Source organism: Prionailurus viverrinus, chromosome C1, assembly GCF_022837055.1.
Source record: "Prionailurus viverrinus isolate Anna chromosome C1, UM_Priviv_1.0, whole genome shotgun sequence".
Taxonomy (NCBI): Eukaryota; Metazoa; Chordata; class Mammalia; order Carnivora; family Felidae; genus Prionailurus; species Prionailurus viverrinus.
Window position 1 is genome coordinate 114,292,683 of NC_062568.1, and position 71,049 is coordinate 114,363,731.

A 71,049-nucleotide genomic window follows, 5' to 3' on the forward strand; every position below is an offset into this window, starting at 1 on the left:
GCATAAAATGCAGGGCAGCTGTCTAGAAATCCCGGGCAGCATAATCCGGTGCCCTCTATTTACCAACGGGGAGAGGGGAAAGTGCTGTATAACTGTAAATCCAACAGGCTCTCAAGAGATTTGAATTGACCCTCAGTCCTGGTGTCTGGAAATCCATCATTCTACATAGACACAGGGACTTGAGCTGAATGGATAATTAGTATGGTGTAGAGAATTCAATTCAACCAGTATTTATTGAGCGCACTGTGAACACACAGTGTTCGGGGCCAGGTGCTGGAAAAGGCAGGAAACAGGGATGGGAGAAAAATATGCCACAATATATTAAATGGCTCCAATCCTCAGGAGTTTCCAGTATTGACAGAGAGGCCATACACACTTTGGAAATAATGCGAAAATTCTAGAGATGGTGTCTGACAGTTAAAACCATATTCTGAGTAGTGATGAGTGTCCAGAGTGACCTGTGGTCTCTGCTTGGGTCATGGGTTGGATGGGGATGGGGGAGGAAGGAGACCATCGCAGGCAATTGACTGGTGTAGGGAGAGATGATGAGGCCACATTAGGATAAGGCAGGGGAGAAGGACACCATGGTGATAGTGACAGAAATGCCACAGGAGGTATTGACTGACATTGACATCAAACTCTTCTTTTGACAATGTAGATTTCTGCCAATCCTCTTTTTTTTTTAATTTTTTTAATAACATTTATTTATTTTTGAGAGACAGAGAGAGACAGAGCATGAGCGGGGGAGGGGCAGAGAGAGAGGAAGATACAGAGTCCGAAGCAGGCTCCAGGCCCCGAGCCGTCAGCACAGAGCCCGACACGGGGCTCGAACTCACAAACCGTGAGACCATGACCGAAGCCAAAGTCGGACGCTTAACTGACTGAGCCACCCAGGCACCCTGGTTTCTGCCAATCCTCTTAAAAAATATATTTTAATATATTTACATGTTAAAAATGTATAATATTTTATAATATTTTTAAAAATTATAATATTTTAATATTATATACTAAAAATTTATACTTTATTTTCTAAAGTCCTTTTCAGCTCAAACACAATCTATTTTTCCTAAGCCTGTTCCAAGTCTACTGACAATTAGAACTTTATGAAACATCAAGTATAGGACTCCCCATTAGGATAGTCCTAGAAATGATGGAAGTATAAAAAAAATGAATTTAAAATGTACACTTAAGCTGAATACAGTTAGATATACAGAACAGGGATATGAGGAAGAATAAGAAGAATGAGGGAGATATTTTAGCGATGAAAGGGGTTGCCGTAGAAATCCTATTTTGAAAGAACGTCTGCGGTAGACATGACTCGTGTACTCCTCCCCTTTCAGACATGTGGAAAATTACAGTCTTCCAATCCTTTGAAGTTAGCCAGGGCCCTATGGCTAACTTGGAACAATGTTGTCAGCCACTGTCCTATGTATCACTTCCGGAGGAAGCTTTTCAGTGCTGTGGGCTCGGTTCTCCCTGCTTTTCTCCTGCCACACTCACGAAGGAGTCACAAACTAAGGTAAAGCAGCAAAGTGTGGAAGGGCTTCCGTTAGCCTGGATCCCTGAGGCATCTCATGGAGAACCTGAAGAGTCACCCGGGACCTCGGTGGCTGCTGCACGAACGTCATGGAGAACCTGAAGCATAACCCGGGACCTTGGTGGATGTTACCCGAATGAGAAATGAAACTTTGCTGTTATACCAGGAAACTTGGGGGTGTTCGTTATCACAGCGTCGCCTATCCTATCCTGGTGGGTACAGTGTTTGGTTTTCCCTTTAATTTTCACTGAAAAAAACTGAATCTGCCTTAGTTAGCTCATTGGTCCGAGGATGGTTCTAACAAGGCCATGGACACAGATTTAATCTCCACGCAGGTCAATTAAATTCATGGAGAGAAAAATTATTTGAGAGGCGCCTGGGTGGCTTAGTCAGTTGGGCGTCCACCTTCGGCTCAGTTCATGATCTCGCGGTTCCTGGGTTCAAGCCTCACGTCAGGCTCTCTGCTGTCAGCGCAGACCCCACTTGAGGTCCTCTGTCCCCCTCTCTTTCTGCCCCTTCCCCACTTGTTCTCTCTCTCTCTCCCTCTCTCTCAAAATAAAGAAATAAACTTAAAAAAATTATTTGAGAAGTCTATGGGACTCCAACTTTGTGTGTCTTCTCTGATTCCCTTGATCGCCTCTTTATTTCCCAAAGTACTGGTTGCCTCCCTAGCTGTACCATTACCATCACCAATCTGCTGGCACCCTGCCAAGATTTCTGAGCCATCTGGGGATGAGTTGTTAGTGCCAGCATGGTTTTATATCTCACATCAAGCCTTGTTTGCTCCAAATCACGTTTCCACTTCTGGAACTTGACTGAAGTGACACGCCATGGAAGCATAGGATCTGGCTCTCTGAGCGACTGAGGGCCATCACCCAAAAGTGCGGGGGAGCGGATTCTTCCTGGGATAAGACTTGACCAGTAGGAAGTAGGAGATGGAGAGAGCCAAGCAGATAAAACATTCTCTTCCCTTCTTCCTTCCCTACAATACACAGAGGCATGGATTTTTCTCTCCATATTTCCAGAGGAAATTCCACCAATGCAACCTTTTCTCTTCATGGCTCCTTGTGAAGATCTGGCCACCCTGGGAATGCAGTGTATCACGCGACTTTACTTTTTTCCTCCCTTCCTTTCCCTTTTCCTCATCCCTAAAACCATGGGCTTCCATCATCTTGAAAAGGAGACAGCAATCTTTCCTTGGGATCTAATGATGAGTCACAGCCTTCACTCCAAAGTCCAGACAACAAATTCACAAAACAAAGCCACGAACCTTCACAAGGGGTCTAAACTAGAAAAGGTAAAAGGGGAAAGAGGCTCCATATATCGTCCATCTTTGACTTCCCATCCAGCCGATTTCTTACTTCTTCCTGACATGAACATATCTGGGAAGTTTCTTTGGGAAGGAGCTCTCCAGGTTGCCTGGTTTGCCTGAAAATATCTTCATGTTAGCCTTCTCCTAGATAAGTAATTTTGCTGGGAACATTTCTAATTTAACAGGTTGTTTTGTTTTTTTTTTTAGCAATGTGAAGATCTTGTTTCGCCGTTTTCTTGTTTACGTCTTGCTGTTGGCGAGTCTTCAGACAGTCCTTAGTAGGTAATCTGTCTTTATCTTCTAATCGCTTTTAAGTCCCCTTTGTCTTTGGTGTTCTGCAGTTTAACTACAGCATGTCTAAGGGTAGATTAGTTTTTACTTATCCTGTTCAGCATTTATTATGCTTCACTGATCTAAGGACTAAAGTAGTCATCAATTCTGAAAAATAGGTAGTGTCTCTTCAAATAATAGGAGGAGAGTCTTTGAAAGTAACACTCCTGTCCGCTCATCCTCTCCTCCCCTGGGTGGGAAGATGAGAGTCTTTGAAAGTAACACTCCTGTCCGCTCATCCTCTCCTCCCCTGGGTGGGAAGATGACTTATCCAAGGTGAGGTTGGGCTAATGTCTGAGTGTTCTCAGCTCCACCTAGAGTGCTCTTTCTCTTTGGGAGCTGACTGCAGGGAGTACGTGTTCCTTTCTGTTCCTCTGTGCTAAAAATTTTTCAGGGCAGATATTGTCAAGTACTGGGGAGAGGGGACAGGGCTTCGATTGTCCAACACCACCTATGATGGAGTGGGTAAGTTTGCTTAATTCTGAGATACAGTATTAGGAAGGCTACTCATGCATATTTATTCAACAGTTCCATCAATAATAAATCTGGCATTTTATCTCCACCTGCCTGAATCCAATGTACTTTTTTCAGTTGGTTCCAAGACAGTAGAGAATGGAGTGGTACTTATTGGCCTTCCCCTTAGACTCCAATATCCCTGAGTCCTACTCTCTTATTCTGGAATCATTTTTTTAAGATTTTAGTTTATTTTATTATGTTTATTTTAGTTAGTTTTGAGAGAGTGAGAGCGTGAGCAGGGGAGGAGGCAGAGAAAGAGAGTGACACAGAGAATCCAAAGCAGGCTCCAGGATCCGAGCGGTCAGCACGGCGCCTGACTTGGAGCTTGAACTCACGAAATGTGAGATCGTGATCTGAACCGAAGTCAGACGCTTAACCGACTGAGCCACCCAGGCGCCCCTAAAGCTTTGATTGTTCAGTAACCTCGACACCCAACATGGGGTTGAGCTCACAGGCCTGAGATTGAAAATCGCATACTCTACTGACTGAGCCAGCCAGGCGCCCCTGGAATTCTTGTTAATCTCATGTTAGACCCATTCTATTTCCCATGCCCCTTAACTCTCTTTTTATATTTCCCATCTTTCTGTCTTACTCTTTGCATCCTGGGTAATTTCTTTCAACTCACTAATTCTGTCTTCTCCTGTCTATACTCTCTTGCATGACTCATCCTTTTTTGATGATACCTTTTTCCCGGCTCAATTCCAATTCCTTTTAGCGTTTTGAACTGTACTGTAATTCTAGTATGTGAAGTCCTAGATGATCTAACTCGACTGTTCGTTATTTTCACTGACTCTTGCTCGTGGTGGCATGTTTCCTTATGTCTTTTATAATTTCATGATATGATCTTGTGTTTGGCTGAGTTGTGTTTCTCGGGATCCTGAGACACCTGGGCTGAGGCTATGCCTTCTAGAGGCAATTAGTGTTCGCTTCTACCTGTCGCCATGCACACTGCAAACCTAGAGGCACGTCACTAAATTTCTCAGCTTGTGACTTCTTGGCCAACACAGGTAGTGCATGATCAAAAGCCAAACTTGAAGTTTTAGGAGAGACTTTTTTTCCCCCTAGTCAGCTTCAGCCCAGGCTGAAAAAAACCCTGAATGACTCACTTTTGAGCAGCTTTTCCGTAGACACCTTTCACTGAGACTGTTTGACATTACATGGGGGTCTTTGCTCAACTCTCGCCTGCAGATGGACCCAAAACTTTCACCTCAGCCCTTGTGCAACCACTAAACCCGTAACTCTGGGTTACAGAAATCAGCAAATCTCCAAAGGGCACCTACAACCTCAAAGTCAGTTCATTCCCATGTTTCCAGCTTCAGTTTCATTCTGTAGATATTTCACTATCTTGTCAAGATCAGTGATGCCTTTCAGAGGAGAGTTGATCTATTTTTTCCAGAATCTCTAGATGTCTTATAGTGGGGTATTTTCTCAGGCTGTTTCATTTACAATAATGCCAGAAACAGAAATCTCCAGAATGCTAAACAAATGAAACACAGAGAATTTTCTGTCAATAAAATTGATTAAAATAGCACCATGACACGTGGCATCGTATCCACGTGTCGTGGACTTCTGCCATACTTTGTGGCCACCTCACTTTTGTTTTTAAGTTTATTTTATTTTTGAGAGAGAGAGAGACAGAGCATGAGCGGGGGAGGAGCAGGGAGAGAGGGAGACACAGAACCCGAAGCACTCTCCAGGCTCCGAGCTGTCAGCACAGACATGGGGCTCCAACTCACTGAATGCGAGATCGTGACCTGAGCCGAAGTCGGTCACCTAACCAACTGAGCCACCCAGGCGCCCGACCCCACGTTATTTGAATAGCTTCCTGTGTTTGGGGAACTTCCCACATTGTGGACTTATCCTTCCCAAGGGGGAAACCGGAACTCATTTCCCCAGCTTCCTATGCAGGTGTGGGAGACAGACATGCTACCTAGACTGCTTATCGGATGCAAAGTACAAGACTCCAATTTGGCCAAGAAACAAAACAGATGAACATAGGGGAAGGGAAGCAAAAATAAGAAAAACAAACACAGAGGGAGATAAACCATAAGAGACTCTTAAGTACGGGGAATATAAGTGAGGGTTGCCGGCAGGGTGTTGGGTGGGGGGTGGGCTAAAGGAGGAATGGGCGTTCAGGAGGGCACGTGTTGGGATGAGCCACCGGGGGTGCCATGTAAGTCACGAATCACTGAATTCCATTCCTGAAATCATCACTGCACTCTATGTTAACTAATTTGGATTTAAATAATAAATGAAGTTGATAAAGCCAAAAAAAAAAAAAAAGACTTAAGTTTGGAAAAGAACAATGTGAAAAGCAGAACGCATGGGGGTGGGGAGCTTTTGGGCAGAAGAGCAGCAGAATGTTACTTTTCCAGAAAGCGATGTCAGAGCTTTTGATCACCAGTGCCCGGCGTCACCCGTGGGCACCGTACTGCTCCCTGTGTGGTCTTTGTCGGTACAGAGTCGTGATGGCACGCACTTGGCCGAGTAGCTCCCAAGCCTGACCCTCTGGCTTTCTCGGAGAGTCTGCGTGATACCTGATAGCCTGTAACAAATTCCCCTTCTGTTTACACCAGCTAAGTGGGTGATGGTGTTTTCAGTTAAGGCCCCGACCCACAGCCTGCGGATGGAGCCATGTACAGAGGTTAATGATGAAGACTAATTCTACAAGCGACACGCAGAAATCAATATTAGGTACAGTCCTGCCTCACTGAATTCTGTGTACTTGTAAAGGGAAGGCTTACAAACTCAAATCACCGGAATAAATTAGATACTATATTTAGAAGATAAAAACCGCTTCGAATCTAAAAATACACCTGTCTCATCAACAATTTGTGTTCAACGGCAGCTTAAAATATATAGAAGTCTAGTGTCTGGTTCAAACTTAAGGGTATATGCGATGCGTGTGTGTGTGCGCGCGCGTGTGTGTGTTTCAAGTTCGGCGTGATCTATGGTTTAGTTAAAAATAAGGAAGGAATATTTGGTTCCAGTTGGGATTTTATGTAAGTTCCTGCCAAGGTTATTATTACAAAGATGCAAAGAGGTCAGCACCATGGAGATAAATAATCACACTGATTTTCCACATGATGTCCCACGACACCCCTGATAAATAAAGACTGTGCATCTCATTTCCATTCACCTCTGCTCTCTTTGCCTGGATTTTCCTCCCCTCCTGTCTCCACAGACCTAGATTATAGATGTCCTTTAAGCCTCCTTTTTAATGCTGTTCCCTCTGCTGAATCTTCCCTCCGTCACAGCAGAAGGCATGAACACCTCCCTTCCCTGGACCCTCAAAGCACTCTGTGACCCGCGCTTGCTCTTTGTGTATATGTCTATTACCTGGGCACCGATCTCTTCTGGTGGAAGGCGATAGAGCTGGACCAGAATGGTCCTTGAGTTGCTGGCCAGCCGGCTCCAGGAAGGGGTCATCCTCAGCTCCCCATCTCTGGTCCCCGGGGAGTGTCCTGGCCAGGGAAGGCTGGGAGGTGGGGTGGAACGGAAAGGTGACTTATACAGGCCTCATCCGGTCACGCACACGAATAGGATCACACAGGATGTAAAACCAGCTCTTCCCTTCTGTCTCAAGCCTTAGGCTCCAAAGCATGCCTAGTTTACTTCATCTGTTTGTCCATATTTCCCTCCTATTCGCATAACTCGCACGACTCGTCCTACGAAAAGGCTCTCGGTTCTGAAGGCCTGGGTTTCCCAACAACAAAAACAGTCTCCTCTATTTGGTAGCCTTGGGGGCTTCAACCTCTGGGAAGGGAGGAGATGGTGAGGAATGGAAAAGCTCATCCTTCCATCTATCACCTCCCGGGGCTAGGAATTTACCATTTGTTGTGACTGAGCCATTTCGACAGGGTCCTCAATCCTTGTACGGAGTAGATCGACACATATTTGTTTAAGGGATGGGTGGACTATGGAGGCAATCTGGCAGAGAAAATTCCACGTCCTGATGTTTGATGATACGTGACTTATAACGTCAAGACCTTTATACTGTCCTCTTTTTCTTCATAAACTTTTTTTTTTTTTTTAAAGCGAGTGCAAGCAGGGGAGAGGGACTGAGAGAAAAAAAGAATCCAACGCAGTCTCCGTGCTCATTACAGAGCCCAACGCGGGGCTCAATCCCACAACCCTAGGATCGTGACCTGAACTGAAATCAAGAGTCAGATGCTCAGTCAACCCAGGTGCTCCCGTACCCTCCTCTAACAAGGCATGGAATGCACAGTCTTTATCTGTCTGTGCAGCCCAGAGTGGTTGGCCGCGGTCAAGGGCTGAAGTCAGGAAGTTTGCTCTCGGCCCCCCTGCCCTCCTTTTTGGTCCCCCAAACCCCAAGCATCTCTCCTCCCCTTCCACCCTAGTCAGAGCCTTCTCAAAAACAGGAAAGATCTGATACCACATGTATTTTGACTAAAACCGTTTCTGGTGAGATAAACTAGATAATTGTAAAAGGTGAAGACGCTGTCTTCACGATATCACAGAAGCGTGACGGCCCAGGTAAAAAGAGATGCCTGAGCAGCAGGGCTTTGTCTCAGAGCCTGGAACTCTCTCGATGGACACAGGGGGCTGGACAGGAACCACTGCCGTAAGAGCCCACCCCAGGCAGCCGCAGGAGCAGGGTGGCAGGGCTCTGTGTGGGACAGGAGGGAATGATGTGGGCACCTGCTATAGCTCCAAGGAGGGTTTGCTTCCGGGACTCAGAGTGGGGCTTGGAGTTGAACAATTGCTTGCAGCGCTCCTCTGACTCACATACCCTCGTACCTGTCACTTCCCCCCTGACCATCCCCCAGGCCGATGAGACCTGGCAATTAAATGTATGTACATCTCAGCAGGATGGTGAGTTTTCCAGGCCAACTGTAGTATTTTTCAACCTTCTAATCCTGTGCCTAATACAGTGCCTGGCACGATAGATGTCCGCTGTAAAAAATTACTGGAGGGACAGATGGACGAATGAACGGCCAAATGAATAGCAAGTCGACATTTTCTGGGTCCTCCGAACCAGACAGACAGGAGGGAGGCAGCTTCTGGAGGCAGCTGGGCAACGTCCTGAGCTTTCTGAGAGATTTTGTATGTTCACAAATACCAACAAAAATTCGGAGTTGCCTCCTGTGACCCTCCTTCCCCACACTTCAAGGTCTGGTCATATTCGTGTGGTCATAGAACTGTCTCTTCACCAGTTTTATGCGTCCATCAGGAGGCTGTATCCAATGGAAGGGGGGCTTGGAGCCAGTCCTAGGGAAAGATGGACACTTACTCTCTCTAACTCCCTTGCCTTCATCCATTGTACATTTACTGACCAAATTCTGTGGGCAGGAAGAAAGAAGTCACTCAAGGAGCCCATCGTCTGCCATATACACGTCTCTTATGTATATGGCAGGCCAAGGTCGTCTTCATGATTCGTCAAGATAAGTATGGTTCCTATAAGTATTTGTGAGGTGAGAAGGTGGGGGTGCATAACGAGTGAAAACACAAGGTACTCTCCTCTGTGAAGTATTTTATGATAATGTTGTACCTAAAGAATATACACACCCAGCGTAACAGTGAGTGTACTGCTTATTCTCCACCTGGCCTCGCATTCCATCTTTCTCCATCCGTGTATCAGGAAGTTGACCCCCATGGACTGTGTCACCTGGGCTCCATTACCTCTTGGCTGCTGGTGGGGTTGGCCAATGAGCAGCCATGAGAAGGGAGGAAACGTTGGGGTCCTTCCCTGCTTCAGTACTGTGTCCCTGGCTGTAGTTGTGTCCTTCCATGATGACGGCTCCCTCCTGGTGACCCCTTCCCCACAGCTCTGGCTTTCACCGGACCCCTTGTCCCTTCTAGTCTCAGGGGTAACAGCTTCATACAGTTCCTAGCCTCTGGGTACCTCCGCACCGCTACTGGCCCCCTTGACCTTGCCCACCCGTGGTAAGTGGTCCCTTCCTTGGAGTCTCTTCAGTTGAACCATCTGGATGGAATTCTACTTCTTGCCAGCGCCCTGACTGGTACGGAGAAGAGTGTGTAGGCAGCACATGAAGAGTAATTTTCCACTAAAAACAAGTTCTTACATTGTGCTTGTGTTTTTATTATTGAAAAGCGATTTCTGGCTTTTCAATACCTTCCTGCCCAACCTGTTTTCGTGAGCTCTTTTCACTGTAGCACGAGTACTGACGACAGCACTTCAAACACGTGGTTTATGGTGGATGTTCTGAGTGTTCCTGCCAGTTTGGGGGTTCGGGTTCCTGAAAGTTACAGTAATTCTACTGTGCAGGGGTCCAAGCCCCGGCAGTAGGAAGAAGAGAGGGTTCATTATCCAATGTCAGCCTCCAGGAATCCTAAACGGACGTTATAGCCAGGGCCAGACACAAGTATAGTATGGTTTGAAGAACAAGGAGAAGGGCTTGCGGGCAGTTCTTGCCATGCTCCTGACACACTGGCTGAAATTCCTAGGGGACACCAGGTTTCTCCATGAATTGCATGTGGCCTGGGGAGGGAAGGCATTGTTGTGAATGTGTGTAACTGCTTTTTAGTCAGGGTGTAAATGATAGTGTCTGATCCTGTCCTGTTAGGAAGCAGGAACAGATCTGGCTCTGAGAAAATGCCAGAACCCACATGGAGGGGAAAAGGTAGAAGGAAAAGAAAGCCCCACTGAGCAGAGTGTCCCCTGAGGACTTCCCCTAAGGGATGTCGTCCCCCTGAGAACCCTACCTGATAAATACTCCTCCTGAAATGCAGGCCCTCGGAGGAGATCTCCCTGTGGGATGCTTCCCCTGAGAAGTGTTCCCCCTGAGGACTCCCCCACCCTGCCCTGATGAGTGCTCCCCCTGAAATGCATGCCCACCAAGGAGATTCCCTCTGAGGGATGCTCCCCCTGAGAAGTATTCCCCCTGAGGAATCCCCCACCCAGGGTGCTCCCCCTGAAATGCATCCCACCGAGGTGATTCCCTCTGAGGGATGCTCCCCCTGAGAAGTATTCCCCCTGAGGGCTCTCCCTTGGGAGTGCTCCCTCTGAAACACATAATTCTGGAGGAGATCCCCCTGAGGGATGCTCCCCTGAGAAGTATTCCCCCTGAGGGCTCTCCCTTGGGAGTGCTCCCTCTGAAACACATAATTCTGGAGGAGATCCCCCTGAGGGATGCTCGCCTGAGAAGTATTCCCCCTGAGGGCTCTCCCTTGGGAGTGCTCCCTCTGAAACACATAATTCTGGAGGAGATCCCCCTGAGGGATGCTCCCCTGAGAAGTATTCCCCCTGAGGACTCCCACCCAGGGTGCTCCTCCTGAAATGCATCCCACCAAGGTGATTCCCTCTGAGGGATGCTCTCCCTACACTCAATCTTAGCCAAAGGCTGAGAAGCGATGTGAGGGATGCTCCCCCTGAGAAGTGTTCCCCCTGAGGACTCTCCCTTTGGAGTGCTCCCCTCAGCGCACACCCTGAGGTGATCCCCCTGAGGAGAATTTCCCTGAGGATGGCTCACACTGAGCAAGGCTTCTTTGGTCTCTTACAGATACTCCCCTGAGCTCTGGGTTGAGAAAAGACTCTCTCCCCTAGAACAGGGGACTTTCCAGCTTAGCAGAGAACAGACTTCTCTTTCGTCTTCCTAGCAGCTCTTGGAGGCTACCAGTGGAGGGCTCCATGGGCCTAGCAGCTGTTCTGGAGAACATTAGGCAAGCTGCCCTGCTCACACCGCCTCAGTCCCTCTGCTCTGGGCAGAGGCTAGCCTCAGGCAGAGTTCTCAGGGGGCAGGAAATTGCCCCAAACCCCTCCCACATTACTCTTCTCCCCCTAGACCCCTAATCGTATCCTACCATTTTTACCCCTTCAGTACTCAGCCTACGTGTTCTTCTTCCCACACGAAAAAGGCTGCTCTTTTCTGGGAGGACTTGTGTTATAACAGGGTTTGAACCCTTATGCCAGAGGTGAAATGAAAATGGAAAAATGAAAGGCCTAAGGCCCCAGTCCATTTGCTTCCCACTGAAATGAAACTATAAAAACAGATAACAACAACAACAAAAACAAAGAACAGTGCATGAACTCAAGACCTAGAATACCTACTTTACTGAATAAAAGATTGTCAGGGAGGAAACCAGTAGGGCTCTCTCTCCATTAAAGGATTAGTATCTGGACACTGATGCCAACATCACTGGCCGGTCTGACGGTTCTCACATGTAACTCTCAGTCCTGACACACAAAGCTCTACTAGTGAAATTTCAGTTATCAGCCAGTGTTATGGGAGCTATCTAGGGGGCCAGTGGGCCTTCCTGGCCCCTCGGACATCACACCAACAGGCTCTCCTTGTCCTGTCCCTGAGACACAGATCTCCCTGATGTATAAAGAAGGCCTGACTTTCCTCCACCTTCCTGAAGCTTCACAGAAGACCCCTGTCCCTAAGAGGTGAGTGGTAGGATTACCTGGGGCCTGTTCTCTGAGTAGCAGGAATTTCTACAGCTACTTGTCTCCACTCGCGTTCATAGGGAAACATGTCTCTAAGTATAACCAACAGTCACACTTGCTTGCCTTTGTCTGTCTGGGTCAAAGACATCTGCCTTGCCTCTCTTGATGAACATATAGCTCTAAGATCTATTCATTCAAACTTTGGTTACCTCGTGGTCTTGCTTAGGTAACTCTGGTGTCATTAGGCTGTCGCTAACGTTAGCAGTATAAGACCCATGTTGCCAGCTTTGCCCCAACAGCATCCTTTCATGTCAACTTTGAGGCAGGAGGGAAGCAAAGCAGCTAGAGTCTTTGCAGGCCACTCTCTGGCAGGAACCTTTCCTCTTGAGACTACCTGCCTTCTTCCAAAGCCTTCTGAAGGCTGATGTTCAGTTTGCTGACACTGAGGGTGGAAAAGGTAAAAATACTCATACTGAAGTCTTTGTTTTCTGGGAATCGCTTCCCTGTTTTCTCAAGTTCACTCCACGAGGGGACCATGCAGCGTGAATGGCGAACCTGCCACAGGTCCCCGGGCTCCTCCTTGCTTGCCACCTGGTCCCCGTCATCTCCTCGCCACTGACCCGGGAAGCACCTGTTACATGGGTTATGTGGTTCTTCACATCACGGTGCGGTTCCTGAGAGAGATCTCTGGCTCCTGAACCAGCCACACCCATACAAATGAATGTGTTTTAATGAATAAATGAACGAATTTGCTTAGAACTATTTAGGGAGCACCAGCTGTGTTTCAGACGCCGTGCTAAGTACTGGTGATTCCAAGACCAACCGGACGGACCCAGGGCACCATAGCCCAGTGTGAAGGCAGGCATTACAGCAATGGCCGCTCTCAAACATTAGGAAGGTGTAAGAGGGGAGAGTCAGGGCGCCATGAGGAATTCGGAAGGGGAGCCTAGTACTCCAAGGGTTCGGGAAGATGTTTGGGGTCTCAGGCAAGAAGGATGATGTATAATGTGGAACAAATAGAAGCTGGCCAAGTAAGATGGTAGGGCTGGCCTGTGCAAAGGCCTAGAAGTGAGAGAGTGTAAATATGTTTAAATAACTGAGTAACGCTGAATATGCCCAGAACTTAGTGATGGGGGTGAACATGGGAAGATGCTTGAGAAGTAGGCAGAAGTCAGGTGGAGAAGGGCTTCAAAAGGCTCCTGCCTGGGGCTGCGGTCTGCCTTGACATGTCGGCCTCTGCAGTCCCTGGCCACTGTCCCATCAGCTGTGGTGGAGAGCGGGAAGGGAGCTAATCTGAAGGCAATGCAAAAGGAAAAAAATAAACACTCGAAGAGTTAATTCTCATTATCCATGATAGTTAAGTTCTATAAAGTCACCATAAAAACTGAACTGGCAAATACCAAGCCATCGCTCCCAGGGGAGTGAAATATGGGGTTAGGTTCCCGTGAGCCTCTGGTCACATTTTCAACAACTGATCAATACATAACCTTGTTTTATGTGTGTTTCTGTTTGTTTGTTTTCTTTTTTTGCATGTTAGTGATGTTTTATTTGAACAACAGTGAGTGATTATGGAATCCAGCTCCTCAACTCTATTATATATTCAGATACACAAAAATCAATAGGGAACATATCGGTGATTTCTTGACTGGGACCCTACAAGTTCTTTTGCTTTTTAATATAATTTATTGTCAAGTTAGCTAACATACAGTGGATACAGTATGCTGTTGGCTTCGGGAGCAGATTTCGATGATTCATCACTTACATGCAACGCACAGTGCTCATCCCAACAAGTGCCCTCCTCCATGCCCATCACCCATTTTCCCCTCTCCCCAACCCCCCCATCAACCCTCAGTTTGTTCTCTGTATTTAAGAGTCTCTTATGGTTTGCCTTCCTCTCTGTTTGTAACTATTTTTTCCCCTTCCCTCCCCCCATGGTTTTCTGTTAAGTTTCTCAAATTCCACATATGAGTGAAAACATAAGATATCTGTCTTTCTCTGACTGACTTATTTCACTTAGCATAATACCCTCCAGTTCTGTCCGTGTTGTTGCAAATGGCAGGATTTCATCCTTTCTCATTGCCAAGTAGTATTCCATTGTATATATAAACCACACCTTCTTTATCCATTCATCAGTTGGTGGCCATTTGGGCTCTTTCCAGAATTTGGTTATTGTTGAAAGTGCTGCCATAAACATTGGGGTACATGTGCCCCTGTAAATCAGCACTCCTGTGTCATTTGGTTAAATTCCTAGTAGTGCTATTGCTGGGTCATAGTGTGGTAGGGTCCGCTCCCTAAGGAAAGAAAAAAAAACAAAAAAACCTCAAGGCAACCAGGTTATATGCGTAACTGACAACATCCCTCATGACCTTGTAGCATGAGACCACTTAAACAGACTACATGTTTGTATCTTACCATATATGGGAGACAAAGAAGTGGAATATAAATAGACAACTACACCACCACATGGCGTTTGGGGCTCAGTTCTTCGGGTACAAACCCAACTGAGTCGTGCCAGCAGGAATAAATTTGCTTTTTGGAAAGAAAGCCTCGGTGTCATGACTCTGTGCAAGAATCCTACTACAATAGGGTAGTTCTATTTTTAATTTTTTGAGAAACCTCCACCAGTTTTCATGCCCACCAGCAGTGCAAAAGGGTTCCCATTTCTCCACATCTTCGCCAGCATCTGTTGTTTCCTGATTTGTTAATTTTAGCCACTCTGGTGTGAGGTGGTATCTCAGTGTGGTTTTGATTTGTATTTCCCTGATGATGAGTGATGTTGAGCATCTTTTCATGTATCTGTTGGCCATCTGGATGACTTCTTTGGAAAAGTGTCTATTCATGTCTTCTGCCCATTTCTTCACTGGATTATTTGTATTTCGGGTGTTGAGTTTGGTAAGTTCTTTATGGATTTTGGATACTAACCCTTTATCCGATATGTCATTTGCAAATATCTTCTCCCATTCCATGGGTTTCCTTTTAGTTTAGTTGATTTTTTCCTTTGTAGTGCAGAAGCTTTTTATCTTGATGAGGTCCCAATAGCTCATTTTTGCTTTTATTTCCCTTGCCTTCAGAGACATGTCGAGTAAGAAGTTGCTGCGGCTGAGGTCAAAGAGGTTGTTGCCTGTTTTCTCCTTTAGGGTTTTGATGGTTTCCTGTCTCACATTCAGGTCTTTCATCCATTTTGAGTTTATTTTTGTGTATGGTGTAAGAAAGTGGTCTAGTTTCATTCTTCTGCATGTTGCTGCCCAGTTCTCCAAGCATCACTCGCTAAAGAGGCTGTCTTTTTTCCATTGGTTACTCTCTCCTGCCTTGTCAAAGATTAGTTGGCCATACATTTGTGGGTCCAGTTCTGGGTTCTCTATTCTGTTCCATTGGTCTATGTGTCTATTTTTGTGGCAATACCATACCATCTTGATGATTACATCTTTGTAGTGGAGGCTAAAGTCTGGAACTGTGATACCTCCTACATTATTTTTCTTCTTCAATATTACTTTGACCCTTTGGGGTCTTTTGTGGTTCCATATAAATTTTAGGATTGTTTGTTGTAGCTCTGAGAAGAATGCCAGTGCAATTTTGATTGGGATTGCATTGAATGTGTAGATTGCTTTGGGTAGTATTGACATTTTAACAATATTTGTTTTCTAATCCAAGAGCATGGGATGTTTTTCCATTTTTTTATGCCTCCTTCAATTTCTTTCATAAGTTTTCTATAGTTTTCAGCATACAGATCTTTTACCTCTTTGGTTAGGTTTATTCCCAGGTATTTTATGGTTCTTGGTGCAATTGTAAAGGAGACTGAATTCTTAATATCTCTCTCTGTTGCTTCACTATAGGTGTATAGAAATGTAACCAATTTCTGTACGTTGGTTTTGTATCCTGTGACTTTGCTGAATTCACGTATCAGTTCTAGCAGCTTTTTGGTGGAGTCTTTCGGATTTTCCATGTATTGTATCATGTCATCTGCAAAAAGTGAAAGTTTGACTCCTTCTTTGCCAATTTGGATGCCTATTTCATTTTGTTGTCTGATTGCTGAGGCTAGGACTATGAACACTATGTTAAACAACAGCGGTGAGAGTGGACATCCCTGTCGTGTTCCTGATCTCAGGGAGAAAGCTCTCAGTTTTTCCCCATGGAGGATGATATTAGCTGTGGGCTTTTCATATATGGCTTTTATGATGTTAAGGTAGTTTCCTTCTATCCTGATTTTCTTGAGGGTTTGTATTAAGAAAGGATGCTGTATTTTGTCAAATGCTTTTTCTGCATCTACTGACAGGATCATATGGTTCTTATCCTTTCTTCTATTCATGGGATATATCACATTGATTGATTTGCGAATATTGAACCAGCCCTGCATCCCAGGAATGAATTCCACTTGATCATGGTGAATATTTCTTTTCATATACTGTTGAATTCAATTTGCTAGTATCTTGTTGAGAATTTTTGCATCCATGTTCATCAGGGATATTGGCCTGTAATTCTCCTTTTTAGTGGGGTCTCTATCTGGTTTGGGAATCAAGGTAATGCTGGCTTCATAGAATGAGTCTGGAAGCTTTCTTCCTGGGAGTGTTTCTATTTAGAGACACCTTCTTTAAGGTATATTGTTGGGGCACCTGAGTGGCTCAGTCAGTTAAGCGTCGGACTTCGACTCAGGTCATGATCTCATGGTTTGTGGGTTCAAGCCCCATGTCAGGTTCTGTGCTCACAGCACAGAGCCTGGAGCCTGCTTCAGATTATGTGTCTCCCTCTCTCTTTGCCCCTTTTCCTTTCACTCTCTCTCTCTCTCTCTCAAAAATAATAAACATTAACAAATTTTTAAAAAAGATATATTGTCGATGCATTAACTAGAACTCATGGCCAACAGCACTATAACTCATGCCTTAATGAAGCTTATCTAACACTTATATTTTCTCCATAAGGCACATCAGAGCCTTCCTGCCCTTAGGAACATTAGACAGCACTTCGATAATTATGGACTGTTCTCTCCTCCAAAATTCATACATGAAAACCCTAATCTCCAATGTGACTGTATTTGGAAATAGCACTTTTAAGGAGAAAATTTAAGTTAAATGAGAGCAAAAGATTGCGGCCCTAATCCAACAAGACTAGCGTTCTTAAAGAAGAGGGGACCCCGGGAGTGTACCGGCCTAGAGAAAAGTGCACGTGATGACATCTGCAAGCCAGGAAGAGTGTTGTCATGAGAGATCAACCTTACTGGTGCCTTGGTCTTAGACTTCCAGCCTCCAGAACTGTGAAAAAATAAACTGTTTTTTTTTTAAGGCACCTGGTATTGTTATGACAGCCCAAGCTGACTTATATCAACAATGAATTGGGGGGACCATTTTTAAAAAAATGTTTATTTACTTATTTTGAGAGACAGAGAGAGTGAGGGAGAGACTCCCAAGCAGGCTCTGCACTGTCAGCATGGGACCCAACGTGGGACTCAATCTCACGAACTGTCAGATCATGACCTGAGCCGAAATCAAGAGTTGGACGCTTAACCGACGGAGCTACTCACGCGCCCCTGGGGGCCATTTTCAATTATGAAATCACCAACAAAGAAGCACAAAAGAAACGTCCAAGAGAGGAAGTGGAGACATGTTTCACCACCCTGATTTAGCTCATCTGGGAAACCATGCCCCTGTGCCAGCCACAGTTCTCTCACTTTTTATACTCCTGTAACGCCTTGCTTTCGCCACTATTCTGGTTCAGAACGTGGTATCCTGGGGTTGACTTCTGGAATCCTCTCCTGTTACTCAAGTTAAATCCCCACACATTTGTGTCTCTGTTCTGATATGGTCCAACTTCTCCAGCCCGAGGTCCTCTTAGGGTCCAGTTTATATATTCTGTCATCTTTCTATGCTCAAAAAAAAAATTGTCTTAACCCCCTTCTTCTCCCCCTCCACTTCCTCCTCCTCCTCCCCCTCCTTCTTCTTGACATAATTGTCAGATTTACCAAGATTTAACATGCATATAGTTTAGAGTCAAGCAGTCCCACAAAGCTTATTACCAAAAAGGATACTAACACTTGTAGTAGCCTCCTGATACCCCCTCCCCACATTTCCCACTCTCCAGGGAAAACCACCTTCACATAGTAAAACTGAGTCTTTGGGTATTTACACCCCTGTCTCTAAGGATGATTATATAGTTGCTTCTTGATTTTTTTCCATTTCAGGCATTATGTGTATAGACTCCCCACCCCTAATCCTACCAGTAAAGCAACCTTATAATTTTGGATACATCAACATTCAGTGTTTATATTATTAGTGGTCATGTAAGTGTTGTGCACTGCCAAGTGATATGGGCTGCAGTGATTTGCTTTTCTGTGCAAGTTATTATTTTTCCTATGGTTAATTATTGTCTTTTGTTCATTGAGTAATGTGCTCTGTACTTATCCCTAATTTATTCTCAAACTCTCCCTCAGAAATGTAAATCTTTTTTCAATATGCTTAAATACATCAGATGTTTTATTAATTTCATCTTCTTGAATAATTCTCCCTTGGTCCCTTTCTCTGCTCCAGTCAGTCTCTCTCTCTCTCTCTCTCTCTCTCTCTCTCTCTCTCCCTCTCCCTTTCTCTCTCTCTCTCTCTCCCTTTCTCCTTTCCTTCCTCTCTTCCCCACCTTCCTTTTTTGGGTCCCAGTGTTCCGGAGTTTTACAATGATACATCTTGTTGCGGATCATTTTCTTTCATGGTGCTAGGTCCTTTATGAGCTCTTTTCATGTGGAAATTTATGTCCCCGTCTCTTCTCGGCCTTTTGGCTAAGATCAAGTGTGGAAACTTACGTCCTTCCATTCTGGAATGTTCTGGAATTATTTCGTGGACAACAAACTCCCTCTGCGTCCACTGTTTTCTTTCCGGAATGCTCATTTCTTAGGTTTTGGATCTACCAGAACTGTTCTCCAATTTTAAGATCTTTTTATTACCATTGTTTCATTTTTGTCCTTTTGCTCTGTTGTCTGAGAAAATTTTTCAACGTATCTTCCAGCCTTTTGTTGAGTTTTTCCTTTCTGCTATTATATTTGTAATTTCCAAGAACACTCTTTGTTCTCTGAATTTTCTTTTTTCATAGCACTCTGTTCTTTTTTCAGGGATACAATATTTTCTCATCCCTTTGAGCTCAATAAGGGTAGCGTGCTGTTTAAGTTTCCCTCCCTCACCTCCAATGTTTATGTTTGGGGTTTTTTTTGAGTCCTCATGTTTCAGATTGGAAGCTTTCCTCCTCTCCATGGTATACACAACGATCTGCTCATATTTAAGAGAAGAACTGTAAAGATAACCTTGTGTGGGTAGGGGGGGTTAGTGACAGCAGACTTCACTCCAGGGTCATCTAGATGAGTGGTTTCATGGGGAAACCCTGGATGTTGGTGTCATGAGGTCTTTTTCAATAAGATTTTTTGTTAAGATCTGGTGGGTTTTTTTTGAGCTGATAAGTCTTTTCTAATATCCTGCCTGAAAAAATAACTACATAATCTGCCTAGTTTCTGCAAGCTGGTGGGGTAGGAGTTCAATCCCAACATTCAGTAGAAAACTTTTATATAATCCCCCTGTTTTTTAATATAGTCCCTTTTGGTGAACTGTGCCTGGCATCTTCTAATCTAGAAACTCTGTTTTTCCATCTCCAGGGAGCAAACCTCCAGATCTCTGCTAGAAGTAACTGATCTGCATGGTGTAGGAGACAGAATCTGGGATCTAACTGCTTCTCATGAACCAGCCTTTCTGTCTCAGCCTCACCATCATTCCTACTTCTGGAGATACCTCATGCCACCAACTCCTATGCCTTTTGAGTATTTAATGGCGTAAATCAGTTTGCACCATGGCTATCCCCATTACTGCCTTCAGATTGATGTCACTTTTGAAGTCTTCATAGTCAGCTACTGCCCTTCCCTCTGCCTTTTCCAACTCCCCAGAATACACTATTGGGGTTTTTTCCTCTGTTTTCTCTTTTTTTGTGTGTGGTTTATTTCTTTTTTTCCTAAAGTGAGGTCTGTGCCCAACATGGGGCTTGAACTCAAGACCCCGAGATCAAGAGTTGCACGCCTCCCTGACTGAGCCAGCCAGGTGCCCCTGTTTTGGTGATTTATATCTTTTATTTTTGTGAAGTGTAATGTCACTTTTGTTGGGTTTCACAAGGGAGTAAAGACTGATGCAGGAGTTAAGCTCTTACCTTAACTAGAGATTCCTCTTCTTTATTGTTACCTCTGCCCTGTCCCCTCCCCAGTCACAGCCCCCTGCAATCTAGGTATTGTCTCCCTTGTGCATGTGGCTGGGCTCTGCTACACCAATTCCTTTTGGACCTCCAGGACTGGTTGACTGCTTGAATCCATGAAAGTGGATTGCCCAGTGCAAACATTGGCAGGAAGTACCACCCCTGTGCCAGCCCTGGCCAGTGGGTAGATCTCATGTGGACAGGTAGGCTATCAGAAAGACCAGAATTTCTCTGGCCTCCCTCTCCTCTGCTTTGAGTTGCTGTTGAATAAACCACCAAGCCATCTTATGTCCAGATGTGCCATCGGGGTGGCCCTGTTCAAGGGGCCAAGGAGGTGACAGCCAGGACGGTGGCTCAGTCTAAGCTTTGTGGGGTGGTCTCCCAGATCTGTTCTTCAGCTTTTAACACATATGGTATAGAACTTCATCCATTTGCCCCGTGTGGCCCGGTGTTCAGAAACTAACACAGGTGAATCAAACTCACAGCACAATGAGTCACCGTATGGTGTGCCTATTGACTGATTTATAATCAACTTTGTCTTTTTCGAATAACCGGGTCATTTATACCTACTATCTGGGGTATTTCCGTTCCAGTATCAAGCCAGATAGAAAGCTCAGTTATCAGATGTCTTCTGTCCAACAAGACAGACCAGTTACATTTACATCTATTATTTACAGTTAATCCCCGCTCTGCCCCCATGAGCTGTTATCCCCATTGACAGATAAGGAAACCAATATTCAACGAAGCTGAGTAAACTACTCCAGCTCGGGAAAGGCCTCTCTAGTGACCTTTGGTCTGGGTCCTGAAAGAAGACTGTGGACAGGTGAGGAGCCAGGGGGGCAGGGCAGGCAGTGGCCCTGGAGTACAGAACCCATGTCCCAGCCTGAGGAGTCCTGTGGCTGCTGCCTGGTGAGCATGGGCGAGCCCTAAGGGGCCCATGTGAGAGACTGCAGGGAGGAGGGCCGAGTCCACGACCAGGGGCCCCTTGGAGCCAGGCTGGCCCAGGTGCTCGGATTAGACAGCTCTTCAGGAAGGGCAGGGGGTGGCTATCAAAAAGATCACACTTTTCTACGACACTCTTGTGTTGTTTCAGTCTCTCGCGTTACTGGATATTTTTTCCAACTTGGCCGACTTCCTTGTCTAGAAAGTTCCCTGCAGAGGATTATCTTTTTTTTTTTTTTAACTTCACTTATTGTGAGACAGAGAGAGAGAGAGAGAGCACAAGTGGAGGTGGGGCAGACAGGGAGAGAGAGAGAATCCCAAGCAGGCTCTGCACTGTCAGCGCAGAGCCTGACGCGGGACTGGGACCCACAAACCGTGAGACCATGACCTGAGCTGAAGTCAGACGCTTAACTGACTGAGCCACCCAGGATCCCCGTGGAGGATTATTTAACCAGGCTGTCACCGTCTTTCCTACAATGTTGTATTATCCATAAGTCCTCAAGTTTGGCTGCCCACTGATGAGGAATAATTTGAGGACCAAAAGACCTGTGTTTCCCCAACTTGAATGTCCATTGCAATCACCTAGAGAGGCTATTAAAAACACAGGGGCCCCAACCTACCCCACTGAATCACCGGGATTTCTTTTCTGTTTTTTTTTTAAGTTGGTTATTTATTTAGGTGGTCTCTACACCCAGTGTGGGGCTCCAACTCACGACCCTGAGATCAAGAGTCACACGCTCCTTTGAGTTAGGCAGGTGCCTCATTTTTTTTTAAGTTTTTTTTTATTTTTTAATTTTTTATCTACAGTCTATTCTCATGTAGCTGGCCTGACCATTTCTTAGAAACTCCATGCCCCAGGACAGGATCAGTGGCAGGTTACGCATCAACAGACATGTGAGTGACTGCAGCATAAATCTTGAGCAAAACCCGTGTCTTCTGCCTTACGGTGGAGACTCCAGGAGGTCAGGGGATGTGTCTTCTGTCTACAGATGCCATAGATACTCGCTGCCCTTCCTTTGACAGGACTGTCCTCACCCATCCAATCAATCGGCTAGTTATATTTTCCATGAAGTGCTAGACACAATACTGAGACATAGTCATTGTCCTCAGGAAGCTTCATTGATTTCATTTTTTATTAAAAAAATTTTTTTTTAATGTTTGTTTATTTTTGAGACAGAGAGAGACAGAGCATGAGCGGGGGAGGGTCAGAGAGAAAGAAGGAGACACAGAATCCGAAGCAGGCTCCAGGCTCTGAGCTGTCAGCACAAAGCCCGACGCAGGGCTCGAACCACAAGCTGTGAGATCATGACCTGAGCCGAAGCTGGACGCCCAACCGACTGAGCCACCCAGGCACCTCTTGCTTTCATTGATTTTAAAAAGCATTTTTTTTTTTTTTTTGCATTTTAATATCCCGGAAATGGAGTTGCGCCTAAAAGTTGATTGTATCTTAGCATTTGTTACGATGCAATAGAGAGTGTTTTTTCTTTCTTATGGTATATAAAATGATGAAGCCTCTTAGAATCCATGATATCTTCAAATTGATGAAACACAGTAGTTGAAAAGGGAATAATATACCTGTATAAACAGGTAACTGACATGAACCTTGCTCGTGCCGTTCCCCCTGCACAAGTAATTCTGCACATCTATTTCATCAGTGCTACTGATTTATTATGACTCAATTCAAATGCCACTTCCTCCAGGAAGCCTTCCATGTCACCTCAGTTCCTGCACTCAGTGTGGATGCAGAGTCCTTCCTCGGGGCTCTTATACTTGCCTCTGACCTCCACTTACCAAGCTGTGTTACATTCGTCCTCCCCTCTCTAGACTGTAAGCTGAGTCTAGGCAAAGATGCAGTCGTACCTCTCTGTGTTCCTACCACCCAGCACAGAGCCTGGTACGGAGACGTTCGGTCAATGTTTGTTGAATGTGTGAACGATGTACGTTCTTTACCACATGTAATGCCACCGGATTTCAGCAGCGAGGCGGGGCTGGAGGCTAGAAAGGCAAGGGAAGTCTTCATGAAGGGATTGGGAATGGGCCATGCTGGCAGGATGGCTGATGGAATCACTCAGGACTGCCGTGAGGGAGGAGAATGGGCCAGCGCTAAGACCTTCATTTCTCCCACCAGGTAGACCCCGCGAAAACCGTTACTTGGTTGGATTTCGTGTCTGAATTTCAGGAGGCTGCGGGGGTTCATCCATCATCATCCTTAGTAATCGACTCTGGGTGTTAACACACAGACACTGAGGTTCAGAGGCAAGAGCGGCTCCCCCCTCGGTGTGCTCTCACAGGAAGCCCTGAATATACATAGACTTTGTGGTTTAGACCTCAGAGCTTCCTGCCAGATCTTGACAAGGTTTAGCAAGTCGAAGAAGCCAGGAGAAGGGGGGCAGATGGGACCACAAAAATGGCACCAGCATTTCAAAGCAGGTGCCTTCTCACCGCCTATCATTGTAAACCTTAACTGAAAACTGTTTTGGTTTTCTTTTCCTCCCACTTCCCCCAGTGCAGTTAGCATGTGGCAGCTCGCTGGGGATGGGGTATGCTCTTTTCCTAATGGCCATTTAAGACCCTCGGGATTTGATTCCACCGACCTGGCTCTTGGCCTGCCTTTTGGCGGTGTTCGGTAGGCTCGTGTCACCGCCAGTATTCACGGATTCCTTTCTTTTCAGGGATGATTCTACAGATCCTTGTGCCCGTGTCTAAACAGTCAAGGAAGCGAGACCCAAACAAGTACGTTTGCCGGTGCCCCTCCTTACACTTTGCGCACAGAGGCTTCAGTCCATCAGACAAGTCTACAAATAGCCTATCGGGCCAGCTTTGCAGCTGAGACCTGGGGGAGCACGTTCTGGTTGTCCTCGGCGGGGGGATTAGGCGGTCCGGGTGAACTGGGGTGACCAAACTGGATCCTGCTGTCACACACACCCGGCCTCCTTCTTATCCAGCAGCTTGATGCTGGGCTTCTTTCTACAATGAGCAGACACCAAGGTCAAATGAAAGCTTTTATTTCCCTTCTAGGTCCAAGATGGTGGGCAAGCGTCCACCAGATACATAAGAAACCCAAGGGCGCCTGGGGCAGGCAGATGGCTTGCAGCGAGGTCCCGGTGCCGCAGGACGCCTCACGTCTGCACGGGATCTGAAGGGGAGGCGAGGACTTGGTGGTCGGTGGCCCATCCTCCTGATGGTGGCACTTGTATTGCCAGCCCTTCTGGGCGTGACAAGGAGCAGCGGCTCCAGGTGAGCTAGGAGATGCCGACACGGCATGGCCCGCGAGCCCAGGGGTGGTCATCCTACCGCAGAACACGCCTGATGGAAGTGTAGGTGCTCCCCCTCCCAGCGGAGAAATTCCACGGTGCCTTTATGGGAAAGGACGATTTCTATCGCTTTTAATTAGAGGAAGGGGACACCCAGGTCAGGAGACAGAGTTATGAGTTTCCTGTGGCCCCACGGGGAGCTTTGGGTTGAACTCGAGGTCTGGGGAGGGGAGGGCCTTTCTGCTGATAAACTTGTGTGGCTGGTGGAGGGGGGGCCTTCCTCTGCTGGTTGTGCTGGGCCCGGTGGCCAGGAGGCGGTGGCCGATGACCCGGGGCCTGGGGCCGATGACTGGGCGGTGGAGGAGCCTGGGACGCAGCGGGACTTTGAGGAGTCGAGCCTGGCACCTGGCAGGGCTTCGGGCCCCTTTTCTTGGTGGTTACTCTGCATGCTTTTATCTCCAGCTCTTCATCTGCAACAATAAAACCTCTGACAGGTCCCTCGGTAAGATAGGATTGGTGTAAATATTTACTGAGTGTACCACCTACGTGCAAAATGCCATGCTGTTTGGGGGGACGCGATGAGGCAGAAGCCCCCTCTGCGCTCTAAAACGTCCAGGTCCTGTAGGAGAGACAGAAACGCCCACCGGCAGGGTGGAGTGAGAGCCCAGGGCTTCCAGAACTCAGGGAGCCAGAGGCAAAGAGGCGGGGAGAGGAGACAGCTTTGTGTCTGGGTGTCCTGACGACATGGACCTCAGCGCCCTGCCTCTGGGTTATCCAAGAGACCATGCTCAGAGGGGACCCTGTGGTTAGAGCCCTCAGGGCAGGAGCTTAATAGTCAGAGGGGACATCAGCAACAGCCTGCCTTCAGGTGGGTTTCCCTGTTAGATCTGCCTTTCATGCAGGTGTGTTCCAAGGAACGTGAGCAAGAGGCTTTTGAGACCTTAGAAACTCCCTAGTGTCTATGCATTTCTCAGAAATTCACAAGCCAGCCCCATCCTCTTGGGGTTGGCAGGAAAAGAACTTCTCACCCCGTCTGGAATTTTCCATGATGTGTGACTGCCCTCCACGAAGGCAGGGCCACAACTCCCAGTAACGTGGTTGTTCCTTTGCTGTCTTAAAACCACACGGGCAATCTGTGAGGAGGCTTCCTACTTCTCTAGGCCTGGAGGGCCCCGCTGGCCCCTCGGGCCTCCCCGGGCTACGAGGGAGGCATTCTGGTCTCTGTGTCCAAAGCCATCCTTGGTTGGGGGGTGGGGGGCTCCCAAGGGAGCTGGGGGGGGGGCTCCCAAGGGAGTTAGGAAGAGGGTGTCCTCCTGGGGCCAAGGAATGGCCCTACATGTCAGTATGGAGCGGGTACAGCCCCGGGAATCACAGGCCCCCTCTGAACCACCCCCCCCCCCCCCGTAGCTTCAGGTGAGGCTGCCCATGGAAGAGCCGCCCCTCATGGCGGAAAATGCAGTCTCAGGTGGCTTTGAACGTGAAGACTCAGAGTCTAACAACGTGGTTGTGACACGTGAGGGGCCAGAGTGCTCTGTGCACCAAAGGTCAAGGGCACAGAAAGGGAAAAACGTGTCCTCTATGCCACCTTTGCTGGCCCGAGGTAGCGGTGGGTACGCCAGCACGCTGTGGGGAGGACCTTGACCCTGACCCCAATTCCCAGCAGTGGGGCTCTTACAGCCCTCGTCTAAGGCAAGCTTGGGCTGCCCATTTGTCCACCACCCACCGTCCCGTCCGTTTGTTCTTCAAACATCTATTCCCTGTCTTCTGGGTTCGGGTGCCATGACTAAAGTAGCAGCAACGGCTCGGCCGCAAACACTGCCCTCAGGAAGCCTGAAATCAAGTGACACAGAGCGGAACGCACACAATGCACACAATGTCCGTCTCCGGTGAGAGCCCCGAGGGGTGCAGGCAGAGCCCAGGGGCTCTGGGAGGAGGGGTGGGGTGTGGCCAAGTGGCTGAGACCCCAGGCCGGCTCGCACAGACGGGTGAGCTGTGGCTCGGAGCGGCCTGCCTGGCAGAGCAGGACTGTGGGGCCCGGTTTGCCCACGCCTGTCACTTCAGCCACTGCCCAAATGTCTGCTCCCAGGAATCACTCCACACTCAGTGTCCTTTCTCACTCATCTCGCCTCCTGGGTACGCACCCGGGGCCCAGACTAGGGTGACGCAAGCAAGACGCCCAGGGCATGGCCTTGAAAGAGCCCTCGCTCTCAGGGTTGGGCAAGGGCAGCGTGGGCCCTGAGGGCGATGGTCTCCTTCAATTTTGCTTCATTTGATGGGCTCCCGGCTTATATCGCCCTCGTCCTGACTCAGCCCGCGGGCCATAGGATTGGGAGGGAATCACTCACCCTCATTGAGCTTGAATTTCCTCACCTGTATGGATATTATCTATCTCACAGGATCACCGAGACAGTTGGATATGATAATGAACACGAAGCATTCTGTTACAGAGATAAGTGCCTGGCACAAGTGACCGCTTGGCAGCGTCGGCTAATGATCACGCTGGTCACTTTGGCCTGGCGAAAGCAGGGATCGCCTTGTCACGGGGTGCCACGCGAGGGCCACGTCGGAAGAATACGTGGTCTTTGACCATCAGGCAGTGGACAAATGCAGGGGGACTCGGGCAGAGAACCGCCTGAGCAGGGCACAGGGGTGACGGAGCTACGCGTGCCTGGGGGACTCGGCAAGCAATTCTGCTCCACGGGGGCAGAGAGAGCTGGAAAGATGGTGGTGGAAATATGGCGCCACACTGGGGGCAGTGGTGTGGCAGGACATGGGGCTGAGGGGCAGGGGCCCGAAGGAGACCCAAGGCGAGAAGTCTGAAGGAAGCAAGCTAAATCCAAAGGGGGTCCAAGGCCACCCCTGCTGGGGCAGGTTCTGCCCACATCCTTGTTTGCGTGGCGCTGCCGGTGGCCGGCATGGGCCTCCCGGGCCCGCTCTAGGGAGAGACCCAGAGTGAGGGGACCCAGCCCTACAGTGAATGGCAGATTGCCCAGGACCCGAGGGACCTTCCTGCCTGGCTGCACGTCTTGCTGTTGGCCGGACACAGCTTGCTGGACGCTCCTGGAGCATGGGGCCCCACCCCCACCCCAGAGCCTGCAGGGACACCTAAGGCACCGTCATGTGAACTCACTGCCTTGGGTGGCCTGTGCTGTATGCTCTTTGAGCCCAGCTCCCCACTTCTGAGCCTAACGTTCTCATTCTTGGTGGCTGCTGGAGAGGCCTGACTTGCGGACGCAACAGTCCCAGAACTAGCACGTTCCGTCTGAACAACAAATCGGAAAGGGGGGCATAAACCCCTGGTTTTAGACCATACGTGTCCTCGTAGGTCCCTGAAATTGTACCTGTGCTCCTAGGAGCCTGGTCCTGAACACATCTCGGGCCGCCCTCTCAAGAGAGGACGAGATGTTTGTTGATGGAAACCATGTTTTGACGCTAACCGCTCTACCCACGTAGAGACGTGTGGCTCATTCGAAATCGGTCCGCATAGGCCTTCACCGAGTCAGCCTCGGCGGGGGATTCCAGGAGGCCAACCAGGATTCGGCTTCTCACAGCTCTCCTATTGTCGCCACCGAGAATGTGTTTTTCAAAGATCAAGCTAACCACGAAATGGAACACACTGTAACCGCTGGTGGTAAGCCTGACATCCTCAAACTCCCCATCTCCATTATTTTCTTTCCAGACTCAGAGTGTCGTCCCCATGAGTTGTTTCCATGGGGATTTTGCCTGGGGCCTGCAGGGGGACAGAAATGGGGTGGCGGGGTGGGGGGACAGAAGTGGGGTGGCGGGGGGCGGGGGGGGGGACTTACCATTCCTCCTACTGTTCTGTTTTTTCCTCTTGTTGATGTAGAAAATGAGTAGCACCATGAAGATGACGAAGATGGTGCTTCCTCCACAAACACCAATAATGAAATACAGGTCCAGACCCTTCTCTGCAAGAGGAACAGGAGTGGATGGAGCGGGGGAGGGGTCCCGGGCAGAGCGGCCATCTTACTGCGCTGGCCAAGGACTCCTGCCTCCCACATGACGCAGATAAAAAGAGCCTGATGGGACTTTTCAACCTCAGAAAAGCCGAGCTCGTGGAGGCTCTCAATTGTGTCAGCCTCCCAAAGGGCAAGGTTCAGGATAAGCCCCCCCACCCCAGATGGCTCCTGGGTGTGGGAGGGCGGGCGGCTGGTCTGGACTGGAAATGCCAAATTCCTCGTGTGCTGGGACATTGTCCACTGCTCCTCATCAAGGTGCATGTCACAGAAGTTTAGCTCTGAGGAGGAGTTTAGAGACAATCTAGCGTCACCTTTGAGTTTCACAGACAGGCCCAGAGAGGGAGGATGAGTTGCCCGAGGCCACACAGCATCTGTTTCTGAGTGGTTCCTTTAAGCAGCCCCTCGTGTCCAGGTTTCTGCACTATTTACCCACCTTCATCTCTGGCTGCCCTCCTGCACCATTTTTTTCCCCCTCACCCTCTTGACCAGGCATTTTCCAGAGACTTGGGGTAAATCTTTCAGTTGTCCGGCCCACTGGCCAGCAACCCCTCCCGGATTTTCCCCGGCCCGTGGGAGAACCTCACACACACGGTGAGTTAGCAGCAGCCGTGGATTTGATCTTCAGCTCACAGACCGTCAGTGGCTGTAATGCAACGAGGCTGACAACAACTCTGTGTGCAGAGAAATGGGTTTGAATCCAGGCTCTTCTAGGCAAGAGCTGTGTGACCTTTGGTAAGTGACTCCACCTCTCTGAGCCTGTTCCATTCTTCATAAAAGGGAGATCATGAAACTTACATCACAGGGTGGCTGTTGGAGGTCAATCAGATAATGGATGTGAAAGTGCTTTGTAAACTGTAAAACAACACATAGGGGTGAGGTCTTGTTCTTAGTAGAGCCCTGTGCACTGGTGATTCTGGGAGCCATTTCCCGGGAGAGGTGCTGGGCCGGCTGCCCTTTGTGAGTCAACAGCAGTTAGAGAGGCAGCAGCTGGGGCCGTGTGGCGGGGGACTGGCGCATCTGGAGAACAAACTGGAGCTCAGCCAGTGTCACAAGGAAACCCTTTTCCAGCCCAACGTCCCCAGGAAGACCCTGTTACCCGGGAAGCCCCTGATGGGCCCTGGGAGCAGGCCAGAGGCCCGAGAAGCAAACTGAACAGATCTGACTGCGACGGTTTGTTCATTCTCTCTTTCCTCGGGTCTCTCTCTGCCCCATTCTTTGCCTGCCGGTTACACAACCTCTCCCTGGCATGTGGACGAAGGTGCCTCCATTCGAAAAGCAGGCAGGACACTAAGCTCCCGTTCCATGGGACCGAGAAAGCATTGGGTCCTTTAGGCTCCTCAGGCTGGAGCCGGGGGCTGCTGGAGTCTCTCTCGGGCTCAACTCCCCAGGATCTGAGACAGGTCAGGGAGTGCGGGCCGAGCCACGCAGCCATGGGGCGGCCACACCCCAGTGTGGGGGCACTGGGAGATACGCGGGCATGCCTCACACCGCCCGCTGGCAGGCCTGTCCGGCGTGGCCCTCCGAGGCACCTGGGGTGCTCTCCACAGGGAACCTTCCAGCTTGTCTCAGAGGCGGCCATGGCTCCATCATTTAAAACCACACCCTCTCCGTCTCTGAATCCAAGCGTTCGGCTTCCTGTGTGCCCTCCTGGAGATGATGTGCCCCTACGTTCCTGTGATGGGGTCCTTCTTCTGCCTCCAAACCTGCTCCTCCCTCAGGGTTTTGGTTTCGAGGACAGGCTCACCTCTGCTGAGCCAAATGGTTACTCTTGTCCTTGCCCCCCTCTGGCTTGGCCCTTGAAAGTGATCCCTTTGAGGGTACCTGCACCTCCCCCGGCCCTCCCAAGGTGTTCTGCCTGTCTCTTTCTCGGCCCTTCCTCGGACTGGCGTCTGCTCTGCACCACAGAGGAAGGGACACGAAGGTCCCACCTTTGAGCCTTGGCTTCTCCCGAGTCCCTTCCTGACTCCCTCCATCCCTGATGCACACACATGTCTATACTCGTGGGCTCTGGCTAAAATAAACATGAAGAGCAGGGTTGCCCGATAAAACACAGGACACCCAGGTTCATTTGAATTTTGGATAAACAATGGATAAGTTTTAGCATAAGTATGTCCCATGAAGCACTTAGAAGATACTTATACTGTCTTTTGTATTTGCTAAGTGGGTCAGCTCTGATCAGGGGCCTCCTGGAAGGGGGAAAAGAGGTTGTGAAGTCAAGAAGGGATGGATAGATTCACGCAGGGAGCCTCAGTGATCAGGGGGCAGGGGGGCGTGGAGCCATGGCTGGGGACCAACGTGAAGAGTGAAGTGATGCTGGTCTAAGCATGTGGTGGGCAGACTCTAAGCTGGCCCCCACAACCCCCCACCTCCGGGTATTCCCATCTCTGTGCAGTCCCCTCCTATGCATGTGGGCTGGGCTTACTGAGTTGCTTCTGAAGAACAAAACACAGCAGAAGTGATGGGATATGTCTCCTGAGGTGAAGTTACAAATAGACTGTGGCTTTGGTCCCGGGTACTTTCTCTCTTAGCCAGCAAGGAGGGAAGCTAGCAGCCATATTGTGAGGCGGCCCAACGGTCCACGTGAACGAGCCTGGACGTGGACCCTCCCCGCACCAAGCCTGGGCCTGACTGACATGACTGTGGTCCCTGCCGGTGTCTTGACTGCGGCCTCACAGAAGACTGAGCCAGAACCAGCCAGCAAAGTCATTCCCAGACTCATGACTCACAGACACTGGGAGACAGGAACTGTCATTGCAAGCCACTAACAAAAGTAATCTGTTATGCAGCAACAGATAACTAATTGAAAGTGTATATGAAAAAGCCTCACTTCTGACTTCATACCGGTTCGGGGCTGTTTCCAGAGGTAGCTAACCAGCCATAGTCCCTGTAGAAACTCAGGGCGTCTGGCCAATTAACTATTTTTGTGTGTGTTCAGTGTCGGAGGGGTTAACCAGACAGCACGGGAAAGGTACTCACAGGACACCAGAAGAAGAGACTTTCGGAGCTCATGGCGCTCATTCTCTTTGTGGACCAGGTGACAGAAGCCCAGAGATGGGGGTGGGGGTGGGGGAGCTCTGACGAGGTAATCTTGCTAAATTCGGACAGACCCATACTAGAAGTCCAGGCTCCTGGTCCCCAGAGCTCCCACTACCACAGGCTGCCTCTCAAGAATTACTTCCGGGGGTCATGTCAAGCTGGGGACCCTGGAGAAGAGTTTAAACTCTTAGAGTTTCAGGACTTCCTGGTGCTGACACCACACGGGGCTGTCAGCTCTGTGGTGGGAGGAGCTTCGCCTCACTGTGTCCGCCGTCCTCCCTGGCCGTGAGCGTGTCCTCTCCCCGTACCCCCCTAACTTCTGGGTTTCTACGGCTCTTCTACCTTTGCTCCTGGTAGGAAGTACTGCCCATCTCCCTTGTACAAAGTAATCTTTTTTTGCTCCCTTCTCCATCATTACCCTGGGAGTCACAATCCTGGTCACTGACTAGCTGAGGGACCTCGAGCAAGTCAGTTGACCTCTCTGGGAAATGGGGGTTTGCATGAGATAAACCTCGACAGTTCCTTCAGAGGATCTTTTCGATTGCCCGACGTTAAATTGTGCTCCATGGACGGATGCCCAAGAACACCACACCCCTCTCTCCTTCAAGGCTTCCCTTGAAGGTTTCCAGAAGGAAGAGGTGTGTTTTCAAAGGGCTGCCTCCCAGCCCAGTCCCCCGTGCCCCAGAGCGAGTCTCTGCCCCAGACCTGACAGGCTGTGTTTGCCAAATGAGCTTGGGATGTCTGACCAGTGCTTGCCACGCACCTGAACAAGTGATCATCTTCACGTCGCTTTCCTTGCTGACTTTGTTTTCTGCCGTGCAGTTGACTAATATCTTCTGCTTGTTTATAAACCTGTATGTGCTGAACTTCGAAGAAACGGGCTTGATACTGGTCCCATTTACGTACAGTTTTAATTCAGGGTCTGTTCCATTTGATATCTTACAGACCAGGGTTTTGTTGATACAATTCCAGTCGATGTTAGGCGTTGAGACCTTCTCTGGAAAAAAAAAAAAAAAAGATCCAATTCATAGTAGTCCATTTTCTGGTTTTAACTGACATACTTATTTATGGAGGGGGGAATGGAGTTAGTCTGGGACCAGGAGACGATTTCCGAGACCACTAGCTATTGTTGCAAATCATTTTTATTTAAAGAATTTTTTTTAATGTTTATTTTATTTTTGACAGAGAGAGACAGAGCATGAGTGGGGGAGGGGCAGAGCGAGAGGGAGACACAGAATCGGAGGCAGGCTCCAGGCTCTGAGCTGTCAGCACAGAGCCCGATGCGGGCTCAGACTCATGAACTGCGAGATCATGACCTGAGCCGAAGTCGGATGCTCAACTGACTGAGCCACCCAGGCGCCTCCATTTTTATTTTTTTTGTACAGCACACTCGGAACAATTTTTGTATGACGTTCATAGATACATCATATGAGCAGGAAAAAAAATGCATCCTGTCAAATGTTTATGTGCTATTTTATACCTCAAAATGTTTTCACATACATGATGTCACTTAATCCTAACAAAGAGAAGAGGCTGATTTTTCTTGCCATTGACAGTGGATATCCCCAAAGCCCTGAGAGGTTCAATGGTGATCTAAGGGCACCCACTAATAAATGGCAGATAACGGGAGGAGCTCACTCTTCTAAGCCCAAGTTCAGGAGCATGGATAAGACAGTTAGCATGTCTTGATCCCCAAAACTTGAGGGGGGCAATGCTTCCATGCAGCCAGGAACCCTACCCTGGAGGTGTCGTTACATGTGTGGTCTGGGACCTTGGTCACAAACAGACCCTACTCCCATCCATCCACCAGGTCCTGGGAGGAGAGGGCCGGGTGTGCAGCTCAAGTTCTGGGGTGAGTGGGCACCAGCCCCTCATAATCATCAACTCCTTGCCTCTCTTTTTCTGACACAACAATATTCCAAGGCTGTGTCATGAAAGAAAAAGCCCTTGGCTTCACACAGGGCTGGTCCAAATCCTAATGTCACCACTTCTTAGCTGTCTGACCTCCTCCTTCTTCTCGTCTGTTCTTGTTCTTACCCTTACTCTCTTTTCCCAGACTTAACCACCTTTCTCACTCAATTTCTCTCCATCCGTTATGCAGCCAGATGGCTGCTTTTTCAATGACCCCTCCCTCCCTGCCTCCCAGGCAACGTATCTTCTCTGTGCACGTTCCCATCAAATTTCATTTCTGCTCTAGTAGATAGGTATGCAGAAATGAACTTTTCTTCCCATCCCAAGATTCTTTGGGGTCCAGAATGAACAGGATGGAGGGCCTACAAGGCAGGGGCAGTGAAGAGTCTAGGGGTCAAGTCAAGGTGTCTATTTGCCTTTTCAAAATGGAAAGAATCTTCTTTCTATTAACAGTAACATCTAATCACTGTAAAACTTGATCAGCTACAGTAACATGTTTCAGGATTGAAAAATCGCGTGTAATTCTACTAGCCAGAGTCAATAGATGCTTTCGATACGTAACACACGTACACATAATGTTTTAAAAACTAAAACTGGATCGTATGATTTTGTAGTCTGCTTTTGGCCCTCCTTACTGATGATCGGTTATGAAATTCTTTCCTTTCTGAACATCAAGAAATATTCATCTCCCCATCTTTTTAAATGAGGTGTCTTAATTTAATGAAGAAGTTTGTAACTGCTGGGGACTTTGTGACCCTTTCCAGCTTTTCACTAACGTAAACCACACAGCGATGAGCAGGTTCTTGGAGCCACGTCTTTGTAAATGTCCTCTCTGTAAGTAGCTTCCCGGAAGAGGCATGGCTGGATCCAGTGGGGGCACATCACATAGATGAGAACTCCCTAGATCCAGGTTGCTAGGATTTATTAGTTCTCCCCTAAGCTCTCTTTTAAGAGAACTTCTGATGCCTCTTTAGCCAGAGGCAGCAGCCTCCTCAAGGAAACTGAAACTATAGATGCGTGAAGAAACAGGGTTGGGGTAGGGCATCAGCACTGAGCAAATGGGTATTGGGTCCCAGTGCTGTCCAGCACCTTTGCTCAGTTATCTCATTGAATATCCCATGGAGTTATTATTACACAAATCAGGCTCAGAGCAGGCGGAGAATTTGCCCAAGGCCATGTTGCAAGTAATGAGGACCAGACCACAAGCTGAATTAAGATGCCGTGTGACACTCACACACACACACACACACACACATACACACACACTCACTCACTCAGCAGGCACCAGTCGTGTCATGGAAAGATCTCTGTCTTTTGGCCAAGGAGAGTGGGGGTTATTTTTGGGTAATGAACACATTCTACAATCAGTTGTGAGCTAGTTGCCTAACTGAATATACCAAAAGCCATTGAATTGTACACTTTTAAAAGGGTGAATTTCTGGTATGTGAATTCTATCTCAATAAAGCTGTTTGGCGGAGGGCGGGGGGAGGGGGGGAATGTCACCATCCTTGTTAAGAGAAGCTCTGAACTTGCACCCTGACTCTGCTCCTGTCAAACTGTGAGACTTCGGACAAGTTGCTCCTGATTCCCTCTGGATAAGAGGATGCTGTCCGCATTGCCGGGAACCTTAAACAGGATCACGTAGCAGGGCACCTGATGCCTAGTTGATAAGCCATCATCACTGCGTTACTAGATGAGACACACGTGTAAGGCTCATGTTCAGCAGAGGACACTTGAGCCCATATGGACAGGAGTCAGGAGAGCTGTGTTCCCAGGGCCCGGAAGCAGAGGCCCCTTCCGGCTCTGTTCTTAGTCTCACCCCATTTCTGGAATATCCTCTCCGTTCGGGGTTGCAGAACTAGGGTATGGAAAGTTGTCATTTGCAGGGGGCTGACCCATCTGGGATTGCTAGAGTGGGGGCTGGGAACAGGCCGGAGGGTGATCCTAGGGAAGGAACCCTGTCTCTGGCGACAATTCCTGTGCGAAGCACAGAAATATTGATTTATTTGCCCTCTGAAACTCTGGCTCATGCTGTTGCTGGAGTTCCTGTCTTTCTCCCCAAGCTTCTCTTCCTCCTATTGCGCCCCTCCCCCTGCCGAGGGTCTCCTGGACTTTCAACTTGAGTGTCATTCAATTTCACTTTCTCTTCCTTGTCTGCTGTACCCAGACCATCTTGCCCATCCTTCCCCGCCCCCCCCCCCCCACCCCCGTGTACCCTGCTTCCTCATTTACAGGCACCCTTTATCGAGGCCAGTGGTCGTGCTTTGGCTGCCCATGAGTCAGCTGGGGTGCTCGAACACCTGCTGATGCCCCGGCCCCATGCCAGGGAGTTCGGATTTGATTGGTCCGGGCTGGGACCTAGGCACTGGTAACCTTTCCTAGCACCTCAGTTGACTCTAACAGGCAGCCTGAGTTACGAATCACCAGCCAGCTCCTTCTCACCTCACTCGGATTATAGCAGCAGCTCCCTGGCTCATCGTCAACATGCACACCAGCCCTCCCGGCCCACCACACACAGCCAGCCACCCCTGGCGTACCTTCTACAGAGAGCAGCAAGAGTTAACTTCTGCTTCTGATCGCTCTCCTGTTGAGTAGATCTCAAACACGGGCGGGCCGTTCATCTTTAAATTCATCGCTTCCAGCCCTTTAGGGCTTAGAACGACTCCTTCAGGGCATCCTGGCTTCAAACGGCTCTCCCGATGGAAGACCCAGTACTCTCCAGTTAGCCTGCCCCACACCCCGCTTGCTCCTTCACGAGCCACCTGGAATGACCGCTGTTTTCTTCTGCCCGCGTGCTCCCCTCCTCCTGATTGATGCCGCCTTAATCTGGGTTGGACACTCAGTTCTACATCCCCGTAACCTCTGAAGGGAGCGTTTTAGGCAAATAGAGGTGAGGATCTCTCCCCCGTGGACTTCCACACGTGTGGACCTCATCTTTTCCACAGGACTGGAGCCCTCACTGAGCTGGGAGAGAGGCATTAGATTTTTTTTTTTTTTTTTTAGAGCTCGCCCAAGGCCAAGGTCAGGCCGGGCCGGTCCCTAAATGCTATTCCCCTACTTACTAAACAGCACCCATGCTGAGATGAAGGAATTTAGGGAATAAAGACTTACCTTGAATCTTCAGCTGAAATGTTTTTTCCAACACATTCTTTCCATCCTTATCGTATATAACTACCTTGTAGGTATCGCAGTCTTCTAGCATCAGATGTTTAATTTTCAGAGTTCCATTCATTGACACATTATATTTTTCATCTGGATTCTTAGGCTTGTTGCTAATTTGGAACCTCGCCACCTTCTTTTTGCCTTTTTCCCAGTGTATATCATCTATATTAATCATTTGAGAATCAAGAATGTCCAGGTTGATGTCCTGACCCAGGGTACCCCAGACGATATCATCATTTGCAGGAGCTGCACCTATAAAAAGCAAGACAGTTACTGAGATCTTGAGACTCCCTGCCAGAGAAAGCTGGGCTCTGACCTCTTCGACTCTAACACTCGCCCCAAGGTCGCCCAGTGGAGACCCACGCCACCTTACCTTGGATGGGAAAGACGAAAATCAGAAGGAAGATTTGACATGCGAGGCTCATCTTTGGGATTAGTTTCCTTGTTGTGATTCTGAGCTCTTCCTGCAAAAGGAACTGAAGTAAGACCAGTGGAATCCACCCTCTGAGAACCAAACCACGTGCCTCTCTTTTTTGCTTCTTCTACTGCAGCAATCACACACACACACACACACACACACACACACATGCGCGCACATACCAACCCTGCTGATGTGCTCCTTTACCAAAGCAGGTATGTCTGTATGGGTACAGGTCTTCTTACCACATTTTAATCCTCACAAAAACCTTGGGTGGGTTTTCCTAGCCCCCTCAAAGACAAAAGGAACCAGGAGGCTAAGTAAACCGCCCGGGATTCCGCTTTGGTTACCAAGGATTCAAACCTAACCATTCTACCCATTCTGCTACATGGCCTCTAGCAAGATCACATAAAAATACAGGTAAATGTTCCTGAGTATCATCGCACACACCTGTATCTTACGATTAAAAGCATTGGGAAACGTATGCGTGTGAAAGTATGACAATGGATGTTTTTCTCGTGCTCGAAAGACGTATTTTTACATCCTAAAATTCTTTGTGATTAGAAAGAAATATAAGCCGAGTCTCGCCTGCAGAGACTTGAAATCCCCCAGAGCTTATGTTTAGCAGACATTTTACAACTCTGTTGAAATTCAGTTAGGTAAATAAAAACTTGTTCCCAAACAAACAACAATGCGTAGAGTCTGTGGAATAATACCATCAAACAACCAGAACGAATCATTCAGAACATTTACGACGGCTAACACTACAGATGGTTAAAAAAGAGAAAAGGAAAAGTGAGAGAGGATTCAGGAAGAGGGAAGAAATTTGCGAGTCAGGGAGAGAAACAAAGTGATGCACTGATAGATGCACACAGAAAAAAAATGCACCGAGAGAGCCAGCCACAGAGAAAAGGGACACCCGATGACGGATTTCCAAAGTAAGTGTCTAGTTTTTGGCTCCTTAGGATAGAGTGAGTAAAAATTTTAAGACTATGCTTGCTTGCTTTTTTAAATTTTTAAAAAATATTTATTTATTTTTGAGACAGAGAGAAAGCATGAACAGGGGAGGGGCAGAGAGAGAGGGAGACACAGAATCCGAAACAGGCTCCAGGCTCTGAGCGGTCAGCACAGAGCCCGACGCGGGGCTCGAACTCACGGACCGTGAGATCATGACCTGAGCTGAAGTCGGATGCTTAACCGACCGAGCCACCCAGGCGCCCCTTGCTTTTTTTAAAATTTAGGCACAAATATGAATATTATCTCTGAGAAAATTGCCCAGGAAATGAAATTAAGTCAAAGCAATGGTTCTCAACCACTGGGTAAAAGGAAACCTACACAGAACATTTACAGCACAGAGCCTGCTTTGCATCCTCTAGCCCCCTCTCCCTCTGCACCCCCCCCCACATGCTTTCTTCCTCTCTCGAAAATAAACATTAAAAAAAATTTTTTTTTCAACGTTTATTTATTTTTGGGACAGAGAGAGACAGAGCATGAACGGGGGAAGGGCAGAGAGAGAGGGAGACACAGAATTGGAAACAGGCTCCAGGCTCTGAGCCATCAGCCCAGAGCCCGACGCGGGGCTCGAACTCACGGACCGCAAGATCGTGACCTGGCTGAAGTCGGACGCTTAACCGACTGTGCCACCCAGGCGCCCCGAAAATAAACATTTTTAAAAAGTGACATTTATTTATAGGCAAAAAGATGGACAACATGAAAAACCATGCTGGAAAATATTTGCCACATATACGAAAAATTATTAATATCCAAGATCTAGAAATGTTTCCCGTTAATAAGAAAAGAAAAACTCAAGTTTTTTTAATTGGGCAAGGATACAAAAGAGCAGTTTATAGAAGAAATGCTTAATAGAAGAAATGCCAAGCACATGACGGGACATCTAACATAGCCATGAAATACCATTATCACCACCAGATTGGCAACATTGGAAAAGGTAATAATTTACATTATTGTCAAGAGTATAGGAGAAACATGCATCTTTGTACGATATTGAAGGGAGTACACATCCATACTTCGTGGGGAATGAAATTTGGCAATATCTGCCAACTTCAAAATATATATATTTTTTTACCGAGTAATTTTATTATTATTATTTTTTATTTTTTTTTTTTAATTTTTTTTTCAACGTTTATTTATTTTTGGGACAGAGAGAGACAGAGCATGAACGGGGGGAAGGGCAGAGAGAGAGGGAGACACAGAATCGGAAACAGGCTCCAGCCTCTGAGCCATCAGCCCAGAGCCCGACGCGGGGCTCGAACTCACGGACCGTGAGATCGTGACCTGGCTGAAGTCGGACGCTTAACCGACTGCGCCACCCAGGCGCCCCTTACCGAGTAATTTTAATTTGAGAAATCTGTCTTACACAGATATTTACATAAATGTGCAAAAATTCTGTTCAAGGATGTTTGTTGTAGCGTGTTTTTTTTTTATAGTAGAAACTGGCAAACAACTAAAATTACAATATATTCATCTTATGAAATTCGGCATCAAGGTTAAAGTAGAATGAAGTAGACATAACAGTGAGAATTATACTACATTACATCATATTATATATTGCAATTAGTGGATGCACTGGGGAAAAAAGTCCAGAAGGATGCTGCTGCCCTTTTAACAGTGTTCCTCCTTCAAGACTTCGATTTCGAGGAGGCTGATGAGAATTGTGCACTTTCCTTTTTAATTTTTTTTTTTTACGTCTATTTATTTTTGAGAGACAGAGAGACAGAGCACGAGGAGGAGAGGGAGACACAGACTCCGAAGCAGGCTCCAGGCTCTGAGCCTGACGCGGGGCTCGAACCCACAAACCGTGAGATCACGACCCGAGCTGAAGTCGGTCGTCCAACCGACTGAGTCACCCAGGCACCCCAGAAATGTGCACTTTTGACTTTACCAACTTCTGCGAGGTCAGAAATTTTGGTAACAAATGCTATTTTTGGAACGAAGTTTTTTATGTCTTTTTTTAAATCAAGGATGCTTCAGACACACGTGATTTTTTTCAAAAGCATAGGCAGATTCTGAGAAAGCATTAGCATCCAGCTTTCCACTCGTAAGTGACCGGCCCACTAGCTGGCTGCCCAACTTCAAACAGATCTGGTCTTGCCTCTGTGGCGGCCATTGTATTATCTGCCTCAGCTTTTAAAGGCAGTTGCCGCCCCCTCTTCCTCCCACTTCCCTGATAGTTTTTCCTATGCTTTCCTGGAGCAAATGGAAAGCAGCTTTCTGTTCTTCTTTTTGAAACAATAATTTTCTCTTCCAGCTCATTCACTTCTAAGTAATGAGCATGACACCCAGGGCACGGACCGTGAAAAAGGAAGGGATTGGCACATCTGACTATTAAAGTTTAAAACTTTTGTACATACAACCCCCTAAGAAACATTAAAAGACAAAGTACTAAGTGGGGCAAATGAACTGCAAGATGTATGACAAAGGCTAATATCCTTGAAATGAATTTTTTTTTTTTTTTTTTTTTTTTTTTGCGTAAATGCAGAGAGAAAAGACGGACACCTTGATGTTAAAAATGGGTCAAGGTCGTAAAAGGGACGATTCATAAAAGAAGAAATGCAACTGAAAAATAGGCCCATGAGAAAGTAGCCAATTTATTAACAAACAAAGCAATGTAAGTTTTAACATAGATTCTCATTTTTCATTAAAAAATTGAAATAGGGGCCCCTGGGTGGCTCAGTCAGTTTAAGCGTCCAACTCTTGATTTCAGCTCAGGTCATGATCTCATGGGTCGTGATTTCGAGCCCCGTGTTGGGCTCTGTGCTGACAGCTCAGAGCCTGGAACCTGCTTCGGATTCTGTGTCTCCCTCTCTATCTCTATCCCTCCCCCACTTGTGCTCTCTCTCTCTCTGTCAAAAGTAAATAAACATTAACATTAAATTAAAATTGAAAGAATTGAACTATACAGTATTGATGATAAGTGAAAACAGACCTTCTGGTATATGGCCAGAAGAAATGCAAATCAGTGTAGAGTTTCTGGTAGAAAATGGGTCAGTGTGAATCAGAAGCATCAAAAATATTAATATTTGGGCCCAGCAAGTCCATAACAATGATTTTGTCTTCTGGAAATAAGGAAGGACTTACAAGACTTGGCTCTACGTTTATACACTGGTCTCTTTTACGAGTCAAAATTGGAAGCAATTTAAACGTCTGAGAGGAGGAAGTTGGTTGAGTTAATCACAATACGGACAAACTGCCTATGAAAAACAAAGGTCACAATAAGCAATATAATCTCACTTCTGTTTCTCAAAAAGTGTGTTGGGCAATGCAATACTACTCGGCAATGAGAAAGAATGAAATATGGCCCTTTGTAGCAACGTGGATGGAACTGGAGAGTGTGATGCTAAGTGAAATAAGCCATACAGAGAAAGACAGATACCATATGCTTTCACTCTTATGTGGATCCTGAGAAACTTAACAGAAACCCATGGGGGAGGGGAAGGAAAAAAAAAAAGAGGTTAGAGTGGGAGAGAGCCAAAGCATAAGGACTCTTAAAAACTGAGAACAGGGGCGCCTGGGTGGCTCGATCGGTTAAGCTCCGACTTCGGCTCAGGTCATGATCTCACAGTTTGTGAGTTCAAGCCCCCTGTCAGGCTCTGTGCTGACAGCTCGGAGCCTGGAGCCTGCTTTGGATTCTGTGTCTCCTTCTCTCTCTGCCCGTCCCCCTCTTATTCTCTGTCTCTCTATGTCTCTCAAAAATTAAATAAATGTAAAAAAATGCTTAAAAAAAAAACTGAGAACAAACTGAGGGCTGATGGGGGTGGGTGATGGGTATTGAGGAGGGCACCTTTGGGGATGAGCACTGGGTGTTGTAGGGAAACCAATTTGACAATAAACTTCATATATTGAAAAAACAACAAAAACAAAAAACAAAAAGTGTGTTGGGTATGTGTTTTCAAAGGATGTCCAGCAGGGCGTGGGCCCCTGCATGGCGGGATAATGGCCATTGCTCTTTTGTCCTTGGTTCTTGTCACTCTTCTAATATTTCTAACTTGATCACATATTGCGTTTCGACCGAAATTGAAACGTTTATTTTGATTCTCCGTGGGCCCCATACTTACTTAAAAGCTCCAGCACCGCGGGCGAGCGAAGCGCCTGTCTTGGAATGTGAGGTTCCAGGAAAACACAGTAGAAAACACAGTGGGCGACTCATCCCGGTTTCTCCCTCACCGACCTCACCGCGGAAACCGTCCTCTGGGGCTTCTCTTGCTCTGTCTTCACGGACCCTGTTTCTTGCCCGACTAATACTCCTGAGGAAATGGATGAAAGGGAAGACGGGAAGAAGCCGAGCAGGAGGAGGAAGAAGGAAGTGTTCTCAGAGGCTGCTGTGGGACCAATTCCTATCCCTGATCAGGGAAATGCCTCCTGTCCTGACCCCCACCGCCCGCTCTTGGGGTGAAGGTAACGCACTGGGGGGAACCAGGCAGTGCTGATGCTGGCAGTTCATACCCGACCGAATGTCGTCAGTTGCTGGATGTTGTTTTATTATTATTTTTTTAATGTTTATTTTTGAGAGAGAGAGAGACAGAGCGTGAGCAGGGCAGGGGCAGAGAGAGGTAGAGAAAGAGACACAGAAGCCGAAGCAGGCCCCAGGCTCTGAGCTATCAGCACAGGCCCCCACGTGGGCCTCGAACCCACGAACCACGAAATCGTGACCGAGGCTCAGCTGACGGAGCCACCCAGGCGCCCCTGAGTTGCTGGTCTTTTGAGTGCAAAGAAATTCAGGCAGGGATCTGGCCTCCATATTCCAGCAGAGGGTTCTGAGCTCAGGGAGGCCCAGGTCAGCAGCCAAATCCCCAGCCTCTGGGACACTGTGTGCGTCCTGCTGAGGCCCCCGGCTCATCCTGGCCTCCCTTGACTTAGGAGTCACTAAGTTTGGTCCCATCTTCCTACGAGACATCCATCTCCTCCCTTTGGTGCTTCCCACCGGCCCCTTTCCACACCTTCCCACAGGCTCAGGTGAGAAACACGAAAAGGGGGCTGCATGAAGCATGAAGCATGTTAGACTAAAGCCCAGGATTCCAGGGCTTCACGGATGATCGGAAAGGCCACAGCCTGTGTGTATGTGTGCAGCCCGGTCCTGCCCACGTCAGCAGGCTGGATCCGGACAGTCGCATCAGAACCAGCAGCTGCGGCCACAGCCACTCGTGCCGTAAGCAGGCCCACAGGTGGCCGCTAATGCATATGCATGGTGGGAGACCCAGTCTCTGAGAGCCTCCTCCTCTGCCAGGTATTACCTCCGGGGGGGGGGGGGGGGTGAAAACGGAGTTTTCTTATCTTTTCGTGTCTGCCACCCCCGCAGCAGGGAGGACGGCGTCAGCCCACAGAAACAGTTCCTGTGCGAAGTCTGGGTTCCTGAGATGAGCATCACCAGCTTGGAAGTCCCCCAGGGGCCAACTGCGTCTGAGGGGAGGGGTACTGAGGGTTGGTCGGCGACCGTGTAATCACGTGATTACAGAGAAGGGCACTGGGGGCCAAGCCGACCCAGCCCACCGCCTGCCAGCTCCCCGGATCTGCGCGTGCAGGCCATGTCTCTGAGCCTCCGTGGCTCATTCGTGGCTCATCCGCGAGCTCATACTGAGATTCACATGCAGTGACTTGTGTTCCGCCTCCAGGGCGGTGCCTGGCCCCAAAGAGACCCTCCACAAACGCCCGTTTTCCTTCCTGTTGGCCACCACGTTCCTCACAGAGGGGTCTCCTTAAGTGAAGAAGCCGGAGGATAAAATAGAGAAGCTTCACCTTCAGAAAGAAGCTTGAGGCTCTCCAGAGCCTCTCAATCCTTTCCAGCAAGAAAGTCAGTGGTGTTAGAGCCACAGGAACTAGAAAACTTTACAAGGTTTCTTAGGCGTGCTTTACTTTTTTCTGTTTTTTACTTTTGTAACCTTCCTCTCCCCCTCCCCCCCCCCCCTCCTTTATTTCTCAGGGCAGTTTAGCTAGAAGGCCCACAGGACCTGGGAGTTCGTGATCTAGGAAGCGATGAGGCAGGGGACATAGGGAAACAGAGCGCTTCTGGGCCCCTGGGGTGGGAACACAAGCCCAGGACACAAGGAGGTGGAGCCAGCTGCCGGGAATAGAGGAAAACAAGTCGAGGCCTCGCGCAGCTGGCCGAGAGCAGCGTGCAGCGGGAACTGCCTGCTGACCTCGGCCTAGGCCGCCGGACGGGGTGGCTGGAAGCCCGTGCAGCGCTCTCACAAACAGCGAGAGCTCGATAAATGCTGGTTGTAGGAGCAAGCGAACAGAGAAGGTGAAGGAAGAGTTGGTGCTATGGAATTCAAGCTGGGGGACCCGCAGGCCAGGTATGCTTTCGAACTTCTGCTTGCCAGCTGTCCGCTCTGCAAAGCCTCCACGTCTGAAATGGTGAGGTGCGGAGGCGGCACTCTGCCTGCTCAACCCAGATCAGAAGGTTATGGTGAGGGCTAGATGAAGTCACCGGCGAGAAACCTACACTGTGCCCCGGAAGGAAGGGTTTGGAAGGTGCGGAGCTGGTGGGAGTGGCCATGAGAATCTTGCAGCGCGCGGGTGGGGGGCGGGGTGGACCGTGCAGGGCAGGTTTCCGGGAGTTGGGTCAGCGGTGGTCAGACCCCACACCGGGTGAGAGGCTAAGTGCTTCAGGGTCAGGTGCAGAAAAGAAAACCATCACCTCAGGACAACCCAGGAAATTGATCCCTTCCGGCAGCTTCTAGGGCTGCCTTATTTCTCAGGACCTGGAGGCAAAGTCCCTGCCTGTTTCTGCCACCCTCTGGCCAGAATCTGAACTGCACCCTTGCTGATTTCTCTGTCGATGGTTGTAACACCTAACCTTTGCAAACAGACCGTATATTTGCATAGTGTGTTTGGGCTACGCAGTTTCTCTCTCGAAAATGACATTCTCCCATCCATATAATATCTTTGCAGTCATAAGCATTTTTGTCGATGAACAAGCCAAAGTTTGGAGAAGCTTAATGAATTTCTGGGGAGACTTAGCCAGGAAATGAGCCCAGATTCTCTGGCTGTAAGACCTGTGTTCTTTCTGCTATCACTAGAGATGTGTCGGTTAGTTCTACCCCTACTATGGTAGTTCTCAGAATGGGAGTAGGGCGTTCTCCCAGACATCCTCTCCTATCCTTTCCTTCTACCGTGGCCCCCAACTCCCTATACCCCATCTGTATCTGAGGCTGCCCGTGGGCAGGGGTGGCATGGGCAGTCTCCCCCCACCCCCAGGGACCTCAGACAGGTGAGGGAGGTGAGACAGGCTCCTGGGAAGCAGGGTACCCTGGAGAAGCCTCACAGGTGGAATTCTCAGATCAAAGACGCTCCAGCTGGGAGAAGAGGTGCCTGAGCTGGACCTTGAGAGACTAGTTGGATGCAAGTTCATAAGGAGGTCAATGATGGGGTGCCTGGGTCAATCGGTTAAACATATGCTCTTGACTTTGGCTAGGTCATGATCTCACAGTTGGTGAGTTTAAGCCCATCACCAGGCTCTGCACTGACAGCACAGAGCCTGCTTGGGGTTCTCTCTGTCCCTCTCTCTCGGCCCCTCCCCTGCTCACATGGTGTATCTCTCTCAAAATAAATAAACTTAAAAAAAAAAAAAGAGGCCAATTAAAGACAACCAGGCATGGGGCCTGATGGGAGGGAGTCACAGACACCAGGGAGCCTGGAGGGGAGCCGGTGATTCTGAGAGACAGACAGGCAGAGAAGCTGCAGTGAAAGGTTTCAGCGAAGGATGAAATTCATACTGTTTTCTTTATGTTTCATTTTTTAAAAATATTTATTTGTTTTTGAGAGAGAGAGAGAGAAAGAGACAGAGTGCCAGTAGGGGAGGGGCAGAAGAGAGGGAGACACAGAATCCGAAGCAGGCTCCAGGCTCTGAGCTGTCAGCACAGAGCCCGACACGGGGCTCAAACTCACGGACTGTGAGATCATGACCTGAGCCGAAGTTGGACGCTTAACCGACTGAGCCCCCCAGGCATCCAGGATTTCCTTTTTTTTTTTAATGGCTGAATAATATTCCATTGTGAATAACTACCACATTTTCTTTATCCATTCATCCACTGAGGGACCCAGGGTTGTTTCAGTGTCTGGCTAGTATAAATAATGCTGCAATGAACATGGGGTGTGTGTATCTCTTCAAGACAGTGATTTCATTTCCTTTGGATATATTCCCAGAAGGTGGAATTGCTGAATCACATGGTAGTTCTATTTTTTAATTTTTTGGAGGAAACACCATACTGTTTTCTAGAATGGCTGTACCATCGTGGTAAGCGTTCTTATGACAAAAACACAGGGACACGAGAAAACTTTAGAAGGTGTTGAATACGTCTGTTCCCTTGATCATGGTGATGGTATCACGGATGTTTGCATATGTCCAAACTCAACAAATTGTGTACATTAAATACAAGCTGTTCTTTGTGTATCAATGATACATTTATGGAACTTTTTTTTTTTTAATGTTTATTTTTGAGAATGAGAGAGAGAGAGACAGAGTGCGTGTGGGGAGGGGCTGAGAGGATAGAATCCGAAGTAGGCTTTAGGCTCTGAGCTGTCAGCACAGAGCCCGACGTGGGGCTCAAACTCACGAACCGTGAACTCATGACCTGAGCCGAAGTCAGACATTTAACCGACTGAGCCACCCTGGTGCCCCTGGAACTGTTTTGTTTATTTGTTTGTTTTTTAAGTTTTTTCTTGAATGTTTATTTATCTTTGAGAGAGAGAGAGAGAGAGAGAGAGAGAGAGAGAGAGAGACAGAGCATGAGCAGGGAAGGAGCAGAGAGAGAGGGAGACACAGAATCTGAAGCAGGCTCCAGGCTCTGAGCTGTCAGCACAGAGCCCGATGCGGGGCTCAAACTCACGGACTGTGAGATCATGACCTGAGCCGAAGTGAGACACTTAATCGACTGAGCCACCCAGGTGCCCCTGGAACTGGCTTGTTTTTTTTTAAAGCAACAACAGAGGAGCTCTCTAGAAGGTCCCTGGAAAGGGGCCTGCATCCTAGGCCTCCCCCCGCCCCCGTGGGTTTTGTCTGTAAACTTGTAACTAATCCCTCCTCCCTCCCCATGGGGGAGGGGGCAGTGCCACGTGCCAACGTGTGCCAAGTATGTATTAATAAACTCTGAACCATATTGGCAGCTTTGTGGTTTGCTATAGCCTTTTGCAGCCTGGGAAACGTTTTCCGATTAGAAGCCCCTGCTGTTTTATCTATTACATGTGAAAGTGAATACGTCTCCACATGTCCGCTGGGGGTTGGCAAGTAACATCAGAGTGTGCAGTGAGGGGAAAGGAATTAAAAAGGGAGCTAATGTCGTCCTCGGGGAATAGCTGGGGAAGGGAAAAAACCACTCTGGAAGAGATTTGCAGAGGGATAGTTTGCCATGTATTGTGACCACTCAAGGCAGAAGAACGTGTATGTTGTCCGCGCCCCCACCGTGTAAAAGGCAGCTGTAAAGAATGTGATGCCATGGGCTGACTTAGAGGGGGAGATTTTTTTTTTTTTTTTTTTTTTATCTCACAAGGCAGATTTGATTTCCTGTGAGCCATATGCTTGCTTTTCTTTTCCCCAAAAGGTCCATAATCTCATGTGGGAGAAATTCAGTTTTATTGGCTTTCAGAGAAGAGGGAATTGGAAATGTTAGATAAATAGAGACCACATGGCCCAGAATTTCACAGCACTCCCCCAAGGCTGTGGGCGGGCGTGTGCCACGAGGCTATAGATTTGTGGACGGAAGTGCAAAACGGACGTGTGCATGAGCTGTGGGCAGGGCATCAGGAAAGGTGGGATCTGGTCCCTGCTCTGTTGCTTAACGTTTTGGAAGCCCACTTTCCCCGTAGTGTGGGACCAGGGCAGGACTTGCTCCGTGTATCTGGCAAAACCAACGTAAGTATCCAAGGGAGCACGGTATGATCCCTGGGACTCGAAAGGGCCAATCGTGGGCCAGGCACTGTAACTTACAATCCGACCCAAGCTAAGGTATTTGTTTAGGCACATTTTAGGTAAATACTAATTAAACCCTATGTTAGAACACTTTGTCTACAAGTGGCATAAAAAAAAAGTAGCAGGAAGCCACCTGAAAATAACCTTAATCAAAATATAAAGCAAATGAAATGAAATGAGTCACAAGGATGCAATATACAGCATGGTGACCATACTGAATAATACCGTATTATGTATTTGAAAGATGCAAAGAGTAGGTCGTCAGATGCCTCGTTACAAAAAAATAAAAAATAAAACTGGTAACTGTGTATAGTGATGGATGCAACTAGGCTTATAGCGGCGACCATTTTTTGCAATGTGTAGAACTATTGATTCATGATCTTGTACACCTGAAACTACTAGAATGTAATATGTCAGTGATACCTCAATAAAAAAAAAAAAGTCTTAAAAAAGGCTAGACGTAAAGCTACCATCTGATCCAGCAATTCCACGCTTAGGTATTTACCTTAGAGAATCGAAAACATGCTAACATCATTCTTGGCAATGAAATAGGGAGTGCTTCCCCCCACCCCCCCCCCACCCCCGCCTTGCCAGAAAGCAAAGACCTTACTCAAAATAGGGAGGTGATTAGCTCCGTCGGTCTATCCGTCTGAAAGCTGACAGTACTTTACGGAGAGGCTGCTGTGTGCCAGTTTCTATTCTAAGAAATGGCATATATAACAGCAATCCGAATAGCCCCGGTTTCTCCAAGGATGTATATTCTAATGGAGCGATATAGCTAATAATAGCCACGTGAATATATACATTTTTAGGTGGTGGTATGTGCTATAAAGAAAACGAAAGCAAACCCAGGGGCTGCAGGGTGATGAGGCGGTACCATTTCAGGCAGAGGGTCAGGGATGGCCTAACTGAATAGGTAACCGTTGAGCAGAGCCCTGAAGGAAAGGAGTAAATCATGCAAGGGTCTGAGGGAAGAGCATTTCAGGGAGAGGGAACAGCAAGTGCAAAGGCTGTGGGGTAGGAGTTAAAAGGCTAGTGAGGACAGCGTGGGCTGAGTTGGGGTGAGGGTGGTAAGAGATGAGGTCAGAGGGGGAGCAGGCAGGTCAGGCAGGGCCTGAGAGTCAAGGTAAGGGTCTTGGAGTTGAATGGAGCGTTTCAGGGGGTCCTGAGCAGAGCAGTGGTGTTATCTGACGTATGATTTTGCTAGGGTCTCTGTCTGCTCTGTGGAGAATAGGGGATAAGGGACAGGGGTGGAGTCTCTGTGAGGGCTGTGGTGACGGTCTGAGCCGGAGGCCCAGGAAAACATCAGCAGACACCCAAGAAGGGATCGCGTTAGGGGTATATCCCAAAGGCAGTGCCGGTGGAGTTTGCTTCTGGATCAGCTCTAGTGTGGGTATAGGACCGAGGTCTAGGAGCGGTTCGGGCACAGTGGGTCCATTGGCCCTGCTTTCGTCTGTATCTTCACTTTCAGGTGGGCTCTTCCATATGGTGGTAAAGATGGCCACCAGTACCTCCTGGCCCACTTGGAGAGCCTCTCTCAGAAGAGCAAGGATGCTTTTTGTTCTGGAAGGATCCTCTCTTATCTCATTGGTCTGAACGGTGTTGAGTACTCACCCCTGAACCCATGAGACTAGCCAGGGGGTGGAGTTGCATTGACTGGGCTATGCCTGAGCCACATGCCCCATTCCCAGAGCGCCGGGTAGGGCCAGCTTCCCTTCGCCACCTGGGGAGATGTGGATAATGGAAAGAAAACCAAGAGTGGTCACTGAGAGAAGGGGGCTGGGTGTGGCTGACCACCAGTGTCCACTGCAGCCAGGTGGCGTTTACCAAGGGCATCAAGTGCAAATGGAAAGGGCTACGCATCAGAGCTGCACACAGGTGAACTATCACGTATGGAGGCTGAGGAAGAAGGGGGGCCAGAGATATTTGTAGAATAGTTTAGGCAGTGGTGCTACTAGAAATGGGGACCGTGGGATCCAAAGCATGTTTCCGTTGCAACGGGGCAAGGTGATGAGTTAGAGAGAGGCATGGGAGAGAGAGACAGAGAGAGAGAGACACGTGAATGACTAACCACAGGTCAAGGCACAATGAAATAGATGTTCAATACGAAGAATAAGCCGAATACGCAGGGGAAGCTATAATGGTGATGCCTGCAGGTCAGAGAGGGAGACATGGGGCAAATTGTCCAGAAAGGGACAAATAGGCCGGTAGACATTTGGATCTGGCTCTCAACAGCCCAGGAGTGGAGTTTCGTTTTGTCATTGATAATGAGCACTTAATTATCCTGGGCCATGACCCTGCTAGGTAGGGAGCATCATTTCAGTTCACTCTGCCACCAGTGTGTGCACCAGAGCTGCTAATAGGTGGCCCATGTGACTGCTCTGGTTCCCTCTTCCTTCTTGCCCCTGGGCACAGCCGTCTGTTCCATCAGCAAAACAGCCAGCGGAAAAATGGAGGGGCAAAGGACACTCGGTTTGGCCGCAGACGGAGGCCCGGAGACAGCTGGGTGGTTTTCAGAGAAGAAGCATGCGGAGAAGGAGGGGGTCCCCCCATAATTAAAGCCCGACACAGCACTTCTTGTAAAGGAGAGCAAAATGCAATCAGTGCAACTTCCCCAAAGACTGTTGGAAAGCTCCGGAGAAAGAAATACTCTCCTGTCTGTGGAGAAGAAAGAGAATTAAACAAGAATATGCTGCATCAGTTAAAGCTTCCCGGGAAAAGATAAGAGTGGTGGGGGAAAAAAAAATCAGAATTAGATCACACCAGCCAAAGCAATTAAGGAGAATAAGATGTGCTTTTACAAATATCAGGGGAAAGGAGATTATGGAGAGGAAATAAGACTTAATAAATGCAGAGGACCATGAAATTAATGATGACCACAAACAGCTGAAATACCCAATTCACTCTTTGTTAGCCTTTAACTAGGAAACAAAGAAAAGAAAGCACGCTATTACAACGTAAGGGCGACTTGAAGGGATCGTGGAGTAGACGCTGGCAGGGAGGAGGGTTCTGAAACATCGCGGGCACCTTCCTGGGACCCAACGCTCATGCAGCAGCCCAGCCCTGCATTTGCACTGGTGATGCACCATTTCCTGAGTTTCGTGAATTGACAGAGCTTGTCCTTGGGAAGGACAGACCCGGGCCAGGCGCCCCTGGGCCATGGGGAGTTGGGAACCATCAGAGTGGCCCCGAGGTAAACCACACACGGGAGCTCACCGGGTCTGCGGCATGGCTCTCCCTGCCATCCTTCCCTGCCTCGCTCTCTCCCTCCTCCTCTGGCGCCCGCTATTCAGTGGTCAGTACACGTCTATTGGCTTATTCCCCGCAAAGAGCTCGCCCACGAGATTGCCAGGTTTGTGAGAAATTGTAGGAACTGCAGAGAGGCTGGAGCATGCTGAGGAAATAAGTGTGGCTCGTCCTTTTTTGCTCAAGTGAGGAGATCGAGTTGGTTTGCATAGCTTGCTACCAGGAGTCCTGACCAATACAGCCAGCTGCCGCGACAGGCCCTGGGGATAAAGGTGTGAGGATAAGGGCATTGCTCTCCAAGAACTCACAGCCCGGTAAGGGCAACATCGTATAAACGGAGCTTTGCAAGAGGATGTGATAAACGCCATAATGGTGGACGTGCGGGCAAGGTGCCTGACAGAGGACGAGGGAGCCGCTCTGCTAGGGGAGGCCAGTGAAGGCTTCTGCAAGTCCCGCATGCTTTCTTCTGCTGGATGACACCAATTTTGACCAGAGGCAAAGGAGCGCCTTTCAGACAGCAGGTCCCCATGTGCAAAGGCCAAGAGGCACCAACAGTGTGGCATCCAGTACATAAAGTCATGCCCTTTCCTTTCTATATCTTCCCCATATCTCTACCCTCCGCAGCCCGATAGTGTTTTATAAGTCAAATGTTTCTAGAGAGAGAGTTTTAGGAATAGATCAAACTGTTGGCTAACCACAGGTGTCAGGGACACTCTCTCCTCCCTTACTTGCCTTACAAAGGAGACTCAAATGTGAGAACAGCGCTGAACCAAGCAATAGACTTTCTGACCTGGTGGTTACAGAGGTTTGGGGGCGGTGGAGGGGAGATTCAAGAGCTGGAGTGCCATATTGATGACCACCTCCTGGGTCCAGATGGCTCTTAGGCCTCTGGAAAGCCACTGGGAAGCACAGAGCACCTCACACAGCTTCTCTTCATTCATTCATTCATTCATTCATTCATTCATTCAAGAGGCGCCATGCCAAGCACCAACATGGTTCCCACCATCCCAGAGACGAAACCGTCACAGAAACAGAGGAATACCTGTAAATGGGAGACGTGCTAGGGAGGAGAGGCACAGGTGCTGTGACCTTGGACCCCAGGGGAACACGATCTGGTCAGGAAGGTGAGGGAGGCCTCCCTGCGGAAGGACCTGGGATGGGAAGGACCGGTAAGCCTTTACCAGGCCAAGACGATGAAAGGGCATTGGCCCAGGGCAGGGACAGGAGCAGGGGCAAAGGCCCATGTGAGGATGGCAAGTGGGCAGGTTGGGTGATAGACTGAATGTAGTGGTGTGGGGTGCAGGGTACGGAGAGGGTCACATATCTGGCTGGGGAGAGGTGCCACCAACCAAGTGGGGACCCTAGAAGAGGACGTGTGGCCTCACTGAGCCTGGGCTCCTCTTACTCTTCACACGGACCTGCCCAGGGACCATTTGGAGGGCCCAGCGCTGTCACCATCACCCTGACTGGGCCCCAGACATCTGCTTTGATCATCAACAGGCCACATCATCTCCACTTCCCCAGTGGAGGGAACGTGGCACCGTGAGGCAACATTATTGCCACTGACCATGATGTTGCAACTGTTACTGTCATTCTATACTGTTTTCGCCAACTGCCTTTTTGGGTTTTATTTTTCCCCCTCCTGAAAAGAGATGGGGCTAATGGTGAAGACAAAAGGCCTGAAAAAGAAGCTATTGACTTGGCAAAACGTACTGAAGAGTTCTATGATCAATCAATCATACAGCGTTGGAATTGAAAGGAAAGTTAGGGGGGAAAAAAAGAAAAAAAGAAAGAAAAAAATCTCTTCCAGGGCAACTTTGACAGCTGTTAAAACACCCCTCGCTTCAGTGTTTCCAATCCCTGGGAGCAAACTGTCTCAAAAAGCAGCCGGTTCCATTGTGAGAGGGCTCTGATAGCAGGAGATAGGCTTTTCTTGTATGGAGTCAGAATTGATCTCTGAGCAACCTCCACCCACCTGTCTTGGTTCCATTCTCCGGAGGCAGAGCGGGTCAACGTCCCTTTTAAAATGTGGTGCCCAGAAAGCGACACAGGACTCCAAATGCGGTCCGATTCAGTTAAAGCCCTGTGGGGAATTGAGAGGGCAAAAAAATAAAATAATAAAATAAATAAAGCCCCTGAGTTAACCAGCTTTAAAAGATGACAGTCACAGAAAGGCCCGTGAGTGCAACCTGGGAACCATAAACTAAAGGAGGCCTTTGAAAATACCCAGCCGGCCCCTTCCCCCCAAAGAGGAAAATCACACGTCAACCTGTCCAAGCCGGAGAAGCTGACCTATTTTTTAAGATCTCCCAAAGCCAGAGTTCCAAGGATGTTTACTGCCGACAGACTGCTTACAAATCAATCATTATAAAATATTTTCAAATCAGTGTTTTCTAGTAGACGAATCTGTTTCCACGTTTTCCCCTCCCGCTTGCTATTCTCTCTCCTACCACATAAATTGTCTTTCTAATGAAGCCGCTTATTGTAGCATATTCCGAGAGCGCGTGTTCTTTGGCTCCTGTAGTGTTTCAGTTCCTACGGCATTAATTAACCACACTTCTCTATCATTTTCCTCTTTTTTTTTTTTTGTACGGGATCCATGCTCTTTATCCTTATATCGTTGCATAATGCTTTGTGGGACGGATGTGTTCTCGAAATCGTGTGCAAATCTAATCTTCGCAAATCGAGTCTCTTCAATGAGAAGTGCCTTCCAAATGCATTTCGAGCGTTCGTTATTTAAAAGAGCTCTGGGGGAGGCGGTCTGGCAGGGCAGGAAACACGGGGTCTTTGGATGCAGACATCTGGGTCCACCTCTTACAAGCTGCCACCTTGACCAGATGCATCATCTATATGAGCCTTGGTTTCTAATCGGTGAGATGGGAATAATTATTCCACAGTAGAAAGTTGTAGAAAATAAATCAGCAAGGCGAAATTCCCATGTCTTAGGAAATAGATGCGCCTTCCTCTCTTTAAAGTGAAGAATCCGGGGCGCCTGGGTGGCTCAGTGGGTTAAGCGTCCGACTTCAGCTCAGGTCATGATCTCGAGGTCCATGAGTTCGAGCCCCGTGTCGGGCTCTGGGCTGATGGCTCAGAGCCTGGAGCCTGCTTCCGATTCTGTGTCTCCCTCTCTCTCTGCCCCTCCCCCGTTCATGCTCTGTCTCTGTCTCAAAAATAAATAAAACGTTAAAAAAAATTAAAAAAAAAATAAAGTGAAGAATCCATTTTAAAATGAATAATCTTGCAAAATTTTATTTTGCACGTTCAGACGTTTCCAAGCACTCATTCCTTCTTCTTCTTCTTTTTTTTTTTAAGTTTTATTTATTTGAGAGAGACAGAGACAACATGAGTGGAGAAGGGGCAGAAAGACAGGGAGAGAGAATTCCAAGCAGACTCTGCACAGAGCCCGACACGGGACTCGAACCCACAAAACCATGAGATCAAGACCTGAGCCGAAACCAAGAGTCGGATGCTTAACCGACTGAGCCACCCAGGCACCCCTCTGATCGCTCATTCTTAAAGCAGGACATAATCATGTACTGACTTCGCTCTCTGACTTTGGAAGCTTTCTACAAAACATCTTCGTGGGTTCCCCTCTCTTGCTCCCTACCTCGTTCTGGGCACACCGCCTCATCTGGTCCGGAATGGGGGTTGACATCGGCAGGCTACCGGCTGCCTCGTCACGTCCCTGCTTCGATCCACTGCACACAGGTTCTTGAAGCTTAGGTCACATTCTGCCTTTCTCACTGTCACATGTCTCTTCTGAATATCTTCACCTGCCTTTTCTCATGACATCTGGGTCTCCGTGGTTCTCCCAGGGCTCTTTATCCACAAGCCTGGAGTTTTGCATGCGCTCAAATCACCCTCCCTCCTACCTGACTTTGAGCTCCTTGAGAGAGCACGTCCACAGGCCAAACCAGTGCAAGAGTGAACAGCTAGTGACCCTCGCTGGAAGTTCTTTCTTTCTGTAGCCTGACATATGGAGCAAGTCACTTTGCCTCTCTGGGGTTCCATTTGCCATCTGTAAAACAAGGAAACACAATGATCTCAGGGGTTTTCCAGGCTTGAGTTCCCAGTCCTTAAAGGTTCACCATGGGGAAAATGGAGACACGGACCAGACAATACTCGGTATTTTTAAAAGCTCCGAAGAAAGTATATTGCACTGGCTAATTTCCACGCCGTCTCCTTATCTGGCTGGGATGATGTCAGTTTGGTGTGGTATCACAGGTAAAATCATGTTGCTCAGCATGTACGTCAGTCAGGATTCTTGGTTGCAAGGAATAGAAACCAAGTCTGATTGACTTAAGCAAAAAAAAAAAAAAAAAAAAAAAAAAAAAGACCATTGGAACAATGTCCGCTGGTCCCGGAAGAAACAGATACACAGGAGGGCCAGGCTCTCGAAATGGCCAGCAGCTAGGGGAACCTGAGTAAAGAACAACCTGCTTAGGCTAGTCCTGGACACTGGTCAGGGAGCCCCTGGAACCACCACTCGAGGGCGCAGGATGTTGCTCCCTGGAAGAATGAGCCCCAAACCATGGCTGCCGCTGTGTGCCCCTCACTCCAGGTGCAGAGTCCCAGGTCAGACCATCCGGCCAGCTCATCTTCAGCTTTCTGTATTCACGTCCAGCTCAGACAGGGACAAGTGTCAGGTCATCAGAGACTCTTTTGTGTTAGGAGAACTCCCCAAATACAGAAAGAGGAGCCACAGCTGGGCGGCCCCCCTCCCAACTGGCACATATCCACTATGGTTGCTAAACGTCATTTTTTTTTTTAATGTTTATTTATTTTTGAGAGAGAGACTGAGAATGAGGAGGGGAGGAGCAGAGAGAGAAGGAGACACAGAATCTGAAGCAGGCTCCAGGCTCCGAGCTGCCAGTACAGAGCCCTGTGCGGGGGCTCGAACTCACGAACTGAACTGCGAGATCATGACCTGAGTCGAAGTCCAACTGCGTCAACCAACTGAGCCATCCAGGTGCCCCGGTTGCTAAGTGTCATGATGAGTAAACCAATTAGAACTTAATCCATGGTGGGGGGAGAGCTTATTTCGGAACATAGGATTGATGGAGAAACAAATAGCAAACAGGCTTGATGGTTACAAAGGGGGTCAGGGCGCCTGGGTGGCTCAGTTTGTTAAATATCTGACTCTTCATCTCAGCTCAGGTCTTGATCGCAGAGTCATGAGTTCAAATCTGGCGTTGGGCTCTGCACTGGGCTTGGAGACTATTTAAAAAAAAAAAAGTTTGGCCAGAATAGATGATTTCTTTTTTAATTTTTATATTTATTTTTGAGACAGAGCATGACCATTAGCAGGGGAGGGGCAGAGAGAGAGGGAGACACAGAATCCGAAGCAGGCTCCAGGCTCTGAGCCGTCAGCACAGAGCCCGACGCGGGGCTCGAACCCACAGACCACGAGATCATGACACGAGCCGAAGTCGGACGCTTAACCGACTGAGCCACCCAGGCACCCCCAGGATAGATGATTTCTAATATTTCAGGGTAGGTTGAGGTGCCCCCTGCAGACAGAATGAGGGAACAGGGACCAAATTGATCTCAAGCTCTCTCTTTCATCAAATATGTGTCATAAAAACCTAGACTTGTAGAATTAATCACTGTTCAGAAATAATTAGGCACAGCTGACATCAGGTTCTGCCACATAGCAAGACAATAGGAGTAATGGCATAAACATGATACAAAGCTTTCTCATAGGTAAGAGAAATCTGGAGGCAAGCGGTCCCAGGCTGGTATCGTTTCCTAGTGTTCATGAACCCAGGCCTTTTCTATTTGTGTTCTGCCATTCTTAGTAGTTCAGGGTTTTCATCCACAAGGATAGCTCCTCAAGGCTGCTGGAGCTCCAGCCACCATGTCTACACCCCAGATAGGAAATAGGAGGAATGGTGAAAAAAGACAGAAGGCAAAAGGGCACATACAAATCGATGCCTCTGAAGACTTTGTGAAAATCACGGTTAACGTGTCTGCTTACATCTTATTGGCTATGCCTAGCTGTGAGACCGCCTGGGAAATAAGGTCTTTTAGCTGGTCGCACTGCCACCCAAAGACTGAGTGGGCAGCAAGTAGTCTTCACCTCCTCAAAGATGAGCAGAGGGAGTCATAGGTCTGGTTTGGTGGCCATTGGCTCTCCTTCTGCCCTCCTTCATCCCTCTCCCCAAATTTATGTGGTGTAGCTTAACACCCAGGAAGCCTCGGTGGGAAAAACCAGCACAGGTGCCTTAGGAGAGAGCTTTCTGAAACATCTAGAAGGTGGGTCCTGCGAGGGACTTCCTAGAGAGCAATAGAAACAATCAGCAGGTACTATCTGTCCTCCGCCAGGCACACTGTGTGAAGCGGTTTATCTCCATCACCTCATTCTCCCAGCGACTCCATGAGTTGGCACAATTGTACCCAGCCTGCAAGTGAGGAAACCAAGGATTGGTGGCAGTGAGCATCTGGCCTGGTCACAGTAAGTGGGCAGCGAGCATCGAAGCCTGGGTCTGACTCCTGAGCCTAAGTTTGTTTTTTTTTTAATGTTCATTTATTTATTTTGAGAGAAAGAGAGAGAGAGAGCAGGGGTGGGGCAGAGAGAGAGGGAGGGAGGGAGGGAGGGAGAGAATCCCAAGCAGGCTCTATGCTGTCAGCACAGAGCCCGATGCAGGGTTCAGACTCCCGAACCGCGAGATCATGACCCGAGCCGAGATCAAGAGTTGGATGCTTAACCGACCGAGCCGCCCAGGCGCCGCTCGTGAGCCTAAGTTCTTAACCAGCCCCCTGCAGCTCCACTGACCCATACGGGGCTTAGTGGCCACGAGTAGCAATGCACCTGTAGATACAAGGCAGTTGACCTAGAAGGTGATTTGATGGCTCAATGGCCCCCTGCAGGGACTTGTGGCTATCACACTGAATAGTGAAGACATAAAATATTTTCTTTCTTTTTTTTTTAATTTTTTTTTTAATGTTTATTTTTGAGACAGGGAGAGACAGCATGAATGGGGGAGGGTCAGAGAGAGAGGGAGACACAGAATCCGAAACAGGCTCCAGGCTCTGAGCGGTCAGCACAGAGCCCGACGCGGGGCTCGAACTCACGGACCTCGAGATCATGACCTGAGCCGAAGTCGGCTGCTTAACCGACTGAGCCGCCCAGGCGCCCCAACATAAAATATTTTCAACGCCACAGAAAGTGCTGCTGGACGGTGCTGTGCCAAGGAAATGGATTGTTTCTGGCTTCCATTCCTCGTCCCGAAGGAGGCGATGGGATATTCTCTTCCTTCCTCCGGCCTCCTCTTTTGTTTCCCAGTTGCTCTGGCTTGCGACCCTCTACAACTCGCTGTGAAAAGAAGTTGAAGAAATTCCGAAAACGGATAATACCCATGGAAGTTGGGAACGCGGCAGCCTGTGATATTTCTGCTGCTACAGCACTTGGCTTTGGGGCAGGGGGACCATTGTGGGGATGGGGCTGGCTTGGCACTGAGGACGCTCCCCGGAGTTTACAGTCTGCTCAGCTCACAGGGTGACGGCTAGACGGGCGTGAGTTCCCGAACACCACGCTGCAGGCCCCTCGTCTTTTTATTTCTTTCTTTAGCTTTCATTCTCTCCTTTCCCGTTTTGGCACAGACCCAATGTGTTTCGCTTTAAACTTGCTCCTTTAGGGACACCTGGGTGGCTCGGTCGGTTGGGTGTCCGACTTCGGCTCAGGTCATGATCTCGAGACTCGTGGGTTCGAGCCCCGCATCAGGCTCTGTGCTGACAGCTAGGAGCCTGCTTCTGATTCAGTGTCTCCCTCTCTCCCTGCCCCTCCCCCGCTCGAGCTCTGTCTCTTTCACTCTCAAAAATAAATTAAGGGGCGCCTGGGTGGCGCAGTCGGTTAAGCGTCCGACTTCAGCCAGGTCACGATCTCGCGGTCCGTGAGTTCGAGCCCCGCGTCAGACTCTGGGCTGATGGCTCGGAGCCTGGAGCCTGTTTCCGATTCTGTGTCTCCCTCTCTCTCTCTGCCCCTTCCCCGTTCATGCTCTGTCTCTCTCTGTCCCAAAAATAAATAAACGTTGAAAAAAAAAATTAAAAAAAAAAATAAATAAATAAATTAAAAAAAAATTACATCAACTTGCTCTTTTAAAAGGTTGCAGAGCTCTGGGCTGCTGCGAAGTCAGATTTTTAAGAGCACATTTGCATCTTTTCTCAGCTGCTGCCTTAATTACACATAACAAAGGTATTGCGCTATAAAAGAATAGTTGATGAGCCTGAACTATAATAAAAAGGTCTTGCCAAAAGCCATTTCCTTTGTCAAGAGAGAACTTGCTCAAAGGCAGCGTGAAGCCGTGATTCATTCTTCTACCCCAAGCGTTACTCCGAGAGAGAAATTTGGTTCGTTGGGAGTGGCTGTCGCACGCACTTGAAGCAGTGACGGAGCCCTCAGTCAGCACCCCTGCTTCGGCTGGGAACGGAGGACAAGGGAAGCCCAGTGCCGTGTGACCGGTTTATCGGGGTCTGAAAATTTTGCCGGCCGACGGCCTGATTTCGTAAATACAGCTAGGTTGGCACAAGGCCCATGGCCATGCTCCTTCGTTTATGTGTTGTTTGTGGCAGCTTTCTCCCTGCAGCAGCCCCACTGCGTGGACGTGCCCTGTAAAGCCTAAAATACTGTGACCCTTCCCCAGCCCCTGGCTTAGAAGGCGGGAGTGGGTGGCAGGTCGTTTGGATGTCGCTCCAGGAGGGTCTGTCCTGCCCCTGCCCCTGCCCTCCCTCCTGGTCCAGGACGGCATCATCTCACCCCTGCATGGCTGCTCTAGCCTACCTCCGCCTACCGGTGTCCCCCCTGTCCTCTGCAGTCTGTGCTGCACCCTGCGGCCAGGGTGCCCCCTCGAAATAGAAGCCATTTCATGCCACTGCCTCGCTCTAAACCCTCCAAGGGCTTCCATATCATAGACGGTAAAATCCAGGGTCCTTCATGTGACCGCAGGGCCCGACATCATCTGCCCGCCACCCACCCCATTACCTCTCCGACCTGCTCGCTTCGCCTGGCTCCCTCTGCCCCAGTCACCCCCGCCTCCTGGCTGAGCCTCGAACTGCCAGGCTCTGCCCCCACTCACTGGCTGGCCTCCCAGGATGCCCGTCCACAGTGTGGCCTTGCTGTTGGGAGGCGGCAACCCCATCCGATCCCGGGCATTTGGGGTAGTCTCCTGACTCGTTCTCACCTCCGCGGCATAACAGGAAGTGGGGTCTGTCGCCACCGGGGGGGGGCGGGGTGCAGGTCTTAAGAACTGTTTGTGCCTCCTCTACTCCCCATCTGCCGACTCAGCTGGGAGGTCTTTGAGGCCCTTGGAAATGGGAAAGCCACAAGAGGGAAGGCATGTGAGTCTCTGGACCCAAAGAAAGCATGCTGTCCATCAACCAGCAACGCAACACCGGAAGGAACACGAGCAGGAAATAAACATCGGTTGTGCCGTATTGTTATCGTGAAGTTCTGGGATTCGGTCGCCTCGACAGTGAGTGTCATCCTGACCAACAGAGAACCTTTGCATTTGCTGTTCCCTCTGCCTGGAATGCTCTTCCCCAAACATCTGCATGGTTTTCTACGTCCTTCAGCATTCCGTTCAAATGCCTAAGCAAATCACCTGTGTCCCAGCTCCATTTGCCCCTGTACAGTTTTATTTTTCTTTGTGACACGTGGCATCACCTGACATCGTCTTTATTTACTAGCTTATTCAGCACCTGACCTGTTTGCTATCTTTCTTACTCCGCTAGAATGTAAGTTCCCAAGCACTCAGCACAGTGTCTGCCAAGTGTAAGCGTTTGCTGAATGAACGAATGAATGAATGAACAGACTAACAATCCCAAGGGTCTTCCTGATGATGTACGCAAGGACTAATAGGAAGAGTGATAAGGTGGGGCGGGGAAAAGAAAGGATGTGGCGTGACTCTTTTTGCAATTTTTAATACTAAGCAAAGTATCATTTGATGGAAGGCAACGTGGACGCCAGGCAGGTGGAGCCGTTGCTTTCGTGCGGGTGGGGGCCACAGGCAGCAGCACTCGGTGAGAACCACTCTTTCTGTCGCCCCTGAGCCCAGGCTGCTCAGAATCTCAGGGACAGGGCGTCAGAATTAGCCTGAGGGGCCCGGGGAAGCTTGCCAAAGGAGACAACACCCAGGAGGAGCTCGCCGTGAGAAGAAGCCAGGAGAGGTGTTCCTGGCACAGGGGTGACCCCGAGACGTGCCACAGCCTGGTGGGTTTGCGGAACCCTGAGCGGTTCGGTATGGTGTGAACTGAGGGGCAGGTGGGGAGTGGGGGAGGGTGTGGGGCCAGATCATGAACAGACTTGCTTGTTGTGCTAAGCAGCTTCAACTGCCTCCTGAAAGCGATGGAACCAGGCAAGAGAGGGATAAGCAGGGAATGGCATAATCAGGGGGGCGTTTACGAGGCTCGTTCTGGCAGGGGTTGGCATGGGCGTGAGATGAGGGACCAGGTGAGACAAATACATGGACACGTCCTGGGGGTGGTCCAGGACCCCGGCCCCTCGCTGCTGGAAGACCACACAAACTGTGGGGCCCAGCTCTCGCTGTGCCAGCTAAGGAGGTGAGTGCCATCTGGGTCTAGTTCCATAAAACCGTGGGCTCCAGGAGACAACAGTGGCTTCAAAAAGTGCATGTCTGAAACCTTACTGAGCTCTGCATTCACCCTCTCTCACTGTCCAGCAGGGACCCTGCGGGGACGGGGGACCCTGATGGATCACTGCCCCAAACCAGTGCCTGTGAATACGCTAGGGGCCTGGGGTCACCACCAAAGGGAGGATGTTTGGGAGGCCCAGGCATCAGGTCTGTCATGTCATAACTTATGCTTTTAGGGTCCTGGCACCTGAGGGGTACCCGGAGAGGGGACATCAAGGGTGGATGGACTATGCTGCTGCATTTCAGAGGAGCGGGGTTGGCATTCGCCAGTTAGGGGAGACCCAGGGAAGGCGGGATGTCAGCGATGGGCAGCTGGAGCCACCCAAATGTCAGCAGTGGGTCTTTCATGGCTCTTGGTTTGCTCCCAGACACTTGGTAGCTTCCATGTGGCAGTGTCCCCACAGCAGCAGAACCCGTGACACCTTCATTCCATCGTGTCCCAGGCTCTCCCCCACCCGTGGAGCACTTGCCGAGGACTTAGGGAATGGGAGGAGTGTGGAGTGGGGTCTCGCAGGTGTGCAGATACTATTTGGGGCTGAGGTGGGAGCACTCTAGGCTCTGGCTTCCACGAATGGGCCTCGAAAGCCGGGAGAGGGTGGAGACAACCCCTGTTTCTCCTATGGTTTGTGCCGTGAGGAAGCAACTGCCTTCCAGGAGCTTAGAGACGTTCTGAGGCTGAAGGAGAAGGACAGGTGGGTGGGTGATGTCCGAAGCATGGTTAAGCACATGGAGGAGGTGACGCGTGCCCGGAGCACCCTGGAGACAGGCCTCTCCCAGGCTCTCTGCGGCTCGTGTTAGGCAGGGTGGCATGGGGGTTTGAGTCGGAAGCTTAGAAGGGCTGGCAAGCTATGCGGAAGAATAAAGTGGGCAGGTGGTGACCAGTCTCCCCCCGAAGGGGGAGCCATCCTTCATCTCCAGCCATTTGTTTCCAGAGGGCTCTGGGGCGGGGGGGGGGCAGGGTCATGGGTCTTCTGACTCTTTAAGACGAAAGGAAGATCCAGATTCCTATGGGATATCTTCCCTATCAGTCAGTTTTGCTAGGTTAGAGCTGTAGAACAAACAGCCCCAAAACTGGCTTATACCAGTAGAGGTTTATTTCTGTTCCTTCTGCATGCTGGCCGGGATGGCTCTGCTCTGAATGGCTGGCCCCATCCTGGATGTGCCTCTTGTGGCAGAGGGAAAAGAGGGCCCACGGACCCACGGGCACCTCTTCAAGCTATGGCTCCCAGCAGGTGGCATGGGTCGCTCGTGCCTGCACTCCATCAGCCAGAGCAGGTGCCCTGAGCGAGGGGAGGGGAAGGGGGAGGCTGGATCCCTGCCCCTCTGTCTTTCACGGGGAAACTCATGGGGAGACGCTGCTGCCCACGTGGCCACTGGCGGGCGAGGGGCGGGGCATAGGGGACAGCGGGGGCAAGGATACCATCTGCAACCCTCTTTTTAAACGTTAGCAACTGAATCAAAAGCACCACCAATGCTGGCAGAGCCACACAAGACACAGGGCACCGTGGGCTGCCAATTTACAACCTCTGATCCATAGGGTCGGAGACGGAATGAACAATCTCGTGCTCTCTTCGCAAAACACAGAGCCCCCTGTCTCAGAATCCCTGAGGTTAATAGTCCTCTCAAAAGTGAGAAATGGGTTACCGGGCCTTAACATTATGGGCAAATCGATACCGGCTCCTAGCAATCACCACTTCCTTTTACAAGGGCTCATGTATCTCCTTCTGGTAGTTTATTCATGAATATTACCCGGAATCTAGGTGGCCGGTCATTCTGTGATTTCCAGAGTTCCCCCTCTTCCGTTGTTTGCATACAGGACATTTGCCTGGGTCTAGTCGTAGGACGTCAGTTTCGTCCCCACAGTCCCTTGAAGATTGTTGTTGGCAGAACTCAGCAATGACATTTGCAAGGTCTCTCAGCACCCAAGGGTTAAAGTTTCAGGCCAAGAAACTTAACACCATTTCCAATGGTAAGAAGCTCTTTTAAATTCCCTTAGTTAATTCTTTTATGATGGGTGTGTCCTGGATGAAGCTGGCACCTGCCATTTTCTTTGAGAGCCCATGGGTGGGTAGAATCTAAGGAAATTCCCATTCAAACTCGTATCCATCTTTGTCCAACAAGGAGACAGCGAGTTGAATCCCTCGGGACGGTCAATCCTTGGGTCACACTTTGGGAGTCATTTTGTTACCTACATGCACACATGCGAAGCAAATGCCTCGTGCGTGCCCTTCGCAGCAATGAAACTCGTGATTAATCTGATGGCCACTTTAGGTTTGGTTGATAAATGTTTTGTTTTGGCAGTGTATGTTTTTGTCCGTGATGAAGGCTGAGCTGAGTCCCCGTGATCTTGCTTTCAGAGGAGGGGAGAAACAGTTCTTAACTCCATACGAATGCTGAGGATTACCGGGTTTGCTTGTTCTTGCTGAGTGTAGAGTATTTTCTGCCTGAGCAGTTGTTTGCGGGAGCTGAGGGCCCAGAGGACTGTCAGGGACACCCAGGCAGAGTGCTCACCTCCCCCGGAAGAGAGACTGTAAGAAAACTAAGGATGCTCGGAGCAGCGTAATTGGAGCAAACAGTTCCTGTCCTCCATGTAGCATGACTGAAGACTGGTGACCCAAAGCCCCTTGGACTATTGTGCTCTGGACTGTTCTACAGGTCACTGCAAGACAAGATCGCAGACCTGGGGGGTGAGGGCTGGTTTCCTGGGGGAATGGATGTCCATCACCAATCACCACAGAGCAGGTGCCAGGACGGGAAATGCACACAGGGAGGCAGGCCTGGGAACCCCTCGCCCTCTCCTCCGCCTTGGGTGGGGCCGGGGCTGGGGTCCAGGCAGAGCTGGCCTGACACCAGGAGGCTTGCGAATAGGCAGCTGTGCTGACTCATGCCACACATTGGCACGGCGGAGCCGTCGGGAGACAGCGCAGCTTGTCCGTGGAACAAAGGTTCCGGCCAAGGGGTGACACCAGGTCACGCGTCCAAGGACGGCGCTATGTCCACTCTGGTGTGGGCTGCCCCCGGGCAGAAAGCAGGCCTTCTCTTTCTTTTCCCTTCTTTGGTCCTTTCACCCCTTTTTATTTGTTCTTCTCGATACATAAGGATATGTGATCGTTTTGAAAGGATTATCAAAATCAGACCAGCAGCATTGCACCATGCCAGCTGCATAAAAACGTTACACATAACAAGGATAAAAACCATGTCAGTGTTCTGGGGGGCCTCAAAATAGGTCTGTTTCTTCGCCCGTCTGGAGAAGGTTTGTCACATAGAATTCACTACACACTCACATGGGGGAAATTCTCCGTTTTTAAAGAAGTGTCACCCTAACCGTTCCACGTTCCGGGTTAGCTGTCACTCAGCACTTTCTAAAAAGGTAACAGGCAGCTTCGGGATGCTTTTATTTTTTTTTACTTTATTTTTTTTTAGCATTGTTAACACATATCTCACTTTATTTATTTATCTATTTTTTTGATTTTATTTTAAATCCAGGATAGTTAACATGCGGTGTTCTATTTGTTTCAGGTATACAATTTAGTGATTCAGCACTTCTGTACATTCCTCAGCGCTCATCATGATAAGTGTGCCCTTTAATCCCCATCACCTAGTTCACCCACCTCCCCCCCCCTCCACCCCCCCCCCCCCCCCCCCCCGGTAACCATCAGTTTGTTCTCCATAGTTAAGAGTCTGCTTGGGGCACCTGGGTGGCTCAGTCGGTTAAGCCTCTGACTTTGGCTTGGGTCCTGATCACACGGTTTGTGAGTTCAAGTCCTGAATTGGATGAGCACGAGCCCTAGCTTTGGGTGAGCATGAGCCCCGAATCGGGCGAGCCCCACTTCTCTCTCTCTCTCTGCCCCTTGTGGGATTCTCTCTCCCCCACCATACTCTGCCCCTCGTTCATTTGCGCCCCCCCCCTCAAAAAAAGAAACAAACTGCTTTATGGTTTGTCTTTTTTTTCCCCTTTGTTCCTTTGTTTTGTTTGTTAAATTCCATATATGAGTGAAATCATATGGCATTTGTCTTTCTCTGACTGCCTTATTTTGCTTAGCATTATACTCTAGTTCCATCCATGTTGTTGCAGATGGCAAGCTTCCATTTGTTTTGATGGCTGAGTGATATTCCACTGTGTGTGTGTGTGTGTGTGTGTGTGTGCATGCGTGTGTGTGTGTGTGTATACCACATCTTTATCCATTTATCAGTTGATGGACACTTGGACTGCTTCCATAATGTGGCTATTGTATGCTGCTATAAACATAAGGATGCATATGTCTTTTTGAATTGATGTTTTTGTATTCTTTGGGTGAATACACAGTAGTGGAATGAAATTACTGGATTATATGGTATTTCTCTTTTTCATTTTCTGAGGAAACTTCATACTGTCTTCCACAGCGGCTGCACCAGTTTGCATTCCCACCAACAGTGCATGAGGGTTCCTTTTCACCCTTGCCAATGCTTGTTGTTTCTTGCGTTTTTGATTTTAGCCATTCTGACATGTGTAAGGTGATAGCTCATTGTGGTTTTGATTCGCATTTTCCTTGATGATGAGTAATGTTGAGCATCTTTGCATGCGTCTGTTGGCCACCTGTATTTTTTCTTTGGAGAAATGTCTGTTCATGTCTTCTGCCCATTTTAATAGGATTATTTGGTGTTGAGTTGTATAAGCTCTTTATGTATTTTGGAGACTAACCCTTTCTCACATATGTCATTTGCAAATACCTTCTCCCATTCCATAGGTTGTCTTTTAGTTTTGTTGATTGTTTCCTTTGCTGTGCAGAAGCTTTCGTGTTGAAGAAGGCCCAATAGTTTATTTTTGCTTTTGTTTCCCTTGCCTCAGGAGACATATCTAGAAAAACATTGCTCTGGCCAATGTCAGAGAAATTACTGCCATAATTTGCCTCTCTTCTAGGATTTTTATGGTTTCAGGCCTCACATTTAAATTTTATTTTTTAATGTTTATTTATGGGACAGAGAGAGACAGAGCATGAATGGGGGAGGGGCAGAGAGAGAGGGAGACACAGAATCGGAAACAGACTCCAGGCTCTGAGCCATCAGCCCAGAGCCTGACGCGGGGCTCGAACTCACGGACCGTGAGACCGTGACCTGAGCTGAAGTCGGACGCTCAACCGACTGAGCCACCGAGGCACCCCTTCAGGCCTCACATTTAGATCCTTAATCCATTCTGAGTTTATTTCTGTGTATGGTATAAGACAGTGGTCCAGTTTCATTCTTTTGCATGTGGCTGTCCAGTTTTCCCCACACCATTCATTGAAAAGAATTTTCCCATTACCTTTTCTTGCCTCCTTTGTTGAAGATTAATTGACCCTATAACTAACTATGGGTTTATTTCTGGGCTCTCTATTCTGTTCTCCTGATCCATGCATCTACTTTTGTTTGTTTTTTAAATGTTTATTTAACTTTTGAGAGAGAGCATGAACAGGGCGGTGGCGGGGGAGGGGGGCGGCGGGCGGTGCAGAGAGAGAGGGAGACAAAGGGTCCGAAGCAGGCTCTGTGCTGACAGCAGCGAGTGCGACGCGGGGCTTGAATCCAGGAACCATGAGATCACGACCCGGGCTGAAGTCAGACTCTGAACCAACTGAGCCAGCCAAGCACCCATCTATGTGTCCATTTTTGTGCCAGTACCATACTGTTTTGATTACCGCAGCTTTGTAATATAACTTGAAGTCTGGGATTGTGATGCCTCCAGTTTTGGGGCTTTGGTTTTGGTTTTTTGCAAGACCACTTTGGCTCTCTGGAGTCCTTTGTGGGTCCATACAGGTTTTAGGATTGTTTCTAGTTCTGTGAAAAAATGCTGTTGATATTTTGACAGGGATTACATTAAATCTGTAGATTGCTTTGGGTAGTATGGACATTTTAACACTATTTTGTTGCCCAATCCATGAGCATGGAATATCTTCCCATTTGTTTGTGTCATCTTCATTTTCTTTCATTAATGTTTTATAGTTTTCAGAGTACAGGTCTTTCACCTCTTTGGTTCAGTTGATGTCTAGATATTTTATTATTTTTGGTGCAACTGTAAATGGGACTGTTTTCTTAATTTCTCTTTCTGCTGCTTCATTACTAGTGTGCAGAAATGCAGTGGATTTCTATATATTCATTTTGTATCTTGTGACCTTACTGAATTCATTTATCCGTTCTAGTAGTTTCTTGGTGGTGTCTTTAGGGTTTTCTATGTACAGTATCATGTACTCTGCAAATAGTGAAAATTTTACTTCTTCCTGACCAATTTGTATGCTTTTTATTTCTTTTTGTCGCCTGATTGCTGTGGTTAGGACTTCCAGCACCATGTTGAATAGAAGTGGTGAGAGTAGACGTCCCTGTCTTGTTCCTGACCTTAGTGGGGAAAGCTCTCAGTTTTTCACCATTGAGCATGATGTTAGCCATGGGTTTTTCATATATGGCTTTATTATGTTGAGGTGTGTTCCCTTTATTTTTTTATTTTTTTTTTAACGTTTATTTATTTTTGAGACAGAGAGAGACAGAGCATGAACGGGGGAGGGTCAGAGAGAGAGGGAGACACAGAATCCGAAACAGGCTCCAGGCTCTGAGCTTTCAGCACAGAGCCCGACGCGGGGCTCAAACTCACAGACCGCGAGATCATGACCTGAGCTGAAGTCGGACACTTAACCGACTGAGCCACCCAGGCGCCCCAAGGTGTGTTCCCTTTAAACCTACTTTGTTGAGGGTTTTTTATCATGAATGGATGTTGTACACTGTCAAATGCTTTTTCTCCATCTATTGAAATGATCATGTGGTTTTTGTACTTTCTCTTGTTGATGTCATGTTGATTGATTTGCAGATATTGAACCACCCTTGCATGCCAGGAATAAATCCCACTTGATTGTGGTGAATGATTTTTTTTAATGTATTGTTGGATTTGTTTTGCTAATATTTTGTTGAAGATTTTTGTACCTATATTCGTCAGAGATGTTGGCCAGTAGTTCTCTTTTTTTGTAGTGTCTTTATCTGGTTTTAGTATCAGGGTAATGCTGGCCTCATAGAATGAATTTGGAAGCTTTTCTTCCTCCTCTGTTTTTTAGAATAGTTTGAGAAGAACAGCTATTAACTCTTTAAATATTTGGTAGAATTCGCCTGTGTAGCTGTCTGGTCCTGGTCTTTTATTTGTTGGGAGTTTTTTGATTACTGATTCAATTTCAATACTGATGGTTGGTCTGTTCAAATTTTCTATTTCTTCCTGATTCAGCTTTGGGAGGTTATGTTTCTAGGAACTTATCCATTTCTTCCAGGTTGTCCAATTTGTTGGCATATATTTTTCATAATATTCTCTTGTAATCTTTGTATTTCTGTGTTGTCAGTTGTTATTTCTACTCTTTCATTTCTGATTTTGTTTGAGTCCTCTTTCTCTCTCTCTCTCTCCGTCTCTCTGATGAGTGTGACTAAAGGTTTATCAATTTTGTTGATCTTTTCCAAGAACCAGCTTCTGGTTTCATTGATCTGTTCTATTGTGTTTTGGCTTCTATTTCGTCTATTTCTGCTCTAATCTTTATTCTTTCTTTCCTCTGCTGGTTTTGGGTTTTGTTTGTTCTTTTTTTCTAGCTCCCTTAGGTATAAGGTTAGACTGTTTGTTTGAGATGTTTCTTGCTTCTTCAGGTAAGCCTGTATTGCTATAAACTTCCCTCTTTGAACAGCTTTTGCTACATCCCAAAGATTCTGGACTGTTGTGTGTTCAGTTTTATTTGTCTCTATGTACTTTTTGATTTCCTCTTTGACTCCCTGATTGACCCATTCCTTGTTTAGTAACATGTTATTTAACCTCCATGTATTTGTGCTCTTTCCAGATTTTTCTTGTGGTTGATTTCTAGTTTCGTAGCATTGTGTTCTGAAAAGATGCATGCTTTGACTTGAATCTTTTTGAATTTGTTGAGGCTTGCTTTGTGGCCTAATATGTGATCCATTCTGGAGAATGTTCCATGCACACTTGGAAAGAATGAGTATTCTGTTTTAGGATGTAATGTTCTGAATATATCTGTTAGACCCATCTGGTCCAGTGTGTCATTCAAAGCCACTGTTGCCTTATTGATTTTCTGTTTGGATGATCTATCCATTGATGTAAGTGAGGTTTTAAAGTCCCCTATTATTATTGTATTACTATTGATTACTTCCTTTGTGTTTGTTATTAACTGCTTTATGTATTTGGGTGCTCTCATATTGGGTGCATAAACCTTTACAATTGTTATATCTTCTTCTTGGCATGGTTCCCTTTATGATTATATAGTGTTCTTCTTGGTCCCTTGTTACAATCTTTGTTTGAAAGTCTATTTTGTCCAATGTAAGTATTGCTACCCCGGCTTTCTTTCCACATCCATTTGCATGATAAATGCTTCTCCGTTCCTTCACTTTCAATCTGCAGGTGTCATTAGGTCTGAAATGAGTTTCTTGGAGGCAGGAAATGGATAGATCTTGCTTTCTTATCCATTTCATCATCCTCTGTCTTTTGATTGGAACATTTAGTCCATTTACATTCAGAGTATTTATTGAGAGGTATGTACTTGTTACTCGTTTTATGGTTGTTTTTGTAGTTCTTCTCTGTTCCTTTCTTCTCTTAAGGCAAGCCTTATTCTTTACACAGAGTTGACACCTACTAAACAAGCCCTCTGCCCAGGCTGTGCCCACCAAATGGGGTTTTCTTCCTTTTTTTTTTTTTTTTTTGTTTTTTAGGGGAAAGCACGAACGCAGTCCCCCACTACCACAAATTACACAGTCGAGTTTCCCACATTTGGGGAAATCGCAGGGGTCAGCACATCCGGTGTGCAATGGATAAGCCTCGCCCTGGGAAAACCACCTTCCTGATCATGGTGTATTCCCTGCCCACCTGGCGGACAGGCAAAGGGGAAGCTTCTTTTTCTATTTTATCAGACCAATGAGCCCTTTCCTTTCCGCAAAGGCGTTTTCTACATGCGAAGCCATGGGCCTGCTCAAGGGCGTCCTTTTTTGTAATTTGTACACAGGCATTCCTAAATCTGGGCGTGAGAACCCCCAAGTGAGCAACATCTTTTAACAGTTGTTATTATTCTCTGTCTCCTTCTTCTTTAGTTTTGGAATGCTTAGGAAAGACTTGTTACGAGTATGATTTCCTGAGCTCCTGCTATCTGCTAGACCCTATTCTAGACCCTGACGGCTTATAGCGGGGGTGGGGTAAGGACAGACCAACCCCCTGCCCCTGTGCAGCTTGTGTTCTCGAGGGAGGTCAGTTGGTCTCTGCCGCACTCTGGGGACGCTGGGG

The 71,049-nt window shown here is 48.3% G+C and overlaps 1 protein-coding gene and 1 pseudogene across 2 annotated transcripts; both read right to left on the reverse strand.

The window, feature by feature from the left end:
• Window positions 1-7,857: 7,857 nt before the first annotated feature.
• Window positions 7,858-37,056, reverse strand: CD2 (CD2 molecule). Of its 2 annotated transcripts, XR_007155007.1 has the most exons (7): window positions 36,930-37,056; window positions 36,506-36,808; window positions 32,247-32,480; window positions 28,274-28,396; window positions 24,265-24,937; window positions 8,859-8,861; window positions 7,858-7,868 (listed from the first exon to the last, which is right to left on the reverse strand). XR_007155007.1 is itself a non-coding variant. In XM_047872442.1 (5 exons), the coding sequence occupies exons 1-5, from the start codon at window positions 36,979-36,981 to the stop codon at window positions 24,639-24,641; spliced, it is 1,011 nt and encodes a 336-aa protein (XP_047728398.1). In that variant the 5' UTR covers window positions 36,982-37,056; the 3' UTR covers window positions 24,203-24,638. The 2 variants fall into 2 exon arrangements, 1 of the variants encoding a protein (XP_047728398.1); XM_047872442.1 differs by lacking the exons at window positions 7,858-7,868; window positions 8,859-8,861 and having other exon boundaries at window positions 24,203-24,937.
• Window positions 37,057-70,481: 33,425 nt separating this feature from the next.
• Window positions 70,482-70,635, reverse strand: LOC125174315 (uncharacterized; annotated as a pseudogene).
• Window positions 70,636-71,049: the final 414 nt, after the last annotated feature.

Excerpts from the sequence above, each read along its gene's own strand:
- CD2 (XM_047872442.1), bottom strand. The coding sequence starts at position 36,981 with ATGAGCCTCGCATGTCAAATCTTCCTTCTGATTTTCGTCTTTCCCATC. Across the intron at positions 32,481-36,505 it reads ATTTCAGCTGAAGATTCAAG|AGAAGGTCTCAACGCCTAAC; the intron begins GTAAGTCTTTAT and ends TTTTTTTTCCAG. Across the intron at positions 24,938-28,273 it reads ACAGAACAGTAGGAGGAATG|ATGAAGAGCTGGAGATAAAA; the intron begins GTAAGTCCCCCC and ends TTATTGTTGCAG.